General features: G+C 37.8%; 1 protein-coding gene across 4 annotated transcripts; it reads left to right on the top strand.

Moving 5' to 3' along the window:
- Nucleotides 1-14,369: 14,369 nt before the first annotated feature.
- Nucleotides 14,370-41,741, top strand: SOCS6 (suppressor of cytokine signaling 6). 4 transcript variants are annotated; one of them, XM_085052452.1, is made up of 3 exons: nt 14,386-14,501; nt 38,518-38,634; nt 39,594-41,741. In XM_085052452.1, the coding sequence occupies exon 3, from the start codon at nt 39,719-39,721 to the stop codon at nt 41,321-41,323; it is 1,605 nt and encodes a 534-aa protein (XP_084908578.1). In that variant the 5' UTR covers nt 14,386-14,501; nt 38,518-38,634; nt 39,594-39,718; the 3' UTR covers nt 41,324-41,741. The 4 variants fall into 4 exon arrangements, with proteins under 4 accessions (XP_084908577.1, XP_084908578.1, XP_084908580.1 ...); XM_085052453.1 differs by lacking the exon at nt 14,386-14,501 and adding an exon at nt 14,529-14,631; XM_085052451.1 differs by lacking the exon at nt 38,518-38,634 and having other exon boundaries at nt 14,370-14,501.
- Nucleotides 41,742-71,924: the final 30,183 nt, after the last annotated feature.

Here is a 71,924-nt window from a genome sequence, read left to right as displayed (position 1 = left end):
CTGAGAAGCAAAGAGAATTGCTTTGTTTCCATGTTTATTCTCACCCCATTTATATGAAGGAAAACTCAGCTTAAGGGCACTGAAAGTATCAGCTTGTGGCAGTAATTTTCAATAAAATGGGTGATGATGTGAGTAGAAGCATTAAACATTTAGATAATATCTTTGATAAAGGACAAACATACATGCATACATACATACATACATACATACATAAATAAGGTCTTTACTTATGCTGATTTTCAGAAGAAAAAAGCATGCTGTTGTATTTCCAACTACAGGAGCTACAGGATTTCTCCTATCTAGCTGATGGTTCCTCTCTCGAAATTCTTCCAAATCTCTATCCTAGGCACTTCATCAGTGTGACAAAAAAGAAATTAAGAAAGTTTCTTCAGGAAAAGAACAATTTTCTCTGGCACTTTGAAGAAGCCATGAGCAGTTCTGTTTAAAAAAAAAAACAACCCATGAAATGGCTAGCTGATGAACAACAGAGAAAGCAAGTGGCCTCTGCATAACTCAAGAGTACCTACTCAGCCAAGACTTCTTTTCTGTTCTGTGGTACCACTGATTTCATACTCATGTCTAATGCTAATGTTCCTCATAACTTTCCTTTTTACACTGATGGGATTTCTCCAGATGCCATTTCTCACAGTGCTTAAGGCAACATGATGGTCTCTGAAATTAAAAACTGCTCTGCAGTGATCATTGCCATGCAATGAGAAAATACTGTGACAAACTCCCCAGAGTCTGAACAAAGAAATTCACTCTGTAACAGCATCATCTAACAGAAAGTGACGTCTTCCAGAAAGTAGACTGAGGATGTTGGTTTATCTTCTTTTCATTACTATCTTGACAGCGGGTGGAAAAGAGAGTATTTCTGATTATACTACAAATATGATTTTGAACATGGTCAGATAACAATACACTTAAATTCTGAATATTACCATTTTAGTAATGAAAACGGCATCCTTTTTGAACAGATTGGGAAAATGCACAACTTTGCAGTTTCCTGGTTACAAAATTTTGCAATAATACTTTACAATTTTGCAGAATCAGCTCTTTTTTGCTGTGTATTTCTTTAAGATGGATGATATAAATTAATTTGGGACATAAAGTAGACTTCCTGTAAAGTTTTAAGAAATGTTCTGCACCAAAAACTGCCAACAACTCAGCTTCTTTGCCTACAAAAGACCTCACTGCAACTCTTGAAAGAATCTGTTATGAGGAAAGCAGGTATAGCTGTTTAGAAATTAAAGACCTGAGTAGCTTGTATCTATATTTGATTCTGTTCTTTTAGGCAGTTAAAAAAAAATGCAAACCTGATGCCTACACTGTGAAACTTTTCCCACAGTTTTGTAAGAACTGACAAGGTCACAGCCTGAGGTAATATGGTTGCCAGATGTCACACCATTAGTTACAATCTTAGACAGAATAGGTATAAGTAGAGAGAAGCAAGACTTAAAATAACTCTTCATAATATTTTTTCTGCCAATGCTCTTCTAAAAATGTAAGTGCTATTCCTTATTTCATAGTGTTAGGTGTGTCTCAATATTTTTATTTAACAGAAATTAAGTATTTAACAGAAATTAAGTATTTAACTCAATTATAGTTGAGAATAACTGTAGTCTATTTATCCCATACAAAGTGTGTTTTTAATTATCAAGCTTTTCACAAGAAAAAATTCTTTGACCACATCAGATAGTACCAGTGACCTATGATTTCTTTGAACTGAATATCTATGCAATCACTTTCAGATATATTTGTTACCCATTTCCCTTTAATATATTGGGTTCAATAGAAAGAACTTCTTAATTTTTTTTTTTCCAAGCGAGGGCAATATTTTTTCAGAACACCTCTCTTACCTTTGAAAGTCACTTTTGATACTGGGATGCACATAAATCATTGACTCACTTCATTGGCTTTTGATGCACATTTTCTACAGGTCATTCTTCACCGAATGAATGCTATATATCTTTAGTAGTGGTTAGTTGCTCTGAAACATTCAGAGAAACTGGAAAATTGCAAGTCATTTTCTATGCTTTTGCTTTTATTCAGCCTGTCTCTCCTGGACCATATATTCTTATTTCTCAAGTCAGGTTTAATTTTGGGAATTATTTAATCTGCTAAAAGTTTTCTAAAAGTTACTCTTCATTATAAAACAAAGTTACACTTACCAAAATGAGTAGATCAGGTTTTCTTCTATACGAAAATTAGTGATGCAGTAAGAAGAAAATAACTTGTACAGAGAAATTAATGTATGTGGGAAATACATATGTCTGTGCCTGCATTGTGCTTGCAAAGAAATGCCATGCTTTAGAGTGCTGTATTCAACTCATTTTATGCATCTGCATATATATGTGAAGGGTTAAAACACCCATCTAACTGGCATACACCTACTGTTTCCCTCTGTTTGGGAGCAGAGCTGTGGAGGCCAAGCTCCGACACATTTCGCAACATGTCTGGTGCTGTTATGTCAGTAGAATCAGGAAAATATACAAATTGCCTGGTATGGAACCAATGCAGCAGAAAATGCTGGGCTGGAAAGCAAGCCTGTAAATCATTATATCCGATCACCAAAACCACATCCAGCCATCAATGTTTAATACAGGAAAGCCTATAAAAACATCAATTCCTCTTCCAACATGCTCTCCAAATCATCCTTAACCAGACAAATGAGAAACTTCTAGCACCAGGAACAATAAAAGTTGTGGTGTTATTGAACAGTAAATCTGAACTTTGTAATAAGGAAATGAGCAACACTGACTTTGTAACATTTAAAACTATTAAATATTATGGCTTTTTGATGTGTTCAAGTCTGGTAAACTATACAGAATAGTATCATTCACCGTTCACAGAGCACCATCATTAAAAATTCAGATCAAAATAATAAACAAATTGCTGCGTTACAAAAAATAACATGGACAAAAACAGAAAAGTCTTGTAAATAGACTGACCAGTGTCATGGTGAGGAAAGTAGACCATGTAAGAGACCCTAGCAGACCACTGCATTTAAGTAAATAGTTATTCTATGTCTTTTTTCATATGGTGTTCATTAGAAAAACAAAAGAAGTGCCTCCAGCAGTTTTTCCTTAGAAGCAGACAATACAGCTTTTGTCTTTTGAATCTGCATAAGAGTTACAGACTGAAGAAAACATCCAAGTTTCCTCTATGAATTAATGATATCTAAAAATAACAAGAATGAAATAGTTTTTTATTATCAGGTGAATGTTAAAGTGTAAGTAATGCTCAATGAAATTTCTTAGAGAAAAATGACCCTTTTCAGATGCATTGCCTATTTGCTTAGGGCAATCTTGCTAAGAGACCTAACAGTGAATTATCATATACAAATTAAACTTTGATATGAAGAGGGTCCTTAGAGAGCTGGTGAGAACTCTTTGCATATAAATAGTCACAATATGGTATGGAAGAATCTAGTTACTTACAGGGAAGTGATATGTAAAGCAGTGTGACTTGCTACAGATAAATAAAGTCACCATAGTGATTATCTTATGTGCCTGTAACCTGAAAGTTTTCATAGCAAGGCATACTTTCATTTTCTGTTGCACCAGTGACCAATTAGTAAATGATTGGCTAGAAACAGAGTTTCTGGTAGTATCAATTACTGTAATTTCACTGAAATTAATCCTTTTTCATCAAAGATCAGCCACTTAGCATACCTTCATAAGCAGACTGGAAAATCTGAAGTCACTGAGCGTTCCCAGAAGAGTCTTCCTCTGGCATAAACTGAGTGGTTTAGAGTAATTATTTTGATATTTATGAATGAGGTTCCTTCTAGAATCTTTATAGAATTTTTCTTGTAAGTGTTTTAGAGCTCTTAACTGAAGTTAAATTCAAGAACCAGAATGGCAGTCAGCTGAAAAAGTACTCTGAAAAGCTGTCTGCTGCCGCTGAAGTCCTACTGAATTTTGGTCGCAGCACAATGCCTTCCACTAATCCTCTGGTTGTCCTATTCACATTGTAGTATCAGTAAATCAGGGATTTCATGCCCTAAGGATGTAGTTTCAGATCACCCTCACCTGGATGTGACTGTGGGCTGCTGGCGCACAGTGATCCTGGTACTTTCCTTTTCCCTCCCAATCTTCTATTTGATCTAGCAAATACATCATTTCAAGACAGATCAATTTATAGAACTATTGGAAAACTATCCCACCTCCTTCCCTGGCAGACCCTAAATATGAATAAGGGATTGAGCTGATTCTTCTCTGCAGCAGCATAATCTTCAGGCATGAGGGACATACTACCTGGAGTGGAGGATGAAGAGATGTTTGTGGATTTGACCAGTTGAAATGTATTTGACACATCAAATCACACCGAGCATTGTAACTAGTTTCAAAATTACAGTCCTGCTTATGGGTCTTGGATTTGCATTACACAAAGGATGGATTGGGCAGTAAGTTAAATTAAGCACATTTCCTGAAGGGTGTCCTCCTCCCAGCCTGACAAGTGCAAGCTCAGGAAGGAGCTGCAGACTCCACATCACACATACCATACAGAAACAGTTACAGAAGTATTTCTGTCAAATATGAAAAAATTAAACAGATAATCCTGAGATTCTGCCTTCATTACTAACTGAAGTCTGAAAAGTTTCCTTTCCCTGCCTGCCATACATGTTCAGTATTATCAGCCAAAGAGCTTCTCTCGGTATTCAGTAAGACTGGAAAAATTTGTAGAAAATTACTAGCCTGGGTTTTGACAATAAAGACTAAAAAGAGAGAAATTTAATCAATTGCCATATATCTTAATGACACATGGGTCTCATCAAATGAACTGAACTTCTTTTGAGTCTCAAGTTTGCCTGCTAAGTGAAATAGTATTAATGTAATAGTACTGATCTTAAAAAGTACTCGATTAAGATTTAATACACTTAAATATGGTGATAATGAATATATTAAATCTCATTGAAATTATATATTTAAGGACGTTTTTCCCTTGCAGTGCTGAACCTGAATGCTGTGGACAAAAAAGCTGAATTGTACAACATTCTATATTATTTGATACCAGTTCAACCAAGAATGAGCAATAACCATCAATACTATGATGTAATGATCAATAATAGTAAAACAGTTCTCAAAAATTTAAAGCATTAAATAGAGCATTTTTACAAGAGCAATTTTGAGCAATTTCCTCTTCTAATACCACAAAAATAGTCACTTCTGTTTACATTCCTTGGCTTTTGATGTTCCATTTAGCTGATTCTGATGTTTTTAATAATTTAAAAAATAGTAGTTTGGCCTTTTCTGAGTCTGAAGCTGGAAAGTTTTAAAATGAAGTCCTGTTAATTTTGTCTGTACGGTGCTACACTGAATGAGTAAGCATTCAGTAATATACATAATACTGCCATTCTAGTTAGCATTTAAGCAGGAGTGAGGAAGCCACAGTCATCCTGAAGTAAATAGCAATTTTGCTAAGGATTCACATAGAAAAAATACTCGGTTTCAAATTTTCACCCATTAAAAAATTAAATGCTGATTGATATATAAACCTGTGTCTTTAGTTATCTACATATGAAAATTGCTCCCTCTAGGTACTTACATCTTTTCATATTACCAGTATTTAAGCATTTTATTATTTTTATGAAAAAATTGGTATAATTATGAAAAAAGTAGTATTCTATATTTGTCAATGTGTTCTATAATTTCTTAATTTTAATGCTAAATAACATGTTTTTAAATATATTTGTTTGACTTTTTTTTTTCTTTTCAGATGAGAAAAACAGAAATTTCATTATTTTTCCTGTATGATAAAATGGCCTTTCTGGTGTGAAAATAGTGAGATTGCATAGAGCTTTTTTGTAGCCATTGAATACTATTTAAATCAACATTTCTCAATTCATGCATTTCACTTTAGCTGGGTATCCTTCAGCTTTACAATGATTAATGTTTTCCATGCTGCCTATCAACATATGTAAAAAACCAAGAATATGTTTTGTTTACAGCAAAGACATGATAAAGATGAGTCATAAAAGAAGACAAATTCTGCATTAAAAAAATCCTAACAGAGCAAGAGAGGATGTTTTTTCAAAGGCATGAAGATCCATGAGGCGCCTAACTGATGTATCTAAGTGCCCTTCAGGTCTTTGAAAATCTGCCCTGAATGAATAATACTTAGTAGAATGCCATTGCTTCCACCAAAGGAAGTGTTTTCTGCAGCAAAATTTGATATCCAGCTAAAATCTGATTTTTACCCACAAAAGGGACCGTGTTTGTGTATTCACTATGTGAGCACATTTAGCAAACATATTAACTGCCTTTATTTTCTAAACAATGGCCTTATTTATCAGTTTCAGCTCAAATACTTCAGTCCTGGGGTTTATTATTTTACCTTAGTGTTGCCTTTACTGATGCTGCTTTTAATGGTGCATCAAGAAGCACATTGAAGTACACAACATATGCAGTGGAAAGAAGATGCTGCAGTGTTATTTACATCAGTAACAATTTCCAGCTTTGGAACAACACACTGCATATTCAGCGCTGCTCTTTATGAAATTCCTTTGTGAAAGGAATGAGGGCTGTGATATTATCTTCAGCATATACAGGTTGTAGTTAGTCTTTCTTTCAACTGTTTTCCAAAAGATGCCTCCAGTTACATAAATCTAGAACAGAATAGTTTGACTAAAAAGAGTTTTGTTACACCATAATCAACAGTGACAAAATTTGCTGCTTCATAAATAAAAAGCAGTTAAATGCTTAAGGGATCCAAAAAGCTTTTGTGGAAGAAGAAGGATTATACAAAAGATCATTCACTTACTGCTGCGACTCTGTCTTTGGTTACTGAGTAGCAGACCTGACTCTCTTGCATACTGAAAACCATCTTTATACCCAATCATCATATGAGGATTTTTCACCTTTTCTTAATCTTGTTGTCACATTTTTCAAATGTTCAAGGTGCTTTATGTGACAGATTCAACAAACTTATTTCTGGAGAACAACCCACATTTAATGAACTGACTCAGTGCCATCTTCACTTACATAGACATCTTCATAAATGTTCTCGGGATGTTTTTTAAAATGACATGTAGAGGCATAGTAGGCTGTTTCCCAATGCACACAATGCCGTTCAGGATCTTATAGTGATCTGACTTATGACCAAGGTCTATCAAAATTTGCAGGGCAGGCAAGGGGCTTTTCCACCCTGCCTTGCCAAACAGCTTCACCTCTACTGAGAGATCAGCACATAAGTAAAGAATGGTAGTTGAAAGCTCTGACATCACTGAGAAAGTAGGTTTCAGGTACAACAGAGCTCTTAATGTCAGTATTTTATTACTTGTGATTACAAAAGTAGTAAGAGTGTTGTGCCAAAGTGTAGAGGTTGGTACTGTTAACTTCTATTTGAGAGACAAGATTATTCATTTTTGAGAATAAACATCTTTAGGTGTGCATGTTTACAGTGCATTTAGAAACAAGTTCACTAATTATGTCTTCAGAGCTGTCCCCTTCAGAAAGCTACTCATTCCATATTGGCTATGTAACAGATGTCAGTTATTGATAGTTTTAATTTGCAACTGATGAAGACCATGTTTGAACTTGTGACCTAAACGTGAAAAGTTCCATATGTACCTCTATAAGCCATCTAGATTTAAACATTGTTTCTTCAACAATAGTAAATTTTATTCCAGAAGGCTGTGAATTATATCGCTTGACAGATACAGCCCAAAGTCGTCTTCTCTTTTATTTTACTCACACTTTATAAATATAAAAAATAAGAGTTAAAATTATTTACAAACTATGTTCAATTAAAACTAGCAGCTGCAGATACACCCTCTAATGATAAGATCTTGAGAAACAAGAATATCAGGGCAACTCAATCTAGCTAAGGGTACACTGTGTAAGGATAAGCATCTGAGGAATGAAAATACTGGAGCAGCCATGGATCTAGTTGAAGTCAGAGGGAGTTCAGAAATCAAGAGAAATTGCTTGTGGCATCATAGGCACAGCCTCACAGTGTTGAAATAAATGTGAATCTCTTTTGTGAACTGGAAGGAAAGGACAATCAAGGCTCGACAAGAACTACTAAGCTGGTATTGTGAAATTACTTCCTGCAACCATACCTCCATTTCAGGGGCAGGCTTGTTTCTTTCTTGGTTTTTAATATGCTTCTGCCCATGAACTGAGTATTTAGTGTGCTTTTATGCATGTTTTTTAAAGGATATTCTTAAGAAGAGGATGGAAAAGGACCTATTTGACCTTCTTTTTCATAACTAAGGAAATGGCTGCAACGCTTAAAGCCAAAAGGAACAATTAGTTGTTAAAAAGAAAGTAGAACATTAATTTCAAGGCACACCTGCTACTACTGTTTTTAGACATTTTTTAATTTAATATAATCCTTTGCAGTGAACATTCTGACCCAGCATCTACATTTTGCATCCTTTTATGTGGTTTAATAAACTAAGTATAATTCTTGATGTCAACAAACTTTTATATTTAGGCTTTGCAATAAAATTCTAGCTACAGCTGTATGCTTAGTCCTCATATAACTCTAACCCGAGTTGGTTGAAGAAAAAATGCAAAAATAGTATTACCTCATAAGTTTTAAAATACATTTATGTCTGTAAAAGGAAAGAGTAAGTCATCTCCTAAATTCTTTCCCCCTTTTTATTTCTTCCTCTATTTCCCCTTAAAGATGACAAAATAAACGACAGCATCTTTTCCTTTTAAGTAGCCCCGCTTAAGAACAATAAACTTCTGAAAAAAAAAAATTGTTTATTTTTAAATTACCAGTTTTAGATTCGAAAATTTTGGGGCACACATTTGTAATGAATTCTACTCTGAAGAAGCAGTTCAAGTGCAACACTTTTTGGACCAATTTCACCCCCTCAGACAGAGAAACCAGAAAACAGAGCAACACGCCCTTACCACAATATCAGTCAAATCACAAAAATCTCATTTGACCCTCCAGACCTATGGCAAAACTATGATCCAAAGTCCAGAATGTTTAGGTATAGTAAACATTACTAGGTATAGTAAACATTAGGTATGACATTTGGATTTGTTTGGGTTTATCTTTGGCACTTGCTTTCCAAAACAATTGTCTCGGTGAACTCCTTGGGCCAGTTGTAAATACTGAAGTAAGTGTGAATACTTCGCTAAAAAGCCAAGCTCATGAGCTGCATTGTAAAGAACAATTAAGGTACTGAATAAAATAAATATAATGTTCCAAATATATTTTTTTTTCTTTAATAAAAAAGGGCTTGACACCAGTAGCCATACAAATTCTTACTGGATACACGCTTTGTGTTTTAATAGAAGAAACATTATAAGTTAAAGAAGGAAGTCTCTGTGAAGTTTCTGCTCTTCTGTGATAATGGCTGTAGCCTTCTATATTTGTTATTTTGTATTAAATATTTGTAATTATATTTATTATTATATATATTATATATTTATTATTTTAAATATATATAAATATAATAGTAAACATATATTAAAATAAATATATTAATTATTCATATTTATTATTATAAATATAAAAATTCATTATTTTTATGAAATAGTGTGGGGAAACAGATGAAGCAAGCTATATGTGCACCAGTGCATCGGCTTTGAGAGTACAGACTTCATATATATTGTCTTTGTTAGCTATGTCCTGCTCCAGGTCAAAGTCCTCTGTGCCAAGAAGTTCAGACTGGTTATGTCAACAGTGATTACACAGATGAGGTCCGAGCTGGGACAAGTTCTCTACCTTCCTATCTTTCTGAATCTCCAAAGCTACATGACTCAATGCAGACTTGAACCAGACCACAAGTGAGTGTACAGTATGAGCAATATGGGCAGTCAATGAATAAGATACATAGGCTAACCTCACTGTATAGAGCTATTTGCAGCCAGCTATAGTTATGATTTACTGTGCATCCTTGTCAACGAGAAAAGTGGTATTTTATTTCTCTGACATTAACAAGAATCAATTTATGATGCCCAACTTACCCTGACTTTATTCAGCTTTTGGTATACAAACAACTAAAATTACTCCTCCCTTTGTCCTTTACTCAACAAATTAGAAGTTAGACCCCTTGTACTGTTATTAGAGATGTCATTTTGCTATAGTCTGTTTTCTACTGTAATATAATTGCTACAAAACTTTGATATCAGTAAATATTCAGCTGTGCTCTTGCAAAAAAAAACAAACAACCCTATCATCAGCAGAAAACTTTGTAATGAATTTCAGAATCCTAATTTCAGAAGTGCTCATTCATAATTTTTAAGTATATTTCCTCTTGAAATTATATTGAATGAAACAGGTGAGAGTGTCACTCAAAAATAGGTTTATTTTAGAAAAAAAAGCAGTAAATAAGGACTGTTTTTTTATCCAGAATCATAGCAACTATATCATATTACAATATAACCACAGCATGAAGCAAAAGCTATAGCAATACTCTGATTAAAATGTAGCACATTATTTTTATGTATCATAGTTCCTTAGTAGCTGTAAGAGTTCTTAATGCCATCTATACCTTAAACTAATTTCAGCATGAGAAAACAAAGTGGAAAAAGCGATCTATAGTGTTTGAAAACTATATGTGCTGATCTGAAATAAAAGGATTTCTAATGCATATTATAACATAGGAATGTAAATATACAATTTATCTAAAAATACAAATAAAGGAATACATAAATGCTCATAATAAAAAGGACTAAGGGATTAAAAAAATCAGAAAATTTGGCCACAGTTACAAAAAATGACCAGCGATTTAGTGATTTTGTATATATAGCTTTCCTTAAAAGCATGTTTTTTTCGAGGCCATTTGAACACTTGACATCTAAAAGATCCAGTTCCTGCAAAGCATTACAATAATTTGAACATTTTAGTAAAATGACAACAAATTCCCTTTCTGAAATACACTTAACAGAACTGGAAGGGAAGGTATTTGGGTCCTTAAAAAAAATCACTTACAGTTACATGCCTGCAAGAGCAATAAGGCACAGGCAGTAACCTGCCACCCCAATTCAGGCCAAAGAGCCAGGGCCAGGGAAGTTGTTACAAGATGATGGTGACCTATGCCAGGCAGGTAAGTAGCAATGAGAAAAAAAATAGAGTAGGCATAACATTGGCTTTGTTGTCAATGGACATTCATAAGTTAGGTTTCTGACGTGTCCCCATGAACTACAGATTTATATCTATACATCTTGATCTCAAAAATAATGAAATAATTTGTAATCAGACTTTTTAGTATAATGAGAAAAAAGACATATGCATATCAAAATAGAGAACTTATCAATGTGCAAACCCCAAAGTAATCAAAACTGAGTGTGGAGCTCCTGATTTTAGAAGCTCCTGCATATCAGGAAATCAGACATAAAAGATTTGAATTTTCTTTTACTAAGACTAAGATTTCTAGTTCTCATCATTTTAAACAAAAGCTAGAAACTGTGAGGCAAGTCTGATAGGTGATACATACAGAGAACATTAAAACCAGATGCCTGAATGGATGAAGAGCCCCATTTAGTTCAATATGTGTTTTTTAAGCCAAGAAAAATTCATCTGAGTAATCCTGCTTACATTCTCCTTGTCTGCCATCCAAGATGTAATGTCAGTAGCACACTTCTTTGAATCCAAGCTTGGTGATAAACTGTTGCTCTCAGTGGGATCTGGCTGTTTGCTGCCACATTTTGATGGGAAAAAGCCTATCCCAAACTTGAAGCTGTATGTTAAGGCTGAGACAAGCCAAGAGCACACAGGTAGCCTATGGAAAAGACTGCAATATGAGAAATAAGGCATCCATTCTTCTTTATGTCATGATTTATCGTTAGGAAAATGAACCTCAAGTGATTTTTCTACCTGAGCTGGCTTAGAGAAGACCAAGGAGGCCTGGAGACACCACGAAAAAGTGCAAGTTGTGCATAGGCATGAAGAGGGAAGGAGATGGAGAGAAAATGAGGAAGGTGAGTACTTGGGAGTAGTGATGCTAATTTAAGCCATATTTAACATCATCCCTAGTGAGAAAAAAGTTAAGGTATGGAAGACATGGGGGACAAAGCTACCAAATGTTTTGCATTACTTTTCTGCAAATTTCCTGTTGTCTATCAGTCCCATTCCTGCAAAAAGCTAAGTCGTTTGATTCATAAGACTGACAAAGGGGTAGTTTCAGACACATGGAAACCTTTGGTCAACACATGGGCTGTGAAACTTCATCATCCAGACTCAACTTTTTTTAATAGTGTGGGAGGCTGTAGAATAAGATTTCTAAGACCATTTTAAAAATTTGTCTCGCATGCAATATAGATGGTGGCAAAACTTGCCGACGGTAAAAGCTCCCTGCAGGCAAAATGAAGGACAAACATTTATAGATCAGTTGGCTTCTTCACAGACGGCTGCTATTGCTGCGCAGCTGCTGCTGAAGACATGGCTTAAGTTAATACTACATATATGTGTCAAACATGAATGCCAGCAGGATTGTGAAAATAATTACTTGTTCAAATGCTTGTATCCAAAGGAAAAGGAGGCCCAAGAAGAAGTGAGGGATATATACACACACACAAAGCTCCTTGTTTGAGGAAATGACAGAAGTGCACAAATATTAAACCAAAACTTTCCCAGTCAGAGTCTTTCTTGCTCTCTCTTATTGCCCTTTTTGAACTAGGTTGCTAAACCTACAACAATTCATCCAGGAAAAAAAAAGGAACGTACTATGTTGGAAAAAAAAAAATTAGTCTTTTGTTACTTAAGTTTCTTTCTTTCTTTCTTTCTTTTAACTGCCAACCTAGAAAGTAATTTATATTTTTCATATCAACAATATTGGTTTTACAAACAAGTTTAAATCCATACGGTTTGATGTGATCAACTTCAAGCTATTCTTACCTTTGTTTGTTATACTACCTATAATATATAATCATTATTGTAAAACAAACAGTTTTAATCTAAAACACTTAACAAAAAAACCCCAGTCATTCTATATATAAATGAAAGAGCCAAACTTTATATTTGAAAAAAATAATTTCTTTCTGCAACTTTGATTAAAGTCATCACCTCCTGAAATGGTCCTGGCCTGCCAGAAACTGACGTTGATCAGACACATAAAGAAACATACGACCCTTAGATGAGACTCAAGGAAAGTCTTTAACTCTTCATAAATGTCTGAGATATAAAAATCTAAATACAATCAGGGCACACCCTGACCTCAAATAACCTTGGTAACTGGCAAAAATCACTGACCTCAACTCACAAATACCTCTGATCTCATAGAAGAAATCAGGCAGAATATGTATGAATAGTCTCACAATCTTGAGTTTCAACAGATTCTTTTTAACCTTGAAATCAGTAGTTTCATAATGAGTCATACAAATAATCTTAGTGACTGTCTTGCAACTAGGTAAGCAAATTATGCATATCTGTGCAAATCGGGTTGCTGATTTGCATCAGTTATATACCACAAGCAGAAAACAAAAGTAGTATTTTACTAGCTCCACATCAGTCAGCAAACACGACTTGAGACAACTTTTAAGAGCCATATTGTCCATAGGCTTTAATTCCTCACCCCCTGCTAGTTGCTTCCATCAGTCTCACACGTCCTAAATTAAGAATTGTTTTGTTGCTCTCGAGTTAGCGTTTTATTTTTAAAACGAGACCGGAGAACAAGCAGGCAAAGCAGTCTACTTGGCTGGAGTTGCTGCAGCACAGCTGATATGCCTGAAGTTTAGTGTCACTTTTCTCGTGGAGATCTGTGAAGCGAAGTTAAGCACCAAAGTAATGCCTGTTCTGGCGCGTCGCTTTCACGCCAAGGGAGGTGTGAGGCAAGGTGAAGCGGAGGAGAAACCACCTCCCTCCCTCCCTCGCTCGCTCGCTCTGCAGCGCAGCGCAGCGCGGCCTCCGCGGGGAGCGCCCATGGCCGGCGGGGCAGGGAGGGGGCTGAGGGATCCCTCCGGCCGGGCGCTACCAGCGAGGGGCTGCCCCCCGCCACAGCCAAGAGGGGAAACAGCTCCGTGTGAAGTTCATTGATGAGCTTCTGTAGCCCAGCGGAGCGGACACACACCAGAGGGGGTGGGGGAGCGCGGAAAGGGCCGAGGCTAACAAAGCCCGACTGCCTCCCTGCCTCCCTTCCAGCGCGGCTCCCGGCCGCCCCCCGCGGCTTTCCCGCGGCCGCCAAGCGGGAACGAGCGCGGGGCAAGACGCCCAGACCCCAGTAAGGGAAGGAGCCCGGCTTGTGCGGGGCAGGCGGGCTGCGGAGGGCTGGCGGTGTCCGCCGGCCGGCGGGGGCGGCCGGGCAGGCGGAGAGACGGAGCGGGGATGCCTGCGGCCCTCCTGCCGCCGCCGGGCTGTGCGCGGGCGCCGCGGCCGTAGCCGTGCCTGTAGCAGGCAGCGGCCATCGCGGGCTCGCCGCCCCCGTGCGCCCCTCCGAGGACGGAGGGGTGGGGGCAGAGGAGGCGGAGGAAGCGGCGGCGGCGGCGCCAGGAACAGGGAGGCGGCGGCACGGAGAGGGAGGGAGCCAGAGCCGAAGCCGGGCCGGGCCCCGCGAAAGCAACAGCAGAGCCAGCTCCTCCTTCTCCTCCTCCTCGGTGAGTGCCGCTCCGCCACCCCTGGAGGCTGCTCCTCGCCGAGCCCGGGTGCCGGCGCAGGCCGGGCCGCGCCGCCGAGGTGCCCGGGAAGAAGCCCGCGCCGGGAGCGGGACACCGCGGCCTCCGCTGGGTGAGCGTCCCCGGGGCAATGGGCGCACCGCGGCCCGGCTCCCCCTTCCTTCGCCGCTGGCCGCCCGTGCGGTGGAGGGGGAGCCGGCGGATGGGGCCGGCGCGGTTCGCGGCTTGCCCGCCGTCCTCTTCCCGAGCCGCGGCCCCGGCCTCCGCTCCCTTTGTTTGCTGGGCTCCCCGAGCCCGCGGCGGTGCCAGGCCCTGCGGAGGCACCGGGGCCGCGGCGCGGCCTGCGAGGCGGGCGGGCGGGAAGCAGCGCCCGGCCCGGGCCGGCGAGGCGCTGCCCAGCCCCCGCCGTGACAGGAGGGGGCCCAGGCCGGCCTCTCGACCCCGCCAGCCGCGGCAGCGGGGCCCGCCGGGCTCCCCTGCTCCTACCCTGGGCCGCTGCCCGAGCGCGCTCCGTGCCTACTGGTGCCATTATGGGGGGCGGCGGAATCGGGCTGGTTTTCCCTCAGCCCGCCGTGAAACCCGCCTCCAGCTGAGGCTTGGGTGTCCCTGTCCCCGGCGGGGCGGCTGTCCGGAGGTGGCGGGTTGGGCAGCCGGTGCCGGGGTTTGTGCGGCGGAGGAGCCCCGGGTTGTTGTTGAGAGAGGGCAAGGGTGTTGAGGGTGCGCCGAGGGCTCCCGAAGGGGCGAGAGAGAGAGGCTCCTTTCTGTGACAGGCAGCGCTTCAGAACTTGACTTTAACAAAAAACATTACCAAATTCTCAAACTTTAGTCGCTTTCATTGTTCTTCGAGCTGCTTTTCACACTCTTTCCCTAATGATGCCACTTCTCTTAGAAAACAACAAGCCCATGCCAACCCGTTTGCTTAAGAAAAAAGGCTTTGCAAAACAACGAGGTTTTAAGAGGTGCAGAGGATGATGCTTCTGTGATGTGAGGTACTTTGGCTATGTCTGTCTTCTTTTTATTTTTGTCTTTTTATGTTTTCAAAATCATCTTAGTTTGAAACACAATTTTTTTTTTCCTCATGGAGTAGGTTACTGCATTAAAGAAGTTGGTCGCAGAATATGCTTCAGTCAGGGAAACTGACTTCCCCTTAACAAATTCTTGTGCCCTTTCACTGTGAGCTCCCAACCCCTCCTTCTTAAAGGCCAGAAGTGTCTATGCCATGTCCATCCTCTTGATACACCTGTAGTTAAAAAATGCCTGCTTCAGGCCTCCTGTCTTGGAGAGTTGCTGTCTGCACAAGTGCTCGAGGAATAATGCATCTGCATTTCTGCTCTAGGTGGAAAAAACAGACCTAGTTCTGTTTCTAGTTTTTGTTTGTGCTAATAAATACATCTTTGGATTGCAGAAAATATGTAAGCTTTGACGTAATTATGAAATAAATCACTTAGCTTGGCTGGAAGACTTTAAACCACTGGACAATGTGCAGGTATTTTTTGAGTCTTCCACAGTAAGAGAGTAGTCGTAACTCACGGTTTTATGTGTAACTTATGAAAGACAAGTTTCAGCTTTTTCAATATGCTTGGCTTTTTGAAGTGTTAAAGAGTACTTGAGTGGAGCCTTCACTTCCCATTCAAAATTCCTTGGGTTTATGGCATTGTACTGTGTTTGGGACTGAGCTTTTACTTAAAACAGGTTCACCTGTTGTATGCTATATTCCAAGTTTTGAGATTTAAGTAGATTTTTTTAGAAGTTAAAATGTAATGAAATTAAGCCTTAATACTTAAAAGTATAAATCATAACAGTGTAGTGTTATACAGAGGTACCTGCATTAACTAACTCCCTGGAAAGCTGCAATGCTATAGAGTAGTTAGGGAGAAGCAGTGTGTTGTTTCCAGGAGGTTTCATGAGCATCACTTCCTTGCACTACATGTATGCAGCATCAGAATTTTTGCATGGATTCAGGAGATGTGATGGATAATTCTAAGCATCATCAAAACTGCTGTACTGAAATCTAAAAGAAGATGTGTATTAATTTATACTATGCTATTAACTTGTGTGATCCTAGCCTGTGAAGTTGGTCAGTAACCTGGGGTTACTCTTGGAGAGAGATGATTTGAAGAAATGGTAACTTATTGTTCTGTGAGTAGATTACAACTTCTCATTCTTAGCACAGTGAATTGGTGGAGTGAGAGAGTGAGCTCTTAACTAAAAGTTGTTCTTAAGAAGAAAGGTAATTATTTCTGCTCTTTCTTATGATTTTTTTTATAGTCTTACAGTAATTTGAACATAAATGTTGGAAAGACTCATTTAGTCCTGTTGCCCTGAGTTCACTCCATGTTTGCTGTGCTATTGTTGGCAAAACTGGGGCCACAGTCCAGGGTAATCCCTTACTCAAGTGCCTTATTTTCTCTCCTTTTACTGCCCTCTTGGGCCTACACAGCACTAGTTTGGTAGTGTTTGGGTAGTAGAATGCAATAACATAAAGTAGATAGGAAGGAGACAGTTCTCTGCTGGTGTGTGCCTCAGTGTTTTGTTGATAGGCTTTAATGTGTGTTAGCAACGAATTAGAGAGGGTAGCTCAAGCAGTTCTGATGCTCCAAGGAAGAAAATAAGATACAAGTAGTATAAAAGGGAATGTAATGCAAATGGTAAAATGTCTGCAGTATAAATTGGATAGGATTTGGATTTGAAAACAGAATAGAGGTATCTTATGCCATATAACTATATATTTCATACTGTAAAGTATTAAGCTGAGAAGAAATACAGACCTTTGAGTTTAGTCCTTTTTATGTTTTTTATTTTTCTGAAGAGACATAATTATGTCTGTAATGTCCCTTGGCCTTTCATTTATTCCAAAATTTGTTTTCATTCTGTTTTGTTGTACGCTTAATTTTCTGGCAATAAAAATCAGTCCTTAGAAGACAATACCTATTTTTGATGCAAAGGTCCTAGGTTCTTACCACCTCTGTCCCTGTGCCTCCCAATACATTTGTAGTAGTAGAGAAGAAAGTATCCTTTTAAAAAAATCATTCTTGAAATTTTTTCTTGAGAATTTCAGATGGCAAGTTACATACAACAATATGTTTTTGTGGAAAAGAAGAAAATTGTGCTTGTAATGGGATATTTATTGTCCAGGTTCAAAAAGCAGCTTCATACCTCTCAAATATACATTTGATACAGCAGCGTATAAAGATTCATGACACACATTACATTCCTTATTGTTGTTTTTTGCTTTTTCTTCTTGACATAATTGATTTCTGAATTAAACCACTGTACTACGCAAGTTGAATAAATTTCTGTGTTAAAAATGGTTACATTACTTTTGAAAGAAACATTTAGAAACTCATAACTTTGGAGTTTTTTGTTGCAGAAGGTTTTTTTTCCCACTGTAGCTAAATGATCTTATTGAAACAAAAACCTGTCGTCTACTTCAGCCTCTCCTGGTGATTAAAACCAAACCCACAACAAACTGGCCTTTAATTATTGCCCTGGATGAAAATGGAAAGCTGACTGTATGTAATGTGTTGACTGATACATCCAGGTTATGAAAAAGGGTACACAAACTTTGCTAGAGTCTGCACAGCCTGAATTTGAAAAGGCAACATGAGGCAAAATCTGGCTTAGTCTACTTATTGTGAGAATTAAAATTTTCAGATCAAAGCATTAGAAATTTAGCTCTCCAAGTCCTTATGCTCATGTAAATAAAAGTTGCTCCGGATATTTTCTTTTGCCAGTTTTCTTGGTCTTCTGACTCCTGCTTTTGTCATGTACCGGCATGCAAACAATAAGCATCTGGAACTCCAGACAATTTCAGAAAGCTTTGAGGTGTATGTCTTTGCAAATCTAACTGCTATTCATTAGTCTGCAATGTGGATTTAAGAACCTATCTTTACATCTTTTTGATTTTTAAAAGATTAATTAAACTATTATCTCTCGTGAAATTTTCTTCTGGAAAATATTAAGATAAAATACGCTGGAAATGATTGGTCCTCTCCTGTCTCCTTAACCCTTCACATAACATTTTGGACTCTGAGGAACTTAGTTGACCTTGTTTATGACAAGAATGTAAGCCACACGGTACCTAAAAAATTCTTCCTTGGTTGCTGCATCACCAAGAAAACTATGCAAATTAAATATAAGTATTTGTTTAGCATGGATGTGGATACATTGGCTGTCTTTAAACGCCATTGAATGAATATGAAAAAAGTCTTGCTTGCAGCGAAGAATGCTCTATATGGCCATTTCTGTCCAGGTGCTGCTCCCCTAACTTTGCTTCCTTTTGTGTATATATAGGGCATATAGAAAGTTTCTCATGCTCTGTCTTCTGTGAAACATTCCTTTTGTAATTTGCCAAATGCAATAGGTTGGCAGTTTAAAAAAGTCTTAGGTTTGTAAAGTGTGTGGGTTTTTGTTATAAACACCAAATAATCTTGCTGTAAACTGCTGTAAAATAGTTTTGGATGAGAGCCATTTTCTCTGGCAGTGAAGGTATAAATAGTAGATGTTAGTAATTTTTTTCAGAGTTTAAGTGGTCTGTTGTTAAAAATTTAAACCATGAAAATGAGCCTGTGCATATTGTTAAGTAAATAATACAGATATATGGTATTATTTTTTGCTTCTTAGTGTGATGTATAATCAGCAGCTGTATTTGTATCATTTAACTTGGATGATATATGATACTGACCTGTAAGAGGAATTGTATAAGGTTTTGATGGTCTTGAGTTCATGTGGTGAATGCAGCTAGCAGATAGAGTTATTAATTTTAGCATTTGAGATTACCAAAGTTAAGTCTGCTTTTTTTCCTCCAGGATATTCTGTATTGCTTAAAACAGTACCTAGAGTGCTACTCTTGGAAAAACGGTTGGAAATGAGATTCCAGTCAGGCTTGGTTTTACAGTGTGTGATCTCTTGTTTTTTCTTGAGTAGTTTTATTCTTAATTAATCTTGACATTTTCTGGTAAATGTGCTAAAACAGTAGTTTGTAGGAGTCTTGAGTAGGTGATTGTTTTTCCTTCTCCAAAGCAGTCTGCATTCCTCAAATAGGTTGAGAACATAATAGTAGGCTACTCCAAATGTTTCTGAAGCATATTTGGTCCCAAGATGTCTCCAATACAGTGGTCAAGCTTGCCTTCTTTTTTTGTTCTTCCTGATTTAGGGAGTTCTATCTCTCCTGGCTTTGCTTCAGTAAGTGCTGCAGGACTGGGCAGTTACAAGCTATAATATTGACTGGTTTTGGCATCAGTAATGGGTTTTAATACCCTTGGAATCCCTTTGGGTTGGTAATCAGGTATCAGATTAGGAGTTTTAATAAAGTAGAGACAGGTGTCAGCAGGGCAAAGGTTTTTGATTACAAAAGGTGTGCCTTCCAGGATGAGCTGTGTGGAAGCTGTACTCCAAAAACAGGGTAGGCAGCTTTTCAGATGGATGTTCTTTCAGGAGCTGGTGGGAACTGGGCGAGTAAGGAATTCTCGCCAGACACACTGAACAGAAGCTGTTTGTGCAGGGATACTGGTTTGGGTGAAACCTGTGCTGGGGAAGTTTTCCAAGCTGGAATTTTGGTCAGCCTGAGGAGACTGGCTCCAGAATAGTTGGTTTGGGCATTCAGAGGTACGAGTCACTAGGGTATGTGTAAGAGCTTAAGTCTGGGTCTGTGTAAGGTAGGTGCCTGGTGGCTTTTTTTATTCCTTCCCTTCTCTGGTCTCTCTTCAGTGGAAAACAGAGGCAAAACCGGTGCTGATCAATGCACTCTGAAACATTGACTTTTTTCCTCTTTTTGGCTTTTGAAAGGAAAAGAGCTGCTGGTTAGTTGTAAGTAATACTGAGAAGTAATAAAATATTCGCCATAGGCCTTTGGCATTATTTTGTGCAAAAAATCTAGTTACTTGGGAAAATACTGTTATTGTAAATATAAATATTCTGTGGTCACTTACTGCAGGGATAAAAGAGAGTCTGTATTTACCAACAGCACTGGTCTGAGTTGTTGTCTAATCCAATGATGATCAGAAGACAGTGAATGGAAGTTGTTACATCAGTACTGACTCAGGTGTCCTGTGTATTACAAAAACAAATGCTTTTGGAATATTTAAATGTTGTTTGACGGGGAAAAAAAGGAACTGACTTTCTATGTATCAGCATTGGAAAGTATGTATCTATTCTCTTTTTTTTTTTAATTGGGCTAATACTTTTTCTTTCATTTTATTTATAGTGTGTCTTTGAATTTATGTCAGAGAGAGAAAAAAGTCGGTGTGCATGTAGATGACTCTTTTTTTCATGGTTGAACTTTGATGCTTAGCTAGCTTTTGCAGCCAGGCTTTTATACTCCTGGCTCTGCAGAAATTTGACCTTGCTCTGGAGATAGCTATCTTAAGGGCTTTGAGTTTGTGTAAATCTGATAGAGCACATTACTTCATACAGACAGTGAAAATTTTATCTTTGATCCTGCATGTGAGAATTTATACACTGATGTGAAGTTGTTCAGTGTAAGGCCCAATTTTTTCACGTGCAAGCTAAATACAATGTACAACAAGGAATCCCATTGAATTAAATGTCTGCTCACAGTTAATTAATCTTTGTTGGGTTAGGACAGAATATTAGCAAAATCAGATAGTTAAGGCTAAGTGGAAAATGGTTTTTTGCTACTGTGCAACATTATTTTAAAAAACCCACCACAACCCCAACCCAAACATCTTCCAGTGTGCATCAGGACAAAACAGTGTCTGTCTAAAAACGGCAATTAAAATATTCTCCACCTGATTTGCTGGTTGGGGTAGTGAGCCATTTCTCTCTGCAGGTGATTAGAGCGTAGGTGTAGGAGAAAGAAAAACTTCCCGATCTTAATAATGAATAATTAAGAGTCTCTCCCATTTTGACCCAAAATGAGAAAATTTGCATGTAGAGTAGGCTCTGTCAGAACTGGTGTAGTCCTGTAAAAAGATTTTACTCTGACAAGTCAGGACTTTATGAAAAAGATGGCTAAGCAGCTTAACCTGCGCAGTCAAAATTCTGTTCGTATTCTGGTCAGTGTGCAAGTTGTGCAGCATTATGGTATGGGCCTTCTTAAATGCACAAAAGTTCCCTTGGACTTAAAAGGACCATGAATTAAAAAAATTATTTAATGTTTCACTCTCTGTTTTAGGGGAAACAAAATGTGAAAGTGTTTTTATGAGATTAGCTGGAGATAATACTCCATGTACCCTGTGTATTTGACAGTACTTTGAGCACAGCCATGTCTCCTGTTTTCCATGTGTGGGTAGACTCTAAATCATAAAGAAGATAATTCATTTATTCTGTTCTTATTGGGCCTCCTGCCAGGGAAATTGGTAAGGGAAATATTTTAAATGAGCTGTGTTTTGCATTGTCACTTTCTGAAATGCAGAGCTTGGATTACTCTCTGCAGTGGGTCCTAAGACCTTGGAGGAGCAGTCAGACCAAACTCATGGGGGTCAGCAGGCACATAGTGCTTAGTGCTTGACTGATCTAGGTTCTGCTCCTGGAGTGTGTTCCAGGAGAGACTACTTAATTGGAGGTACTCAGATTTCCTCTTGGGCACCACCTGACTCAAGATCCCCCAATCTTTAAACAAGAAGAAAGTTCTGTTCCCACCTCTCCACCCCCTGCCTTCTGGTTTGTTGTGTTGTCCTGGCTTGTCTGTTTCACTGATTGGATCTCTTTTCGTGGCCCCGAAAGACTGATTTTTCTGTAGCTGATACTGTTTGACAATTGAATTGTATCTCGTTAAACAGTACGGGTGCTCCAGAATAGAATTGAAATGCAGCTATGTAAGAGTGGGTTCCTTACACTTGATGTATTAAATGCTGTTTTGCCTTTAAAATGGATTCCCAGGCGTGTGTGGGTGAAGTATATTGTTGTCACTGTTATTTATTTAGTACTGTAGGTAACAGGTGGACATCGGGCCTAGCATCCATGTGATGGGCAAAATGTATCTGCAAAGAAATATGAAATTAAATAGAGAATTATGTAGCTGAAAATTCCTTGTCATTTGCATGGACAGGTTTCGCAGACTGCAAGCAGTTGCAGGCTGCATTTCCCAGTGATGTAAAATATAGGATATAACAGCTTGTTAGGTAGAGCCCTCATTCAGAATATAAGATAGCCACAGTAATTTTCTACTTCTGTCCTTTCTGTATGAGGACTACCCTGAACATCAGCCTTTTGGCTGCTCTCTAGTGTGAAAAGATTTCTATTCCTTCTTCTGAAGGTGTTTTACAGAAGATTAACAGATCTGAAAATGAATGGTCTAGGTAAAGATAGTGTGCTTTTTCTCATCTCAGTGTAGTAAGCAACTGCTTTGGAGAGAGAAAACCTGAATCTGACTTTCTGTCCTGATTCATCCTGCATCTGAAACTTGCTGCACAGTAGTGTATCTTCAGAACAAATGAGAATCTCTTTCCAAGGTATCTAGGACCACTGTCCAAGTAATTAGACTTTGTAGTTTGATTTCCATTTGTGCAAGCTCCTTATGTGATCTAGAGGGATACTGTCATCTTGCTTCCACTTCTCATGATGTCCATGAAAAGAAGTGGTTGTCACTGAATTTTATGTGGCATGATTCTGTGTGATGATGGACAGTTTTAGACATGTAGGTAAAGGTGTTAACCATGATGTAGCCAGTGATACGATTCTTTTAACAGTAAATACTTTTGCCATTATACAAAAAAGGGCTGCTGAGGATCATTTAATAAAAAGAAAAAAAAATATCCCTGAAATTCTGGCACTTCCTAGATTAAGCTGCTCCCTGTATGTGAAGGGAGAAGGATTTTCAGGGACAAGAAAGGTCATCATGTCTGTGAAAGCTTTAAGGAACCTGACTGCTGTAGTATATCCAAAGTAATTGCAGCTCCTGTAGATTTTTAGATGGATTGGTTATGCTTAAATACTGAAAAAGTAATCCTGACTTGGACAAAAGTCAGATTTCTTATCTGTATTTTCAGTAAGAGTAGTTGCAGTTCTGACCTTTGCAGTTTGTCATAATGTACTTTGCTTTCAGTTGTATTTTTGGAAAGCAGGCCATCAGCCTCAGTCAGGTCTGTTGTGTTAAAAGCAGCAGGTAGTATGGGTTCTGAGAATGCTTTGTGCATTGCTGGTGACACCAGTTTAGCCAACTCAGAGCTTGTGTCATATAAAGCTTAAGCTCTGGGCCTTGGCCTGTTTGTTAGTCTGAATTTGCTTTCTTTGCAGGTTGCTCTTTAATTAATGGTTTGGAGCTAACCTTGAAAGGTATTTGGTTTTTGTTTTTTTTTTTTTTTTTCTTTTTAAACTTTTTTTTTTTTGGTGGGGAGAATGGGATTTTTGTTTTTTGTTACCCTCCTCCATAACTTTGGTGGTTTGCTGCTATTTTTTTCTGTATCATTTTAGCATTGTTAAATACATACCACTGATGGATTTGCTCCTCATCCTGCTAGCTGACTGACAGGGTCTCACCCCTTTCCCCAATAACTCCACATTATGTGAATTCAGAATTTAGGTTTCAGAATTAAATGACCTTAGTTTTGCCTGATGGTGAGTATTATTCAGCTTATGAATCCATCTAAAAAATGTGAAAATTAAGCTTTCTTATGTTCTGACTCATGAAGTGTTGAATAGTGCAACGAGTGCACTAACATTTAAGTGTTGGAGATAGAGACAGCAAAAATTTCCTTACTGGAGCCAATATTTCTGTCTCGAATTTTGAATTTAATTGGTGTACTGTAAGTAAGTGGTAGGACTATACGTTTTAAAGGATGTTGGAGAGCAGCATTAATGTAAACATTTTTGTCCCACATGTGACAGAAGAAAGAGAATTGGTCAGGAAACTCTTCTGGCTTTTCTCAACTTCTGGGTTCTTGGGCTTTGAACTATAATGAAATTGTCTACTATGTTTCCTATATAAATGGTTCAGATAAAGGATATAAAATGACTTTTCTCAGTATGCAGTTCAAGAGTGAAAATAGAAAAGGTTTTACATGCTGTGAGAAGTTGTCTGTGATTATTTTTGTGATAATGTTTTAAATTTTCAAGAAAATAAAATTGTTACCGGAACTTAGAGATCATTTCAGGAATAAAGACTCCCAAATTTTGAATTACTATGATATATAGAAAATGTTTTTTAAGTTTTAATATTTTAAATATTAAAATTTTAATATTTTTTCTATATTAATATAAGAAGCTACTGGCTTCTTATCGTAGCGATGTAAATAGTATCTACTAAGCCTTTTTCTTTTTAACTGTTAATCAGAATTGAAAGACAGGTCACAGTAACAAACCACTTTTGCTTCTGGTCAATGTGGGTGGTATCTCTAAGGTTGGTGGTAAACATTTTTATGTTACAATGAAACAGTTTTTGTGAAAAGCATGTCTCTGAGAAATGGAGTTGTTTCACACCACTTTCCTCCTTGGTTTTCAAAATACTTTTGAGTTCCAGAGACAGCTTTTCCAGTATTTAGAAATGTCCTTGGATTTTTGTATATGTAAGAATATATGAATTTTTGCCATGGCTACTCTCTCAGCTGGCACACTGTCTATCTGCTTATTTGATAAAACTTTGTTGGGCAGCCCTCGAGGGGCTGCAGGGCAGACACAGAAGGAAACTTGCATGGTTGAGCTGTTTCTATAGGAGGTAATGCTAAAACAAACAATAGTCTCTGAATGTGAGTTTAACTCTGAACTTTTGAGAAGTGACTAGGGAACTTGGTTTCTTGAATAGTAGCCTCTACTTTATATGAGATACTCTGTTGCAGTATTTTATGTATTTGTTCTTATTTGAGGGATTAGAATGACCTTGACTGACTAAATTTAATTATTGCCTAAATGTAGCCAATGCCTTTTCATCCCAGGTCCTTCATATCTCACTGAATGTCTCTTTTTCTTTTCAATGAATTTTGCTGAAAGGGTGCATATACTTTCAAATTATATGTATGTTATGTATGCATTGTAGGAACACAATTGTTTATTGCTTTTGAAAATGCTAGCATATTCATTATTTTAATAAATTTTTTTTTTCATTAGAAAAATCAATGTAATCTATGCTAATTTCACAGAATACTTTTCTTTCACAATTCACATGTGAATAATATTGGTTGTTGGTCTTTGTATTCTGTTAGAATTTTCCACTGTTAGAAAATAAAGATACAAACTGATTTAATGTGCATAAAAGGGGAAATCCATAGGTTTTCATCCAGGTTGAAAACTTATTAAATCTTTGAGTTGTATGGCAATCAAATGCCTCGATGCAAGGCAAGTATTATGTAGTATTGACAGTAAAACTTTTTGTATGGTTTGGAGGGGAATAGTGGGGTCTTTGTGACATCTGTGTAGCAAATACATTGTATTTCTCTCTGATAATTTAGTGAAAAAAGTTCCAAGACAGAGGTCTGTCCCCTCTGTGATTCTGGGGATTGTTCTTGTTAGCTGCTTCTTCCTCCTCAGCATGCTTGGAGATTTCTCTGCGTGTGTGAACTCTGTACAGATGTTGTGGGAGATCTTTCCACTTTGTTTCTCTTTAATCAAGATACTGTGTTCTTTCCCCTTAGACCATAAATGGGTTCATTTAATACTTCCATTTTTATAGAGGGTTAACTGACTCATAAAGAATTGCTGCATCTTAGCTTAAATTGGGAGGATAGAGCATTATCTTCAAATGAAAGAAAGCTATTATTCTTATTGAAAATGGCCTGGTGGAAGCAGTGGGGGTGATAGCTGCAAAAACATTGGAGATTCTACCTGATCATACAAGTTCAAAGGGTCATTCAGCCTCAGTGAAAAACTATACCTGGGGAGGTTCATTTGGAGTCAGCCTCAATCATGAGATCCAAGGCAGAATGATACAAGACAGTGTAAGTCTGCAGTGTGTTGCTGTTTGTGCAGGCCTTATAGAAGAGCTGAAAAAAAGGAACATGACCCTTCCTTCAATTACAGGTTCTCCAGTTGCAGAACATGACTGTGCTTGATATGACAGAAAAATGGAATCCTCTTTTTCTGTATAGTGGATTTTCAAACCAGTCTCCATCTATCCTGAAAACTTGTTCCAGGTGCTTTTGTTTCAGCTTGTGTATTTGGTAGACAGATCTCTATCAAATACATTTACTTTTTAGAGTTTAGAATTTAACAATGTTGATGTTGTTGCTACTGGAATATATAACTAAATTAGAATTATTGCTTGAAAAAATTAATTACAAAGTTTTTGAGGTATTTTTAAAAATGGGTGGTTTTTTTTTTTCCATTTGGATATTTTGAAAGTAATCGTATTACCTGGAGCTAATTTGTGCAGATTTTCTTCTTCTGGGCCTTTTTTCATGTCTTTGATGCGAGGTGGATGTTATTTGTAGGAATAAAGACCAATTACAAATGTTTCTGGTTGTCTGTCAGATAAACATAAATTACATAAATGTATGTGGGAAGGTGAGCAGTTTACCAGTTGCTGGTGAAGATACTTGTTTTACAAACACAGGCTATGAAGTCACCTGTTGACTAGACAGTATGACTAGTGAGGTGTTTAAAATGAAAGTTAGGTTTAACTTTGTATTGGATTTGTTGTGTTTTGGGGTTTGTTTGTTTTGTTTCTGTTTTTGTTTTTTTTCCCTGGTGAATGTGACTTCACAGCTCTCCTGATCTGTTGTTTTCTCATATTTGGTCCTCAAGAAGGGAGCATCCCATATTGCACTTAAAGAAAGCAAAATTATCGGTCATGCTTGCTTGGTGCTACAGTGTGTTAAAACTGCTTCCTCTGTCTTCATTTTCACATCACGTGACTGGGACAGGCAGAAGCAGAAAAAGATGACTATAACAAGTTAGCCACTCATAATTTAGGGAGAATCACAATATTTAAAAAATTTGTAGTATAGTGACATACGTAGTGATGCTGTATAAACCTTTATAATTTTCAACATGAATATGAATCACAGAATCACAGAATATTCTGAGTTGAAAGGGACCCACAAGGATCATGAAAGTCCAGCTCTTGGCCCTGTGCAGGACAGACCCAGAGCCACACCATGCATCTGAGAGCATTGTCAAAACACTTTTTGAACTCTGTCAGTTTTGGTGCTGTGACCACTGACCTGGGAAGCTGTTCCAGTGCCCAGCCACTCTCTGGGTGAAGAACCTTTGCCTAATGTCCCACCTAAAACTTCCCTGATACAACTTCAGGCCATTCCCTTGGGTGCTGACACTGGTCACCACAGAGAAGAGAACAGTGCCTGCCCCTCTTCCTCATGAGGAAGTTGTAACTGCAGTGAAGTCTCCCCTCAGTCTCCTCCAGAGTGAACAAACCAAGTGACCTCAGCCACACCTCATACGGCTTCCTCTCAAGGCCCTTCACCATCCTCATGATGCTACTTTGGATGCTCTCTAGTAGTTCAATATCTTTCCTATGCTGTGGCACCCAAATCTGCTTCCAGGACTCATGGTGAGGCTGCCCCAGTGCAGAGCAGAGCAAGACAATCCCCTCCCTTTCCCAGCTGGCAATGCTGTGCCTGATCCCCCCCAGGACATTGTTGTCGCTCCCGTCTGCCAGGGCACTGCTGACTCATGCTGAACTTGCCATCAACCAGGACCCCAAGATCCCTTTCCATGGCATTGCTTTCCAGCATCTAATTCCCCAGTCTGTCTGTACGTCCAGGGTTGCTATATCCCAGGGTTGCTATATCCCAGGTGCATAATCTGGCACTTGCCCTTGTTAAACTTTGTATGGTTGGTGATTCCCCAACCCTCTAATTTGTCAAGGTCTCTTTGCAGGACTTTTCTGCTCCTCCCAGTTTTGTGTTATCTGCAAACTTGCTCAGTATTCCTTCCAGATCTGTGTCCAAGTAATTTTTAAAGATACTGAAAGAAGCATAGGGCCAAGGATGGAGCCCTGTGGAGCCCCACTAGTGAGAGGTCGCCAGTTTGATGTCACCCCATCCACCATAAGCCTTTGTGCCCGACCTGTGAGCCAGTTGCTCACCTATCACATGCTGCGTTTATCCAGCTGTGTGCTGGACATTTTGTCCTGAAGGGTCCTGTGACAGACAGTACCAAAGGCTATACTGAAATCCAAAAAGATCACATCAATTTGCTTCCTTTGAACACCTAGGTGGGTTACCTTGTCATAAAAAGGAAATCAGGTTTGACAAGCAGGACTTTCTTCTTGTGACTCTTGTCCTGACTGTGACCAATGGCTGAGTTGTCCTCCAGGCATTTTTCAATACCTCCCTAATGAGGTCGTCTCCGTAATGCTACCATATGGTATGAGGATTCTCTTTCTATTACTTTTCCTGTGTTTTTCTTGTTCTCTTCACAGTGTCTTCCCTTTTTTTCCCCTTTTTTTGTTTTTTTTCCTCTCCGAGAAGCAGGAAACAGACATGTAATGCAGCATATACATGTGTTAACTGAGTGGTGTATTTCTGTGTTGCCTGTTTGGTACATGCCCACCATGTACTGTGGGGCTCATTTGTGACAAAGGTTTGGCCTGAGAAATTGAATATCTGTTCTGATAGCACTAGGAAAAGAGCATTCATGATACCTTTTTTATGTCTCCTCATCAAAATATCTGTTTGCGCCAGGCTGTTTTCAGCTGGCTTAGTTGGTGTTTTAGAAGTTGCACACAATAACAGTATTTCTCTGCTTGCTGTAGAAACACCAGCCTGAACTTTGAAAGCGAAACCAAAATCAATATAAGTCAATGTGAAGTGGTAATATTTAGCTGTTGCATGTCGAGTGTTTTCTTTCCTTTTTTGGGAAGGGCTGGAAAAGTGTTTCTCACAATTATATTATTTTGTTGCTAATATTAAGAGTGGTCAGATTATTGCTGACCACAAAAAATCGCTTTGAGAGAATGGTCTGCTTTATTATTTCAACCTTTCTGGCATATGCTTTGAACAAATGGACAGCATTTCTAAAATTATATTTTGAAATGCACCAGGATTCAAAAACTGAATTGCATTCAGAATTGGGTTTTAGTCTCTGTATCCATACAATTACCTAGGTTATGTTCTTTTCAACTTGTTCCAGCATTTAGACACAAGCATTTGTGCCTACTTCTCAATGAAAGGAAGCACAAAAATACAATTTTTTTTTTGTTTTTACTGTGTTTTCCCTGTTCTTCCTTTCATTTTCATGGTTTTGATTTCAAACATTTTTGTTGTTCTCAAATACATAGGCAGAGAGTTTGGTCCTTTCCATTTTAGAGCAAAAATATTTCAAAATTTATTCCTTTTTACAGAATGCAATGCTGGTCTGTATTGTTAAATGAAACACTGGTTTGGAGAGCATTATAGTTTTACAACTTTTCAGACTCCTAACGTAACTGCATTATGGTTTAAGAGGATTGCATAAATATCTCAGATAAGCATAAATTCTCCTTGTTATCATGCTGGGGCTACCCCATACCTTACAATGGAGGAGAAACATTTTGGTGCATTTATCTTCTGTCAGGATGGAGTGGGGGATGGACTCTTAGTTGGGAAGTAATTCTCATGCATTATCTCCCAGGAAGTCTAACCTTTGCTTATGAAGCTGAACTTCATTTTTGCTGACAGACAGTCTGCTGCAAGGCTGGCTGCTGCATTCTTGTAAAATAGTAAGAAATGAAAACAGAGCCTGACTGAGCATTATTCTCATTCTTCATCTGCTTTTGCACAGCTGTGTGAAAAGTAAAAGCAAAGGTTTCTTTGCACTCAATGGATGTAATTTCCTGCAGCGAAACACATGAACACATCAGGTTTCTTTAGTGAATTGTCCCATTTGATTCATCAAAAATGTTCCAATTTTCTCTTTTTCAGTGCCTTGGCATACGTAGAACTGCTGGGTTATTTTTGTTTGTTCCTTTTCCCCTTGCTGTTACTCAGGGTCTTAGAGCCAAATTGTGGCTTCATTTTCCTGATTCTTTTTCCACATTCTTGAAATAATTTGTTAGCAATATGTTTTATTATCATATATTTGCTTAAAATAAAGTGATGAAAGGTGGTACTTGTGTTTGTCTTTTGGTGAATGTATGAAAAGTACAGTTTGCTTGTTTCCCTCTCTGGGTGTTCATTCTTAGCTTGTGAGAGATGTAGCAGGAATGGCTGAAGTGGTTACTGGCTGTCATCCAGCCAGCTTCCCTGGAGTTTCCTCCTCCAACAGCAGCTCTGGTATCATGATGTTGTGTGTTCTCGAGCCGATACCTACTGGTGCTGACTTCAGTTTAACACCCTCACTTTAGAGTGCTTATGGTAGCTCGGGAGCAGACATGGAGCCCAGCCAGCCATCCTTGGGTAACAGAGATGTAACCTTAGCTGAGGACTGTTAATACTAGTAACTGGGTTTGGCTATTGTAGTGATGAAATTATTGTAGTAACAAGACTGTATATACACATATGAACCGTAATAGAGATGCCATTTAACGCCCTGAAGTTTCTCCCCAGAGGAAAACCACCAATCAGATAGAAATATTTCGTTCTGCAACCAAATATGGGAAAGAACAGGACTTACTGCAAGTACTCATGGATTAAATAGTGTTCAAAGAAAAAAATGGAAAAAAAAATCAGGGAAATCTAAATGTTAGAGGGCATCCTTTTTAGGATGCAGAATATAGCAGGCCCGAGACAAGCAGTCAAGATACTTGGGCTATTCCAGTGGCTGTGCTCTTGATTTTGTATACATTTAATTGCCATAATCAGAGGTGGCAAGGAAAAATTCCTTTCTGTCAGGTTTTCATTATTAATTTACCCCACTTTTCTACATATTACTAAAGGTACCTTGGTTATTTTATTCTCTGCTAAAGGTTGCTAGTGATTAGGGTTACTCTATACTGTGTTAGAACAGTAGTGCCCATGGTCTGTTTTCTCTTTAAGCTTTGTAAAAGGAGGGGGAAAAAATAGGAGATATGACATGACTAAATGACATGACTTACGGTTGGTTGGTTTGTTTTCAATTCTAATCTGTGTAAAACCTGTTCAATTATATTGGCTTCTAGGGAAGCTGACCACGCTTATCTCAGCTGCTCAAGTCTTAGAGGGCAGAAATTTAAATTTGCAGTGAGTAACTCAGTGTTCAGGTCTTTGATTAGTTAGCTTAAAAATAGGAGGCTTTAAGTACTCTTGAATTGTTATAAGTGTAATGTACTGTCAGATGAGCTTCTCATCTGTTTTTTCCTTATTCCAATTTTATATGAAGGTGTACATCTGAGTTTCACAATCACTAGAAGAGCAGGTATGCAGGTCAGAGGGGCTTTTATAAAATTTGCAATCATATTAGGACAGTGTTCATCCATTAGCAAGCAAGCCACTACTAAAACCATTTACCTTTTTTATTGTTTTCAAGGTGTAAGAGTAGTCAATGGAATTTCGATTACTTCATTTAAAGATTCTTCTTACTAAGAAGCAGTACAATGTAGGAATTTACTTCAGGCTCAGGGAAAGGAAAAACCTCATCACATCTTCAGTGTGCTTATGGCATGTATAGCAAAAAAGCCAAGTTGCCGTGTACTGTGTATGTTCTTTCAGAAACTGATGGTGTTTGAAGTAGCTACTGAATCTCTCTTTACTTAATGAGTATTTTATGTGTAATTCCTGTACTCATCCAGACTGAAACTCCAAGTATATAGCAGGAAATACCTTGAGTGAGTATTTTGTATACTGATTTGGAGGAAAGCTTCTAGTAATACAGACTTCAGTATTGAAGTAAAGTTGTTTGGAATGGGTATGAAGAGCAACTTCTTAATAATTCACATTAATAGATTTAGTAACTTTGGAGAAAATTTAGACACTTGGGAATTTCCAAAATTGTCACTTGAAATCTGCATTACCTTAAGATGCTGTTTTTGACATGCTCTTCCAAAGAATGCATGAATATATTTCAATAAGAATTTGGGGGCCGCAGGGGAATGACACCTTAGGCTTCTGGAGATTAGACCAGGCTTCATTATCAGACTGTAGTGAGAACCTAGTGCTTGTCATGCCCAGGAATGCAGAAGCTTTTCACTTTTGAGGTAATTTTAGTTATTTTCTTAGTATAAATAATTATAATAAAAAACAATACATTGAAATTGTAGATGATGTAAGTCTTATGATGATCCAGTATAAGAATAAATATTATATATTTCCAAGTGAAAGCCAGATTTTCAGGAATCATGCAGGATGATGTGGGTTAAAAAAAATCAAGTTCTGTGCTGAACTGTTCCACTATGGCAATAAATAAGCAGATTAACGTTTATTTTAGAAAAGCTATCTGAAATAGCATTGACTAATAATTTGAAGTATTTTCGTGATTATATTTTATTAAACATTTTAACGACAATTCTATCTTCAAACATCAGTTGTATTTTGCTGTATGTTTCCAGTATGATATTTCTGTCCTAACTCCTTAAAGTGAATCCTGGTTTGTTTCTATTGTAGTGCATTTTGGCAGCATTGTTTATAATATTTGTCTTGGGAGCTATGTCTAACATAACATATGTCTAATGTACTCGGGAGTATGCCTAACATAAAAGTGTGAAAAAGAAATTAATGAAGACAGTATAAAATAATCAAAGTTTTTTTTGTTGGCATGCTTTTCCAAACACTGCTTCAAGATAGCTATGTGATTACACTCTACTGAAACCATTTTGTAGCATCAAACTGAAACTACTCTGAAGTGTTGGAATATTCAAACTAGATTTGCAGAAACTGATATATATATTTAAAACTTCCATAATTTTTCATGCATCAGTGCTGGCCACCACAATAATTAATATATAATTACATTGCCTGCTCTTCAGGTTTCTGAGAAGAAGTCTGTACATTAAAGTTTTAGCCCGAATTATTTTCACTAGTAATTTCACATTTTTATGTGATTGATAAATGTTCTTTTTCCAAGAGAGGTGTGCAAATTTAGTTTTCACTATTTTTGTGTGCACAAAGGGGCTGTGGTGTTTGCTGGGTAGTAATGTGGTAGATTTTGTCCAGAGGCCTAGCCTGTATTTTGTCAAACTGCCTAAAGTTAAAGATTCTGAGATGCAGAATTTGGGATAAAAGTTCCTAAGTTTAAATTTTATTCTGCCTCGTTATTCTGTGCATTAAGATCTTGTTCTCTATCTGGATTTGATTAATTTCCCATTTTCAATCTGTGTGTTCCAGGTGTTTCTGCATACATAGCCACCAGGCTTTAGGAATATGTTGGTAAAGTTCAAGTCTGTTTATAGTTTGCAAATACCTACCAGAAGAATTTCTAGAGGTGTCTCATGTTAGGCTGTCTAAATTCACTGTACAGCAGATGGCACTGGAAGAGCACATTGATGGGAGACTTCAGTGATGCTGTAATTAGTGCAAAATACTAGTGAAGCTGTTGCTGTGCTGAGGGTTGTGAAGAAGTTGCATAATTCATTTTAATGTATTCTAGGAAGGGATGTATGCCTGGGCTCTTCGGTTTCAGCTCTGTTAGATGCAGACTGCAAAGAGTTCTCTACTTGCAAGCGTATGAGTGTATCATATATTGAGGGCTGTTTACAGCATTTTTAAACACAGTGATATGCAATGCACGATTAGCTGGTACTCTTTTAAGTACATGCAAAGAAAGAGAAGTATCAGGATCAGTTAGGGTATTTGACTTCAGGGTATATTTGTTTTCTCCTGTCTTGGATAAAATATGTGTAGGTGGTATCAGAATGGGTCTCATATGGAAGACTTGTTTAGAGACTTGGCTGTCATCAGTGAGGGTGTTCAGTTTACTTTGGAAAGCTTTGACCTGGACTGTCACTGGATTTTTATCATCCTCTCATGTATGAATGAACTTGGCTTCTGTATAGATATGTGCTTTACATTTGAACATCAAACTTATATCTTGACATGATTTTTTACAAGGATACAACTAATAAGCCATGCATTTTATAGAATCATAGCATATACTGAGTTGGAAGGGATCCATCAGGATAATTCAGTCCAGCTCCTGGCTCTATGCAGGATACCCCAGGAATCTTACCATGTGCCTGAGAACATTGTCAAAATGTTTCTTGAGCTCTGTCAGGCTTTGTGCTCTGACCATTTCCCTGTAGAGCTTGTTCCAGTGCCCAGCTACCCTCAGGGTGAAAAACCTTTTCCTGGTATCTAACCTAAATCTCTCCTGACTCAGCTTCATGCTGTTTGCTCGAGTCCTGTCACAGCTCATGAGAGTGAAGAGATTGGTACCTGTTCCTCCACTTCCCGTCATAAGGATGTTGAAGAGTAGAATGAGGTCTCCCCTCAGTCTCCTCTGGTTGAATAAACCAGGTGGCCTCTGTTGTTCCTCATAAGGCTCCCCCTCCAGACCCTTCACCATCCTTGAGGCGCTCCTTTGGATGGTCTCCAATAGCTTAATATCTTATATTGTGGCACCCAAAACTGCACACAGCACTCAAGGTGAGGCTGCCCCAGTGCAGAGCAAAGCAGGACAATCCTCTTCCTTTCCTGGCAGGTGATGCTGTGCCTGATGTCCCCAGGTTGGCTCTTCTGGCTGCCATGGTACTGCTGACTCATGTTCAACTTGGCGTTGACCAGGACTCCCAGATCCCTTTTGACAGCGCTGCTCTCCAGCCTCTCATTCCCCAGTCTGTCCGCACACCCAGGGTTGCCCATCCCAGGTGCAGAATGTGGCACTTGTCCTTGTAAAACTTTGTACTCTTGATTGCCCATCTTTCCTAATTTGTCTGGCTCTTTCTGCAGGGCTTCTCTGCCTGCAAGGGAGTTGACAGCTCCTCCCAATTTAGTGTCATTGGCACACTTACTTCTTATCTTGTCGAGTCCTGTGTCCAAGTCACTTTTGAAGATGTTGAAGAGAACTGGGCTGGGGGTGGAGCCCTGGGGAGCCCCACTAGTGAGAGGTCACCAGTCTTGATGTCACCCCATTCACTGTAACCCTTTGTGCATGATCCTTGAGCGAGTTGCTCACCATCACATGCTGTGTTTATCCAGCTGTGTGCTGGACATTTTGTCCTGAAGGATCCTGTGACTGACAGTATCAAAAGCTTTGCTGAAGTCCAAGAAGATAACATGTGCTGGCCTTCCTAGGTCGCCTAGGTGGGTTACCCTGAAGTGGCAGGAAATCAGGTTCGACAAGCAGGACTTTCCCCTTGTGAAGTCGTGCTGGCTGTGACCAATGACTGAGATGTCCTCCAGGTGTTTTTCAGTACCTCCCACAATAATCTTTTTCCATTATTTCAGCAAGAACTGAAGTGAAACTGAGAGGCCTGAAGTTTCTGGGTTCGTCCTTCTTGCTCTTCTTCAAAATCAGGACAATGTTCACCACCTTCCAGTCAGCTGGAATGTCTCCAGACTCCCAAGACTGCTCAAAAATCATTGAGAGAGACTTTACAATGACATCATCCAGTACTTTGAGCATTTTTGGATGAATCCCGTCAGGCCCTATAGCTTTGTAGAGATCCAGTTGGAGTAGCAAATATCACACAATTACAGGGTCAGCTGGGAGTTGGTCATTGTTGCTGTCATGGTCCTCCAGCTCAGGGCACTGGGAACCTCTTGGTCCATTGCCCCTGTTGAAGATGAAGGCAAAGAATGCATCCAACACCTCTGTCTTGTCCCTGTCCCTGTTTGTGAGGTGACCATCCTCATCCTGTAATGGGCTGATGTTATTTTTTCACTGATTTTTGCCATTATTACATATGAAAAAACTTTTTATTGTCCCCCACAGTTCTGGCCAACTTCAATCCCAGTTGAGCTTTGGCCGCAGAAATTTTCTCCCTACAACGGCAAGCAGTATCTCTGTATTCTTTCTGTGTCACCCGACCTTGCTTCCACTGCGCATACACCTTCCTTCTTTGCTTTATTTTCAAGACAAGATCCCTGTGCAGCCAGGCTGGTCTTCTGCCTCACCTGCTTGACTTGTGACATTTGGGAATTACCTGCTCTTGTGCCCTCAGGAGGTGATGTTTAAAAACATCAAAAACCTGCAAAAACATTTTCCCAGGGGACTTTACTTACTAGTTCTCTGAGCAGCCTGATGTTTGCTTTCCTCATATCCAGAATTTAAGTTTTGCTGTCACTTTTCGTCCTGTCAACAGAGGTTTTTAACTCTATTGCTTCGTGGACACCGTGGACAAGACGGCTGCCAATCTCCACTTTGCTTACGAGATCCTCTCTGTTGACAAGCAGCAGATCAAGAAGGGCATCTTTCCAAGTCAGTTCCCTTAGGTTGTGTTCCATAAAGTCAACCATATTGTTAGGAATCTTTTGGCCTAGGTCATACCAGCTGTGTGATGCTCCTAGTTGATTTCTGGCAAATTGAAGTCCATCATAAGGAAAAGGACAGTTGTCTTGAAAGTGTCTCATTTGGGCAGTCATATATTTTGCTTGATAAAGATATTGGCTGCAAAGGTAGGCTGACAGATGTAAAACACTTACTTGCTCAAAAATGCTCGGTAGTGGCTTTCACAGTAAAAAATTGTGACTACCCTGTGTGCTGCCTTAGAGATTGATCTGTTGAGATAACTTTTAGATAGTGGATTTTCATTTGTAAACAATGCCACATTTTGATACAGAAAGACTGGTGTGTGTAAAAACTGTTCTTTCAAGTGACTTGTTTAATCTTTTTGTTATGGAGAAGCTGAAATAAATGTTTCTTCAGCTAAATTTTAGCTATCTAATTATTTTTAAATACACCAATGGAAAAGAATGTGTGAATCATACAATTTTGGGCATCTTTCCCTCATCACCAATGTGATAATGCTCTTTTAGTTTATCTTTGGTTTAGAAGGCAGACTTGACATTTTCATGTTTGCTGGGGTTTTTTGGGTTTTTTTGCAGGGTTAGGAATTGCAAACAGTACTTTCCACAAGGATGGGGGAGCATTTGTGGAAAAGCGGAAATAGCTTGTGGATATCAGTCAGAAGCAGTTGGAGAACACTGTGTATTTCACAGGTGGAGCTAATGTGACACTTCCCAGGCTTATGGTACTATATACACAAAAGCACAGTTAAATTTGCCAAATGAACCAATGCTCTGACTTTTTCAACTTTGAAATAGTATAGAATCCTGAAGTTATAATTTTCGCTCATTTTGTAGGTTTGTTTAGTTACATATGACAGAAAGAATTCTGCAAATTGGAAAGATGGTAAGATCCAAATGGTTTAGGAATAGAAGGTCAATAGTGTATTTTGAGTCTCCTTTTAATTGGCACATAACTCTCCCTTTATCTGTACTTGTAGGAAAGTAAATAGTGTTTTAACCTTTGAAAATTCATAGCCATAAATCAGGATTGTGTTCAGATTGTGTAACTGAAATATGGTGTTTTAGGGTTTCATGATTCCTGATACAACAGCTATCATGTTAAAAGTGGAAAATAAGTAGTGAATGTCTCATAAAACAGTGGTTCTGTTTTTTTAAGGTCTTAATATCCGTTTATAGCAAGAAATTGGTTCTTCGTCTGTTATTTAGGAAGCAAGTGTTTTGGGCATGTTTGTTCTTTGCTGCTAGAAAATAAATCAGTTTACAGACAAGAAGTCTTTTCATTTCTCCCCACTGAAAGGAAGGAAAGTGTTACTCAGTTTCATAATATACAAAAGAAAAGGGAAAGGGCTGAATGTGCTCTAAAGATGGATTTGGGAAATACTGATAGATGTGAACAAGGATACCAAACAAGTCTTTGAAATAGATTGGTGCAGATAGAGCTAGGGTACAATCCAAGTAAATCAAGCTTTACTGCTTCTGCTTTTTAGGGAGCAGTGTCCATCCCTCCAGCAGCAAAATTTTTCAAGGTATTTTGAAATTCAGAATCCATAGATGCTTCAGATTGCCTTTTAGTTTGCTTTGGATATGACCCTTTAGCCTTTGTGTACTTGAGGACCACAAAAGTTGGGCTGGGCAACAGTAATAGCCAATGGACTGCTGTTCAGTCATAATCATTGTTCTTCCATGCTTTTTACAAATTTTAAATGCTTTTTAAAAAAAATCATCTGGATTAGCAGACAAAAGTTATTTCAGCTCATTGCACTGTTTTTCTCAATTTGCTTAAATTGTGATACCATGGGAGAAAAGTGGGCAGTCTGTATATAAGGGCTTTTTTACTTTCCCCTCAGTCCACCAAGGTTGGAAGATTTCTTGAAAGATTCTTAGACTCCTTCAGCTTGCCATGCATAGCCTGGAGCCAGGCTTGCTGCTGCAGTTTGTGCTGCTAACATCGCATGTATTTGGAGGTATGTGGAATAACGGCTACTACTAATTGTAGTACCTACTTCTGTGGCAGTAGCAACTTCCCTCTCTTCTCTTTCCCGTGTTATTCTTCTCTCTGCAGAGCTCTTTACTTTCGAAGGTCTAGCTAACATTAAAAAGAAACAAACCAAGCCACTCCAAAGCCCCTCCAAAACACAGCCAAACATCAGTCAAAAAAACCAATCCAAAAGGTCAAATTTGTGGCTACCTGACTCTGCAAAATGCCAGGTAGGAGCAGTTGACTGGAACTTGAGCAGCTGTGTCCACTAGGTCTTGGCAGAAGTACTGGAGGAGGAAGAAAAGTTCTAATAGTTTTAGGCAATAAGAGCCTGTGGCTTGGTCTTGTGTGCCTAAAACAGTTTGGAAATATTTTTCTTCACAGAAGTTCAGGAGGGGACTTGCTGTAAATGTATGTTACTCTGCTGTTTAATGTCTATTTTTTTCACTGCAGTTAGTTTTCCTATAAATATGTAACCTTTTTAATATTACTCAACGTTCTTGTGTAGAGAAAGTATAACCTTATTAGACCATCTTTTTAGGACCAATCAGTTTAACCTGTATGTAGGAATTCTGTTGAATAGATTACCTTCGGTAGTTACATATGTGGGGATTTTTTTAAGAACCGTCTGAAAGAGAGGAGTGTTTATGTGTTTGAAAATTATGTATAAATGCATTAAATATCTGCGCCTGTGTGATACAAGGTGTGTGTTTCAAAAAATATCATGCTGAAAGCAGAGGAAAGTTGTAGAAATCTCTGAAGCAGATGTAGGAGTTTCATCTTTTGAACCTGATTGTGTCTGAGTCAGCTCCCTATTTTTATTTTTATTTGATGCCCATTGTTAAAGAGCTGCAGTTTCTGTTTTGCTTGGAGAGGGGGAAACCCTTATAGATAATTTTTGAAATATTTCTTTTGTGAATTTAATTGTTCTTTTTTTGTTTCCAGGAAATGGCTCTTGAAGTTAAATGAGGCTGGATAAAACACATAAATGAAGCAGAAGCTGCTCTTCATGTGTTAGGGCTAAATCACCGCAAGCACTGCTGATCAGCCAGATTCGGTAAATTGTCATAATGAAGAAAATTAGTCTCAAAACAATCCGCAAGTCCTTTAACTTAAATAAAAGTAAAGATGAAAGTGACTTTGTAGTTGTTCAGCAGCCATCGTTAAGTGAATTTGGAAAAGATGACTCCTTGTTTGGCAGCTGCTATGGTAAAGATTTGGCTAGCTGTGAAGTCAATAGTGAAGATGAAAAAGGAGGCAAAAATAGATCAAAAAGCGAAAGTTTAATGGGTACGTTAAAAAGGAGGCTTTCAGCAAAACAAAAACAGAAAGGCAAAGGCAGCACACCATCTGTAAGCTCTGCAGATGATGACACCTTTTCTTCCTCATCTGCTCCAATAACCTTCAAAGATGTGCGAGCTCAAAGACCTCTGAGATCCACTTCGCTCCGTAATCACCATTACAGCCCAACTCCGTGGCCCCTTCGACCTACAAATTCAGAAGAGACTTGCATCAAAATGGAAGTGAAAGTCAAGGCCTTGGTCCATTCGTCTAATCCAAGCCCAGCACTGAATGGTGTTCGAAAGGACTTCCATGACTTGCAGTCAGAAAACGTGTTCCAGGAACAAAACAATGCATTAAAAAGTACGGAATCTCAGAACGGGGACTTGCATCTTCATATTGATGAACATGTGCCTGTAGTTATTGGATTAATGCCTCAGGACTACATTCAGTATACTGTGCCTTTAGATGAGGGAATGTATCCTTTGGAAGGATCACGTAGTTACTGTCTGGATAGTTCCTCACCCATGGAAGTTTCGACTGTTTCTTCTCAAGTGGGGGGAAATGCTTTCCATGAAGACGAGAGCCAAGTGGATCAGGATGTAGTCGTTGCACCAGATATCTTTGTGGACCAGACGGTGAATGGTTTGTTGATTGGTACCACAGGAGTCATGTTGCAAAGCCCAAGAGTTAATCATAGCGATGTCCCTCCACTCTCACCTTTGCTACCTCCAATGCAGAATAATCAAATCCAAAGGAACTTCAATGGACTAAATGGCACAGATGCCCATGTGGCTGAAAGTATGCGCTGCCATTTGAATTTTGATCCTAACACTGCCCCGGGAGTTGGAAGAGTTTATGACTCTGTACAGAACAGCGGTCCTATGGTTGTGACAAGTCTCACAGAAGAACTGAAAAAACTTGCAAAACAAGGATGGTACTGGGGCCCCATTACACGTTGGGAGGCAGAGGGAAAATTAGCTAATGTGCCTGATGGCTCGTTTCTTGTTCGAGATAGTTCTGATGATCGTTATCTTTTAAGTTTGAGCTTTCGTTCCCATGGAAAAACTCTACACACTAGAATCGAACACTCAAATGGTAGGTTTAGTTTTTATGAACAGCCAGATGTGGAGGGACATACATCTATAGTTGACTTAATTGAACATTCAATCAGGGACTCTGAGAATGGAGCTTTCTGCTATTCAAGATCCCGGCTGCCTGGATCTGCAACTTACCCAGTGAGACTGACAAATCCAGTATCCCGGTTTATGCAGGTGCGCTCTTTACAGTACCTGTGTCGTTTTGTTATACGTCAGTACACCAGAATAGACCTGATTCAAAAACTGCCTTTGCCAAACAAAATGAAGGATTATTTACAGGAAAAGCACTACTGAAAGCTTATGGGAATCTTGCATCTTGCACTTTGGGAACAACAACAACAAAAAGAGATTGAATTACAGTTTACAGACTTTCATTATTATCAAAATCTTTTGCTGCCATAAAAATATTTCATTTTTGTGTGTAAAAGAAAAGTAATGGATTTGGATTTATGTTTGTTTTGGGGGGTTTTGTGTATTTTGGGAGGCTTTTTTTTTCTTATTCTGTTTTGTTGGAAAGAATGATCTCAAGTTTATTTTTAGAAGTGTGAAATAGCTATCTTTCATCAATGTGCAGATTAATCACAATGTGAATGATCAAATTCTCCTTTATTTCCCCCAAGTCCTTTGCTGCTATCCACTGTGATTTTTATGCATTGAAAGCACATTTCATGTGTATTCAACGATAAGTAAAAGTCGAATGAATCTTGTTGAATGGATTTTTTTTTCCTTTAAAACAACCTCTGGAAAAAATGATCATGGATAAAGAACATACTGGTATTCTAAATTATTGATATTACGTCTAAGTTAAAAACTGTTTCCTGGTGTCATAATTAGACATTTCTATAAAGATATGCCCCAATGTATAGACAGAGCTAGCTGTGGGATAAGAACATGGTTATGCAGCATATCTTTGGGAAAAAAAAAACAAAACGCCTTCCTCCTAAGCCTTGTACTGTCTGTACACTCTTGTGTTTGAGAAGGTTGGTTCAGCCTTCTTCTCGTCTCAATGTTTTGTCCTCTAAAAATGGCCTTTAAAGAAAAGTCTATGAAAGTCAATGTATTGTACCTATAGAAGGAAATTGTGGTATTGGGGTCTTGTAAAATATTACCTTTTATAATCATGCCATCAGTTAAATAAATGAACACCTACTAGGTCCCCTGTTTCTCTCCTTTTCCCTCCTTCCTACTCTTGCAGAGTAAGGGAGGGAAGTTTCCTGGATTTGTAGGAAGACTCTAGGAATTGTTATTATGGGAACGTAAATTTATAAGCCATTTTGGGGATGGGGTAAAACTTCTAATAGGATGATTTCTACCATATTTATATTCAAGCTACTTGAAACTTCATAATTTTCCATTTTTCTACTTTTTTTTTTTCACTTCAGAAAGTACAGTGATACACTAATGTTCTTTGGATCATTTCCCCCTTTTTTGTATGTCCTTTGGGGAGGAAGGAACAGGACTGATAACATTTTATATGCAAGATGTTTAAAATGCATCTCTAAAGCTCTAGTCTCCTAGCCTTTCATTATTGGGAAGAGATGTTTGGATATACAGTGACCACAGAAAATGTTTCAGTTTACTGTCATGAAATATGTTTTGACATATGAGATATTGAATCAATTAAATAAGTGTTTATGATATCTGTCAAAGATTCTGGCATTTGAAAAGCTTACAGTTATTCTAACCTTCTGTAGGGAAAAAAGACTTTCAGCGGGGAGTACAGGTTCTACACTGTAATATTTTCATCATGCAAGGTTAATCCATGGCATTTTCCAGTTTTGTTTTAGTTTGGTTTTCTTTTCTCCCATGTTTCTATCACTTTTATGAGTTACTTGTTAAAGGGATCATAGCTGTCTTGGGAGGGAGGCCTGCCTCTTCCTTGCTGAGAGGCCTTGCTTTGCCTGCCTCTGCCCCTGTTTTGTATTTTAGAATGTCATGGTCCCCATCTCTGGTAGAAGTGGCTAATTGTCGCTGTTGAGCAGCTAGCAGAGTAATGAATGCATCAGTTCTCAGTGGCAAGAAGGAATGACCTTTATTGTTTTGATTTCATCACATATATAGAGTTCTCAAAAGTCACTCAGATTGGTCAGTCAGAAGCCTTCCCCCAGGCCTGATTGGCCAGGCCTGCACTGCCCAAGTTCTGGGACACTGTTCCAACAACATCCAAACTTTATCTTTATTTATAAAACACAAGACAATTTCTCATGGGAAAAACCTGTGCTAGCCACAGCTAATGTGTAAAGATCACCTTAAAAAAAAAGTTCATTTTTGATACAGCTTTCTTGTTTGGGTCATTTTCTTCTCCTTATTTAATCTAGCATTTCTGTCCCCTAAAATGAGTCTTTAGAAGTGAATAAAGTATTGCTGCAAGGTGGTGCAGTAGCACTACATCTTGGGTTGCCTGAATTGATAGACGAAATTTATATTTTTTTAATTTATTTTTTTGACCATAATGTTTAACTAAAAAATTAAAAAAAGAAAATCAAAGGTAGATAAAGACTGCCTTTGCTTTTAAGGGAGGGAGAATAAGGATTTCCTCTTTAGACTGATAAAGTTTTAAACTTACAAAATAAAATAATCTAGAGCAGTCTATACATGTAATTTGTTGGCTCTGCCATGGAGATATATGTATGAAAGTGTGAATTCTGTTTTCTTTTTTTTCCTCGACTGACTTCGCCCCCTACCCAGTCATATCCCAACCCCCCTCCCCTGAATCAGGATCACTAACTTTATTCAAAAAGGCACAATAACCTATTGTATGGTACAGTGTTCTGATTCTGTCTGTGGGGAGGAAAAAGAAAATCATTTTTATGGATTTCAGATGCATACTTTTGGAAGAAAACCTCTGGCATTTTCTTCACTTTAAAAATTCTTTCCCCATACTAGAGGGCCTATGCATTCTACAGAATCTTTGAAAGATTATAGTATATTAAGTATTTTCTTTGCCATTTAATACCACTATTGAATACATTAAACATATGTTTAATTAATATGCCACATGCAATAATTTAGCAGTCATTGCATTGAAACCTAAATATTTGAATTTATAATATCCTGGTCTTATTGCTGAATTGAAAAATGTGCAAGAACACACGTGCTAAAATACTTGCCCATGCCTTTATAAATTTCAGTTGTTCACTTGTAACTGATGCTTTAAAAAAAAAAACTCTTTCAGCTATCCAGTTTCTGAATTGCCTTCCTTGCTGTGTTTTTCATCTGTGAACTTAATCAGGTCAAGTTAACTTTGTCATTTCTCCACCCCCCAATAAAGCTACCACAAAAGGAACGCTTAAAAGTGGTTGCGGTCTAGGATGTAAGAACCGTAGAGCACTTGGCTTCCAAATAAAAAATGGTGGTGATATTTCTACTAAGCTCAAAATACTTTAAGTCACTAGTAAGTAGACACAAATACTTATTTTCACAGGTTTCTTTAATCAGAACCTCACAGTATTTTTTCCTACTGAGGTAACTGGCCAGCCAGGGGAAGGAGCCGAGAAAAAATACTCTGAAAACATTAAAGATACTTAAAATTTCTTATTATAAAAATTAATATAAAAGAAACACAGTAACATTTAGTCGATTTAGAAGTTCTCAGAATAACCACAAAAATTGTGTTGACTTCTTTGCTTTGTGAAAATTAGAGGAACAAAGTGTCCTTGACAAATGAAAGAAAGATGATGGAGGATATTTTGGGGACCTTTGGAAGTAGATACACTAGGAATAAAAGCTAACAGACTATGATCCTTGTAGAGTAGAAATAAGGCTATTTATTCAGCACAACATTTTAAGGGTTCAAAAGGTATGCTTTTTTATGCAATTGAATTGAGGAAAAAAAGTTTTTGAAAATGAAACTTTTAAACTCCTTTTTTGAGTATCTGAAATGATTGACATAATTGATAACATTGCTTTAGCAATTAGAAGAGTAAAACAACACATTGTATTTGGAAATAATAAATTTGCACAATTTCCTCTGTGGTTTTTCTTTTGTTTTGTTTTGTAAGCCAGTGTTATAAACAACTGAAAGTGATGTGTATTCTTTGATCTGCTTGAAGGATATAGCACTTATCCTGCTGTCGACATAGTGAATGCCATCTTTTTATCAAAATGTAATTCTGTCAGAAGGATCAGAAATGCAATTATTAATTAAACTCTTTGTTCTCAGATGAGCTGACTTTGCATTTTGTTAAAGCCAATTTCTTTCTGTGAATATTGACTGCTGGGCTAAGTAAAATCTGTGCAGTTTTTGTTTTTATGCTTTTCATCTGTGTGAATACTGGAATTACGAATTTAAAACAGCATACCAGCAATATATGGGCTATGATGAGAGGTATTTCTCTGTTACTGAACTTTCAAATTCTGAGCTAAACTATAGATGAATGAATGATTGCCAATTTAATTTCTTAGAATCTTTCTATGACTGCAAAGAATAAAAATTACAGGCCTTCTTTATAAATAAAAAATGGCCTAGATGGTAGTTCATCATGTGAAAAATATGACATTGTTGTATCTGGAAAGTGTTCTAAATTCTACACAGATAATGAAAAATTCTAGAAGAATTTTTTATGAATACCTGTTGGGTTAAAGAATTTTTATAGTGATGATGGAGTGCCATGAAGTTAATACTTGCAATCCAGATTGCTGTAGTTTACACTTTTCTCTGTTTCAGACCTGGTGTGCACTATTTGTATTAAGCACGCCACAGAGTGAATTATCCAAAGTCCATTGATTTTAATGTGTTTTGGTTTGTAAACAAAATTATAGTAATTTCTTGCACATTTTTGAAAAATAATTGTATAAGGATTTATGTATCTGCTTCTGGATACAGTGTGTAAATAAAAATTTCATTCACAAAAAGGTTTGTGGAGTCTTCTATACATTAATGACATTCTAAAACAGAAGAAAATAATGAGAGACATTGTAAAATTTGGGTATCTGACTTAAACTTTTAATGGTCACCATTTAAACTATTCTGTATTTTTAACCCTTACTAGTTGACTTTTAAAATATTTCTGTATACCAATTTTAATTTCTAGTTTTCAAAACAAAACATAAAAAAGCCAGGATATAAGTAGAATATGATTTTTGAAGGGTTTGCATGAATACTGTGTTAAGCTAACTTTTTGGTAATTTTAGTTGGGTTTTTTCCACTGAAAATTTACAGAATTTGTAACAATAGTTTCCATTTCATCCAGATGTACCTCAAAGGAAATATATTGTCTCTTGCCTTACAAGCAATGAAATAGTTCTTATGTAGCTCCAAAATAAAAATGTAGGTATTTTATTGATCATCATATATTCATTTGATGCTGTCCTAGATTCCCTTTAAAAAGAAAGTGAAATTTTAAACCCTGGGAAGTCATGCAAATAAAACAGAAGATCAAAGATAAACGGTGTCTATGTTACAAAAGATATGCACAATTCTTCACATGTTTTCATGTAGTTAGGACTTTGATTCACTACTCAAATTCAAGTGATTACCAGCAGCTCTTTAGGTCTTGGTTATAACCAGGTGTGGTGTGATGGTGTTTGGTTTTTGGCTTTTTTTTAAGCAAACAAGCTAAAAGCCCAGCCTTGGTAGCAGGTAATTAGTGTTCATATTGTTCACAGTGATAGGTACTTTTCTATTTATTCTGTAACTTAAGTCCTCAAACAGTAACCAGGAAGAATTAATACCTTTTGCTGCCTAAGAGAAAAGCACATTCTCCTCTTTCCTGCTGCTGGGGCTGGAATTGCTTTACGCTCAGTACGTTGTGTGGCTGTTCCCCTGGTGCATGGGGCATCTTGCAGGGGTTTTGTTATTAGGTCTGCATGATGTTCATCTCTATGTTTGTTCTATTCACTCCAGAAATCTGGTGAAAAATAAACCTACCCTTAAATGTTTCTGTGGTAAGTGGAGAAAGGTGAGAAAGAAGTAATTTTTCAGCCACTTACAGAATTCGCATGATCCAGACAGAGCTGAATTTTTTGTATTATCAGGATGCCTACAGTGCTGATTATTTCTACCTCACATTCAGTCTTCATAGTTGTGGTAGAAGAGAAAGAATGAGACACTGTCTGATGCAGAAATCTTGCTGTATGTCTGATAATGCAGCCCTGGTACCAAAGAAGGGCTTGGCAGCTGGGGCTGAATTAAGTCACTCTCTGCACTTAAGACCTCAAAACTTAAAAAGCTGCAAGATCAAGTGGAAGTCCTTGATGATTAGGAAACAATATTCTGTCACTTTAACTTTACCCCAGCACATGCAATTTGCTTGCAGTCTGTCTTTTTTGTTTTTTGGTTTTTTTCCTTTTTAAAGGCTAATGTTCACCTAATTTTAGCATCTTTTCACCATTGGTATGCGTTTTGATTTTTTTCTGCTAAGGTAATAACTATTCCTTCCTGCAAATGCCATGAGAAGTAGGAATAGGATATCATAGGGAGTGAAGATGGCTATTTGTTAGGCATTGAGGAATGAGAAATAGGAGTTGTTCTGCCTCAGGTCTGATTCTACGTTCAACTTCATAGAATCATAGAATTGCTTGGGGTTGGAAGGGACTTAAAAGATTATCCAGTTCAACCCCCCTGCCATGGGCAGAGACACCTTGCCCTAGACCAGTTTGTTCAGAGCCCCATCCAACCTGGCCTTGAGCACTTTCAGGGCTGGAGTATGTGCATCTTCTCTGGGCAACCTGTTCCCGTGCCTTGCCATCCTCAATGCAAAAAATTTCTTTCTAGTACCTAATCTAAACCTACTTTCAGTTTAAAGCCATTCCTCTTTATCCTGTCACTACATGTCCTGGTAAAAAGTCTCCCACCTTTCTCATAGGGTCCCTTCAAGTACTGGAAGGCCAGAATTGGATCAGCCTTCTCTTCTGCAGGATGGCCAATCCCAATTCTCTTATTCTTTCCTTATAGGAGAGATGCTCCAGCTCTTCATAAAATAGGTAGGGCATCTATTATCATGTGATCATCATCATGTATTTCTTAACTCATACGGCTTTTCAGTTACGCACCTTTCAACTAAGAAAGGAAGGAAAACACTGCATGAATTTATTAAACTGTCACTGGATGCTTCTGTGTTTGACCACACCACATCAACCAAGGGGCTTTCTGGGCTGAAGAGATTTTTGGCAGTGTCGTTTTCCAACAAAATACCTCTGTTTTTCATCTGCCCCAGCTCTCTGCTTCCATCAGGAGACAGCAGCTGTCTTGTTCAGTTTCTGGTTGGAATTTTTGTTTGTCAAAAGGTTTTCTGTGTCCACTACTACAAGCTCATGTTTCCCCTGAAAAGAGTACTTCACCTTCTTCCAGAGCAACTTGCTTCTTTGGTTGCCTGCCCTGGATCATTCTGACAAGAAAATAAACCTGTGAATGTTCTAAGCTTTCTCAAACCTGATCTTATCTGAAACAAAACTTTTCAGGTTTAAACAGTCCTATTTTGAGTTAATGGAAAAGTTACCTGAACTATTTTATTCAAGCAGTGTTTTCTGTTAGTCTGATGATGCTGAAATCTCTAAAAGTCTCAGTGTCAAGACTTCATGTTGCAAAAAATTCAAAGATACTGTGTAGTTCTCATGAGCATGAAGTTCAGAAATGCAATGTTCCAAAAAATTCCTGTCTTTCTAGGGTTTAGTGAAGGCAGGAAATAACAAAGCGCAGGTCCAAGGCAGAGTTGTTCCTTTTTGTCACTCATCTGTGACAATTGATCAATTTAGTTTTCCAACTTCCCCTTATGTTTTCTTTCTCTTCATACATCTCTTCAGTTTCAGTGGATGAATACAAATTAAAAAATTATAGAATGATGGAAATTGTTAATATTGCTGTATTTTCAGGGAAACTTTTTTTTTCTGATTACAGGCTGTTACATAAAATTCAATATTGAAATTTTTAATATCTCCAGACCAGTTAACCATTAGGATATGTTCATCAACGAATCTTGTACTTGTGTGGGTTAATACAATACTGAAAGTGAAGATAACCTCACTGTCATCTTTTGGTACTTAATTTATTGTATATCCAAGTTTCTTATGAAGATAATTTATTGCTTAGAATGAAAGCCATAGTCTCTCATAATTAGATCATTACCTTTTCTACAACAGTATTTGGGGAAAAAATTTTCGTTACATGTAAAAAAAAAATGGCACTGTCAAATCTTCAAATTAACATTGACCTCAATAAATTTTCAAATTTAATTAATTTTAAATGGAATCCTAGAACAGTTTCCTATGGATAGCCAAGAAGCAGAATGTTAGCCTGAAAGACTTGTTTCAGAGCCAGTAATTGCTGTTGTAATCGTTAAAGACTAATTGTCTCAAATACAGTAATGTATGAATTGAATATATTATTCTAATATAATAAATGGTTTTACAATGGTAATACATACAAGAAAGAACTACATATTATTTTCACTGATGTTATCCAACTGTACTGCTGAGATGACCTGGTACCTTCCTAAGATCAGTTAACGTCATTGTTCAATGGCAGAGACATGATTGTCTCCAGAGAATGAAGCAATCCCTGCCTCCAGCCACCCCAAAATCCCAAATCCTTTATATATATGACTGCCATTACAACTGAATGTGAAAGGATTGTGAAAGAACTGCTACAAAATAATAAACTCTTGAGATTTGTTCAAATATAGCTAATCTAGTTCAGTGGCATGTATTACATACATATAGATCAGTGCTTAAGACAAGTCCTAGGGTGTAGTTGTTCAGTACACAAATGATTGTGTCATTTAAAAGAGATACATTATGAAAATAGAAGCAATTTTAATGACCCTGAGAAAAGTGCACAACATACATAAAATTTTATTTTGAGTAACTTTTCAGTGAATTAGTTATCTTTCCGAGATCCAGTTTCAATTTTATTCAACAGAGACTGATTTTCAAATATCGTGCCTCCGAGGTAATACCCAAATTACTTGGTTACTTTATATAAATTTACTTTTGTCAGAATTAAACTTGTGGTGGGACCTAAGAGAGTTTTCTGTGGCATTAGAGGCAGAATTTTTCCCAGCATGTCAGCTCTGCTGCTTCAGAAATGTTAAAGAAACATTTTCTACAGGTTGAGATAGGAAACAGCTTAGTTTTGTAAGAATTAGCTTTTTGTGAAATTTAGGTAATGTGTTTGGTCATTGGAAGGTTATTGTCCTTGTAAAACTGTCAATATTTTATAGTACAGAATATGTGATGTACAATGCAATGCAAGGGAACAAAGTAGTTACAAAAATAATAGCTTTGAGCTTCTAGAATAAAAATTTGAAGAAAAATTTTTATAGTTTGCTTTTAAAACAGAGATTGCACTGTTATCTATTTTTGTTTTCTGTCATAAAATACAGGTTTAATGAAATCTACTTGAAGATTAACAATGTTTTAAAAGCTATGATTTTCTTTTAAAAAAGGAAGAAGAATTATTCCTCACGATGCTGACACTTCTTCACGTTCATACCTACCTACCTTAGGGCATAGCAGTGTGTAGAGACAGCAGTTCTCTTCAGCGCTGTGACTCAGTTCTGACACTTCTCCCCGCACTTTATGCAGCCTGATCATTTACAGCTCCATCTCTCCTGTAGCTTCAATCACTTATTTTGGTGCCATTTCCCCTAGCTGCCCTTACAGCATCTCTGACATGTTTGCTGTGTGGGATATTCCTATTAAAACCTTCAATGTAACTTAAAGTTAACTTCTATCCCTTCGTATAGAGAGGAGGAAGCACAACACAAACATCATACATTTGACTGGTGCTGTCCATGCTGTCAGCTGCTCCAGGGTTTGTGCAGCCCTGGGAAAGGACTCCAGGCAAGGCTGTCTGCTTAAATCCTTGTCTGCTTTCAGCGATGAGACAATAGCTGTTGCTTGACAACCTGAAGGAAGTTATCCTAAAGTTAGAACAGATGAACTATTTGCTTCTAGAAGTCTCTGTAGAAAACTTTCATATGTATTAAAGCTTAAGGCTTTTAACAGTCTACGACAAGCATTTTCAAGGGTTGTCATAACAAGAATAAAAATAATATATAAGAGAAATGAGCTTCCATTTAGTGTCAATGCTGCTAATCGCAATTTAGCTGCCCTGGGTTATGACTTGGATCTACTTGGGGTCACCACAACCAGCCCACTGTGGATGTAACATGCAGGTTGCTGGCCAAGGACAAAGCAATTATTCCAGGTAGCTGATGAACTGTGTGTGAACTGGCATCAATGATTCATTGTCTTTCCCAAAAGAAGATCTAAGGGGCAAACAGGGAATGTAGGAGGAAGAGGTTCAAAAGAAGAGGAGTATGTGCTTCATACAGCTGGTCTTGAGGTGTGCAACTCCTTTTCATGGGACTTTTTAGGTGCTAAGAATATGTGTGGGCAAGAACACAGTAAGTTCACATTAGAAATATTTGTGTAGTTCTGCTAGATGCAATGATGGCACAGGATGGCTAGGAGGGCATCTAAAAGGCAGATTGTTTCTGCAAGGCAAGACTAAATCCCTGTAATACAGTGTTAATCTTTACCCAAGGTATCTCCAACCTCTCTAGTAGTATTTTGTCTCTTTTTTACTTGGTTTATTTTTTTGCTTTTATTTCTTGTGCTGGTCGTCTTTTCCAGAATTGGGTTCTAACTGGACAAACAAAATGCTGGGCTTTGAAGGTCTGAAGTGTGACTCTACATCTGCACTTATATTTTTACATTGGGTGAGAAATTGTAAATTTCAAAATACTGTCTAAGAATTCTTGTTTCTATGTTTTGGGATTAGTAGGAATTTTCATGATGAGTACCTTCTTGATCATTGTGGAAAGTGTTACTTTTTAAATTTTATTTTAAGGAAATATTAAACAGAACAGTAAATAATTTGGCCTTTGCAAGGCAAAGGATTGTCCCCAACTGGAGCATCTAACATATTTTTCATTAAGCTCTTCTGTACTTTTTTTAAGTGCAAAGCCAGTGTTAAAATTAATTCAAGATCTGCTTCAGATTCATTCTAGCACTGAAAGCTTTGAAAAATATCATATCCGAGAGAGACGTTTTATTTGAACCAACACAGAATCTGTGTGGTATAAATATTTCAGCACACAAGAAGAACAAGAGCAAATTTGAAATTATGTTCATTCTCCTGTGTTTGCCAAAGCAGTGCTTCATAAGCATATTTAACTGCACAGAAAATGATAGAAATCTCTCTGTATCAGTTAGTATCAGAAGAAAATCTGACTTTATTCTTAAAATTGATTTGAAACATAATGACATATTCATTTCATGATGTATTTTAATTCTTGCATTGGAGGTTGGTTTGTTTGTTCGAAGTTGCTGAGGTGACAAAATAGCTGGGGAGAAATGAAAAAAATGGGGGGGAGGGGAATGAGGAAAACATCTTTTATCCTTCTATTTTTATATGCAAATAAAAAAGAGAAAAAATACTACTAGAGGGATTGGAGACATCTTGGGTAAAGACTAAGACTGCATTAGAGGGATTTAGTCCTTTTTTTTCTCTGTGTGTGTGGCTGAGTTTGATCATGCTACCCCTGTACATAATGTCTAAGCTTCATGTTTTGGCACCTGTATGTTTCTTCTCCAAGGCATTTTGCAGCTTGCTTTCAGAGTTTCAGAGATTATGTTTTCAAAGACCTATCAGAAAACAGCTTTGTGGTTTTGATTCTTACTTTTCTCTTAAAGATTATATTGCTGTGGAAGAAAAATAGTGAAGTCTAATTTTTTTGTCCTGAATAGTCTTGGAAAAGATCAAATGCTCAGCTAATGAATGGATTAGTGCTTTTTCTCATTGCTTTATGAGTCTCAGATATTTCCCTATGGAAATATATAAATAGGTTTTGATAACGAACAAAGGGAAGACATATTTTATTCCAAAAGTACTAATGCTGAAGGGCATGTCAAATACTGCAGGGTCTTTTTTCTTGCGGAGAGAAACTGAAAGCCACCAAGGATTTTGACCAAAGATTTTTTTTAAGTGGTGGGAAGTAATTAAAAGTAGTAAGTGCATAATGAATGATTGCCAAATTCTAAAAGGGTAAGAAAAATCTGAAGCACTGGGATGTATAAGAAAATCTGGGGACTCATGCATATAGAACCATAAATGCCTGTGTATCACCTGGTCCCTTTCAAGGTCAAGGAAAATGAAAATGTTCCATATTTGGAACTGAGCTAGTCAACAGTACTGCAAGAAGAAAAATCAGGTATATTTTGTATTGTAAAAGAAGTAATTTTTATTACCTCTTTTTATTTTCTAGTCTCAAGTTCTAATTTGAGAGAGCGGATATAGTGAAAATGTGGCAATCAACTGAAATTCTTGCCTTTCTCTAGGAATCTGTTGGGAACAGATGCTTATGCTTTTGCTAGAAGGTGATAGTGTTTCATTTTAAACTCAAATTATTTTGCAGAGCTGTGGAATTACAAAAGAAATTAGGGATGAGCACTAAATTTTCTCCTCAGCAGACCTTTTACAAGTTTCAAATCTTAGACTTACAAACACATATTAAATAATCATGATGCAGTTGGCATGCATCGTGGGAAGATGTCAAGAATGAAAATCCTTCATATAATATAGAGAGGTGATATATTATTAAAATCTCATCTATCCTTAGTAGTAAGATAGTATAGTATTATGTCCTCATATATTCTTAATGGTAATGCATGCTTCATTGTGGAACTATATTTGAACACCTTTTGAGCCAAATTGAAGCTTGTCCATGCCTCACACAGATCCTACTCAAATTTTTTTTTCCCCCAAATTCTACTTATTTTCTTAGGCACACAGTAATATTAATACAGAAAATATTTTATTACCTCATAAAATCCTTTGCCTCGTTATTTTACATCTCACAATTCTCTTAAATGCAGTTATTTACAGGCATGCAGCAGGAAAGTTTAAAAATCAGGACAGGAAAAGAGGCTAATTTTCCTCACTTTAATGAACTACTGTACTGTTTTTCTCTCAGCTTCCAAGAAAGATTACAACAAATAGTGGGTCTCTGCTGTCTAGCAGAGTGTTTAATGTATGTACCAACAGCTACTTATGCCTTTCCCTTTTTAAAAATTGGATACAACATTGTTCATTTCTACAACTTGTCCCTCTGAGGTGGTACAAGAAGAGGAAAACTGTTATGAACTTTGCTCTTTCTGTGCAAAAAGATGGTTGTATGGCACAATCAAGGATCTATCTACCAAGAAAAAGGGGACAAGAGAACCTCTTCTTGCTAGGACCATAAATTGCCTAAGCTGTAGCAAAAAAATAACCAAATCCAACAACCCTCCAAGTGACGAGGTTTCACATTTTTCTCCCTATTTTGTATGCAGTTATATGTCTGTTTTTAAAACGCGATGCTAATTTTGGCTGAGCTGACACATATGTGACCTTGCAGCAGTTGTTTAATTTCCCTGAGCCTCAGTAAGCTTGGCAGAACAACTAGACAAGAACATAAGACCACTGGATAAAACAGATGGGAAAGGAAAATAAATTTTGCACAAAGCAGTATATTTTGAGATGAGTAATTTGAGGGGAGGATGTGAAGCAAGCAATGGGCTGGATGAGACTCCAAAGGGTTCACTTAAACTATCCAGGTAAGTCAATATATTCAAAAGAATAATCCCACTGAGTTTTTGATCTGAAATGCAATCTGTACATCCATTTTTGTGCATGTATGGTTGTGCACATTCATGTCTGTGTGGGAGAGGATGCTGGAGAAGGACAGGTCAAAGGAGCACTTAAGACTTTGTGATTACAATTGTGAATTACTCTCATGCCATCATAAGAGCACGATAACATTCAGAAAAATGTTTACTTTGCATGAAAATTTCTGTAATCATCTATGTGCATTAATAGCTTGAAAGCAGAATATAGTGCATTTCTGCATTGCCTGTATTAATGGAGAGTTACTTAAATTTAAATTAAAGGACTTGTTTAATGTTTTTTGTTTGCTTTGCTTTTCTTCTAAGCTGCAAAGGATCTCTCTTGTGTTAAGTAGACTCAGGGCAAGAAACTGTGTCTGGAGAAGGAAGCCAGGTAGTTTACTACTAAAGTTAAAGTTTTGGCTAAATGATATGAAATGCATATTGCTGAAAAGATGGCTCCCAGAACTCTGGAAACTAGTAAACTTTTCCTGGTTTTCCTTGTAGACTAAATTACTGAATAAGTATCTTTTGGGCCTGTGTTTCTTATTATGACTTAAGGAAAAAAAATTATTAATTAATTAATGACTTGCAACTGAGGCATACTCTTATTTTTTTGCATTCCATAAACACAATTAAAACAAATTTAAGCCAGAAATATAGACAAGTAGTTCCACTTGATCTTGCTGGCTAGAAAATCAGGAGCAATTCATATAATGACAAATGTTCTTAAGAAAAATTACAAATTGCTTTAGCAAGCCAGTGTAATCTGGCAAACATTGATGGGGCACTGCAGAGTTCAGAGGGTGCTGTTAACCAAGGTTTTGGGTGCAATCACGTTTCTGTGGGTGTCGATAGTAGCTCATCTGTATGTTCTATTCAAGGCAGAAATTTGTTCAGCCACAGGCATTAAACTGTAATGGACATACTTCTAGGAAACTAATCATGCCAAATGTTTGTGCCAACTGAACAGAAGTGCTAATTTGTCAGACAGTATTAGAAACTACTTGTGTCTGTATTATGAGGGTTGTTTTTTTGTAAAATAATATTCCAATGCCAATAGATACTGACTTGTTTTAGGAGACCTGAATTTGCTAAGAACTTTAAATATCAAATTACCTTTTTCTTCATATTGCTAGGCTTACTTGTGTCTTAAGTTCTCTGATTTCTCTAAGTGCATTGATAATTATTTTGTGATGTTGTGGAGGTAAAAAGAAAAGCAACAAACAATGCATTCAGTTGTGTATTTTAAAGTATGACATTTATGTCTATCATTTTAACTTTTCCAGATTGCTGAACAGAAAAAATTAAAAGTGGCCAAAATCTAAAAGTATGAGACAGTCTCATTCCTTACTAGAGGTTTCAAAGTTTCTGATGGTACAATCAGTAAAGCAGAAATAGTTTAACAATTTGTAGCTGAATTTGTTACTTCACCAGGTAGCAAATTTTCTGTGTTCTTGGGAAGCAATATGGAGAGAATTCATGTTCTGTTCACATTGAAATCTAAAAGCGTGTTGCCTTCAGAGGTGTTAGAATATCACTGAGTATTTTTTCAAATTTCCTAGTACAGTCTATTTTATTTTTTTAATGTAATTTAGCAGCTGGAATTTGTCTGTGAAGATGCAGTATCTATGAGCAGGTACTTGGAAAGATTATCAGATCACTATTGATCAGTAGATACATGGAATCACTCTTCCAATTTGAAATTAAACTATTCATACATAATGCCCTCCAATGGATGTCAGTAATTTACTTGTCTGTGGAGTGCTCTGTACAGCTTTTGTAGTGTACCAAGAGAAATCTCTGTTCAAAAGCATGCCATTACTTTATTTATACATCTAGATGTTTATTTTATTAAAGAAACACAATCGAATATGTCAGCTCTGTCTTCTGGTTCTTTGAGGAAAGTGGCACAAGGATAATGATTCTTTCAGTCCTAGGAGAAGTTACACACCAGTGGGGCTGCTTTGTGAAGTCACTTGGCAGCTGGCCAAATACTGATTCCACTGCTTAAGCTGTTAAAGATAATATATTTTAAAAGCAAAACTTTTCATTCAGCCTTGGGTGCTCCTCAGAGAAAGTTAGGGATGTATTTAAAATAAATTTTAAAAATGTGCTAACCATTAACAGCTGTTGGCTGAGGAGTCTGGATTTGGCTACTGACGCTTGGATTTGGTGTAGCTAATATCCGAGGGGTATCCCTGAATTCCCAAAATGAAGGTTAAACAGGTTTCTCCAGTGAGACAAAGGTGCTGTGGTGTGTGTGTCTCCTTCATACACCTCTAGGTGAAAGAGATGACCCAAAGCCTTGAAGCTGGTCACTGTAGAAGGTAGTCAGGGGAAGGAGTATTTGTATAACCACCATTTTACTATAAAGAGGAATTTATCAGATAATCACTTCCATTTTAGTAATACTATTAAAATGTTAGCAATTTAAAAGTCTTGATGTAATAATAATTTTCAAATATTGTAGAGCCTGAGAAGAGTGTAAAATTACCAGTTAGTAGAAAGGGCAAGACAAGGGTATCCAGTTAAGTATGTTAGGGAAGATCACAGGATCATAGAATAGTTTGGGTTGGAAGGTGTGGCTAGCACAGGTTTTTCCCATGAGAAATTTTCTTGTGTTTTATAAATAAAGATAAAGTGTGGATGTTGTTGGAACAGTGTCCCAGAACTTGGACAGTGCAGGCCTGGCCAATCAGGCCTGGGGGAAGGCTTCTGACTGACCAATCTGGGTGACTTTTGAGAACTCTATATATGTGATGAAATCAAAACAGTAAAGGTCATTCCTTCTTGCCACTGAGAACTGGTGCCTTCATTACTCTGCTAGCTGCTCAACAGCGACAGGAAGGCACATTTAAAGACCATCTAGTCCAATGCCCCTGCAATGAGCACGATCATCTTCAACTAGATCAAGTTTCTCAGAGCCCCATCCAGCCTGACCTTGAATGTTTCCAAGGATGAGGCATTCTCTCTTGGAAAACTGCTCCAGTGTTTCAGCATCTTCAGTGTAAAAAAAAATCTTCATTATATCTCATCTAAACTGACATTCCCTCCGTTTAAAACCATTACCCTGTGTGCCATCACAAGAGGCCCTGCTAAAAAGTTTGCCTTTCTAAAAATCCCCCTTAAGGTATGGGAAGGCTGCTGTAAGGTCTCCCCAAAACCTTCTCTTCTCCAGGCTGAACAACCCCATCTCTCTCAGCCTGTCTCCAACCCTCTGACAATTTTTGCAGATTCCTCTGAACCCACTGGAACAGGCTCATGTCTTTCCTGTGCTGACAGCTCCACGATAGATGTTTTTACTAGCATTATCAGATTTTGTTGATATATACTCAGTAGATTACCATTTGTTATGTTTCCTTGTGAGAATGTGATAGCAGTACCTTCCCCATTTGAGTTATTCATTTTGTAGCTTTCAAATGAGCAGTGTCAGGCATGCTTGCTTCTTTACATTAGCTGAGTCTTGAGTTTTCAGAAGGATTAATATATACTCCTTCAGCTTTCACGCCTTTGTGCTGTCCCGAGACTCATAAAGCAAGAGGGATTGATAGGTTCAGCATTTTAGTCATGTAACATGGAGAAATCATTTAGAAAAGTGATTTATGGTGTTGCAGTGATATGGTTCATAAAGGATAATGCCTTTCTACTTATAATTCACATTCTATTACATAGGAAAGGCTTTGGCATTTGAAAGAAAAGTCAGCTGTGGTATCACCAATTTATAACAGGCTATTTGAATGTGAAATAGAGGGAAACACCCCATCAAACATTTTATTCCTGGGAATGTTAGCTTCCCTGATAGTTAATTAGTCACGGAGGGTGCCATTTGACAATTAGCCTTAGATTTGTGATTGTGATGAAGAATGGTTGGGAGAGAAAATGAGAGAGACAGTAACCTATACAGCATTTCTGTATGTGTAGAAGAAGCAATTTATTCAAGGACAAGACTTTAATTCGTCTGTCTTTGACATGTTAAGATGACACAAAATGGGGAAGGTTGAGACAGGCTTACCTAGCTTATTCCCACTTCAACATTCAGCAGCAATAATGAAATTAGAATAAATTTTCTTGTTATCAGCTGACCTGATGCTTTTCAATACACACTAGAATGAAAGCTATTACAGTAGTCCCCAGATATTTGAGTCTATTCCCATTCCCCTTTCATCTTCCACATTTTTTATTACTGATTCTGATTTAAATCACAGCTCAGTTCTCTGCTCTCAGTTTAAAACCAGATCCTAACCATCAGCTTGGCTGTTTGTTGATTTTGGGAGCTACTCTGCCTGTGGCTACTGCTCCTTGCCTAGTGATCACAGGAAGCAAGCAAGAACCCGCTGACGCAGCAGAAACGCATCTAGTGCTCTCTGGGGATTATTTTTTTTTGAAAGTAGACAAACATAACTGAAAAAATATTATTTTGGTACTGCGCTGGCATGGGCTGTGAAAGGAAGAGAAGTATCATCAGGCAGGAAGTTGGTTGAAATGACAGCAAAGAGGGATTTGTTGATTTTTTAAATGAAATATGTCAGTTCTTCATACCCTGTGCACAGAAGTAGAATAACAGGCTTAGGGGACACACCTAAATCATTGTGAAGGGTAACTGGGAGCAGTCCCTGCATTAAGTGGCTGAACAAGACAATGCCTCTCTCTCTACACTGAAAGGAAAAATCACAATAAAACTTCCTTTATATCAAAGAGAAGATTAACCCTGCCTTCTTCATCCTTCTTCCCTTTATTATTAACTTCTCTGAATGCTGTCAGAGTGAAATATGGGACTATTCTGACTATTTATTGACATCATATGGAAAAGGTTTCTCAAAGACAGAACATAAGCTTCTGTGTCTTCTTAAATGATCGCTATAAATTTTAGGTGAAAATGTGACATGTTATTGACTATATGCAAATATCAAAATCTGGGAGAAACAAACAGAAAGAAAGTAAGAACTTTGGCACAGTCTTTTAAGGAAGGGTATGAAGTTAGGGCAGTAGCTGTTTGACCTGATGTGGTTCAAATCAGGAAAGGGGCACCAGTTTTGGTAACTCTTATATTTGCTCAGCAGAATTGATTCTCACTTCTTCTTTGGAAGAAATGTCATGTTTACTGTTTGGATCACTTTTCCCAGATGTTTTCAGAAGTGGGCCTTTAGCTAACCCTAAATTTATGTGGTTTGTTCTCTTCCTCTGAAGTCCTGAATGAAAACATCAAATTAAATAGATCCTTAATAATGATCTTGTTGGTAGCCTGCAGTGATTGTGTACATAAAATCTTCAAATCTAGACTGCTTCATAATTATTCATTATAAATCATAACTTCATTCATCAGAGACTGTGATTATTGTTTCTTAGGGACCTTATATAGGCTTTATTCACAGGGAATATGGAAAGGTGAGAAAACTGCAAAACTAGAAGAAAAGTAGTTACTATGAATTATTTTAACTTTGTTTGCTGCTACTACTTTTTCTTTAAGCAAAGAAGATAGATTCCAAGAAAGAAGAGTGTTTCAGTTCCACCTCTTTCAAGTATTGCTTCCATAGCTGCATTTTTTGCTCTTTCTTCCCTTTGCCCCTTCTTACCCATCCCCTCAACCAGTGGTTAGCACTGTCATATACCTGTCACCAGTTATTGGTGACATGAAAAGAACAGCAAATGTCTTTTTGAGGCAGGAGTCAGTCTTGTAGTTATAGCAAACCACATGCTTTATCTTTGTATTAGTAACTGCAGTGGTATTTGATACTCTGCAAAATGACTTATTCCTGTCAGCTACATTCAGAGTTGCCTCAAACCTGTGGCATCTGGATCTTGGGGTCACCCAGGCCTCGTCTGTGCTATGAGGGACATGAAGTACCACATCTGTGGATTTCCTTAAAAGTAATAAGAACTGTGAAATGATCTAAATGCATAAGGATTTGCAGCATTGAGATCCAATTTATAATTTGCTTTGGGATAAAAATGTTGATACTCAGTTAGGATTCCTGAGATGCAATGGTCAGAGGAGATGAAGGCTCTGGGAGATGAAGGCAAGGCTCTGCCACTCTTGTGCTTTGTGAGCTTGAAAACCAAACCTCCTTTGAGAACCAGTTGTAACTAACACTCAATTTTCTGGATCATGGAGGATTTTGATGCCCAAGAGAAAAGCACAGATATACAAACACATGTAAATGAAGTCTAGAAATACAGGATCTGTGCAAAGTCCATGCATCCCATTGTCATGTACATAAAATGTTACTGCTTTCAGTCCTAAGATTATTTATATTAAATTTAACATGAATCACTGAGAATGTCTACTTCCAGAGATATAAACATGGGCAGGTTTCCATTGCAGCAAGATGGATCTGAGAGACATTCTATGATTTTTCAAACATGTGATATGATGGCATTACTGGATGTCAGTAAAATCCTGGAAGTGACCAGAGTCCTCAGATCCCATGTGGAAGAGGAAGAGGACACATCTGAGGAAACCAAATAGGTAGAAATAGCTTTCCTTTTATGTTCTGAATTAAAAAGAATGAAATTTCATTGTAAACATGGCCTCATAATTGAAAGCAGGATCTTTTCCAGAAGGTTTAAGGAAGTGAAACCACTTAAAAATCTGGTCCCATACTGTAGGACACTTTTTGGGTCTTAAACTTACAAGCAAAATGTGTGTGCATGAAAATTAACAGCCAAGTGCTCAGCAAAATTCAAATGAGACATCCTAACCTTTCATTCAAAAAATGATGCTGAACAGGGCAATAATTTCAGCTGTCCTCCAAGCAAAGAATTCATTTTCAAGTGCCTTCTTTTCAATCCCATTGTGTTTTGGATTACTGGGTCTAAATCTTGAATTACAAAATTAATCACCTATTAATTAGTTCTGTGAAGCACATTACACACAGTTCCTGTTAAATCATGGAGCTTAAGACAAGAGATACTTATGCATCTGGTGAGAAGGCCTAGTGATAATAGTTTTCAGTCAATAGCAATTTTTCTGAATTCAAGTGGAAAAACCTGGAATTAATTTTTTTAATTTAAAATACTCTTAAGGTAAAAGCATAACTAACTTTTTTGTGTGTACTAGCTAAAGGTTATTTTACTAAAAAATATTTTTGTCCACTGTTATTTTCCTCTCCTGCAATTATTCTTTGGAAACTTTATTTATAGAAGGAAATATATGGCTAAAAAAAAAGTATATTTTATGACTGGCCTAACACCAGTCAGTGGAACTTCACAATGGTGCCCCAGATGGATATTGCCATGCTTGTCCTTTTATATTTATATGGAGACCTCAAATTCAGCCCACCCCTTTTAACTTAAATTTTACTCTTATAACTAAATCATTTAAAATTAACTTCTCTAAAAAATTATCTGTTATATTTTTCAGCATATGTCTTAACATAATCTTTGCTGATACAAATTTGTATAAAGGATGTTACCTCAGCAGAGGGGCAGAAAGCAGATGGTACAAGACTTCTGGCTATATTTTGAGGAATTTTGAATCTGGCATGTAGTTTTATCTGAAAAATAGTGTGGCAGAGGGGAAGAAATTTGGAACATAAAAATATTTTATGTCATTCTTTTCCAAATGAAATTTCTCACCATCTTGTTTTGAAACTTAGTTTGGTACTATTTTGAAAAAAGGGTGAATAACACATTTGATTAAATGTTTACGGAAATATTTCTTTTTTCTTCATGCTGAAGTAATGAGGATGAAGAGGCACTTTGGATTGATGTGAAATGAAATGGATTCATCAATGTATTCATTATTGATGAATAATGGTTACTCTTGCTGTACAACTAATTAATATTTTCAGAAAGCTTCTGGCTAAGTTGTTTGGTAATCAAGACCAGAATTCAGAGACACTGGTAACTACCTTTGCTATTTATTCTTTTAATTTCTTTGGATGAACCCTTCAGAATTATGGAGTTTTGTTTTGAAGGTTATTAACATAGAGGGATTATAACTGATGTTGCTATGTCTCTCATGTTTACTATATGTTGTCATGGATATTTACAAGTACTTCATTGCTCTATGCCTTTACAGAATCTGCCTTGGATATAATGGTCTTCATATTGGTTGGCCTATCTACTCATTTAGTGTTGTAGAGCTTACAGAACTGTCATCATAGATGACCTATCTCTCTTTTAATATTCATACATACGAGTATGTTTTCTGTGATTCTTCACACATTATTTTGAATACTTGATATTTAGAACATGACCTATCTCATTTCAGCTACTGCTTCTCTGTTTTTCAGGTGCAAAAGAAAGTTTTAGAATCTTCTGGGATTCATGGGCTCATTTATCTGCATGGTTCACTGCTACACCTATTCTCATACTTCCATTTACAATGCAATAAAGTCAGTCATTGTCACTGAAAGTGCAGTGCTAGAGTAGTAAATGGATCACTAATTCTGTGGCTTTCATGCCATTAAAATATGTGTAACTAAGCAGTGGAGAGAGTTAGGGGTGGAGTGTATCTGGCACATATTCAGGAAAATGCATTTCCTTTTCCAAAGTGAAATGTCGGATGGCTTCACTCGCGCTATTGCTGGGAGGACCTGCCTAGCTGATGGGAGCACTGCAAGCCCTGCACCATCAGGGCAAGAGCTGGGGTGTGGAGGAAGTTAGTTTGGAGATTTGTCAATGCCTTGATCTAAATACCCTATGAAATAATTGACACAGTACTCAACTAAGAAGCAATGGTAACACTTTGCATTGTCACCAAATACCTCAAAACTCTCGCAAGTACCATTAGACTCATACACGTTCACTAATAAGAATAAATAGCATTTAATAAAAGCAGAACATGCAGTGAAAGAAGTAATCCTATTTTCTATTATTAAGTCACTTTCTGGAATTGTCAGTGAAGTTATGATAACATTTTTACATAGATTTTAACTAAGTCAACAGCTCAAGAGAGCCTTGGTTAATATTATATAGGCAGTCTGCTACAATTGCCCAATTTTTCATTTAGGAACGTCATTCTGGTCTCAGAGGGATAGATGGGACAAAGTCCATCTGATAGCTGTTGGCTGGTCATGTCCTTTGGGGGTCAGTTCTGAGGCTGATTCTGTGTAATGTGGTGTTAATGAACTGAATGATGAGGCAGAGACAAGACATTTGGTTAATGACAGTGGGCAGGGCTGCTCTTCAGAAGGATCTTTGTGGGCTGGAGAAATTCTGCGAGAAGTCAGACATTACCAGGTAATGTGGGATAACTATAACCCTGTGCACTGATACAGTTTGCAGAGGAGTATCTGGAATCCAGCTTTGGAGGTCAGACCCTGGGAATCACTGTGAACTGCAAGCTGACCATCAGCCAGCCAGCAGTGTGACTTTACGCTGAAAAAGTCTGGTTGCACTTTGGGCTACATTGGCATGACTGTAGCCAGCAAACCAAATGAAGTGTCTCTTTCTCCCTGTTGGGTGCTTGTGGAATCAATTCTGAAGTACTGCATCTCATTTTGGGCTCCCCGGTGAGATGCTCAAGGGGCTGGAGCACAGGGTGAAGTGAGAGCATTTGACTTGGACAGATCCAGCTTTGAGCTGAAAGCTGTCAGAAGAAAATACTGAGATACCATACTGTGATTGCTGTCCAGAGCTGCCTAGTGGGAGACTGCATAGAAGATGGAATTAGACTCCTCTTGGAGACTTATGGTTTTTAGATGAGAGGCATGAGTTGGTAGATGGGAATTTTCTTATAGATGTGATGATTGTTAGATATAATTCTATGTAAATAATACAGGTATTTTGTTTTTTAATCATGAGGATTTTCATTATTTCAGAGGTTGGTTCAGCTAGACAAGAACATGAGCGACCTGCTTGAAGTGGGTCTCTTTAGAGCAGGAAGTTGAACTAGATGACTTTGAGGGGTTCCTTCCAGCCTGAATGATTCTGTGATTCTTTCTATGTTTGCGTAGTCTAATGACATGAACACCCATTACAGGCTCTGTCACAGCACACTAGTAGCTGTTTATCCCCCAAGTTATTGGTTTGAACATTAAAAATGAGTGTTATATGGTAACTGAACAATTTTGACAGTAGAGTACAGCTCAATTTTCTGTAAGGCTGTCCGTCATTCTGTGGTTATTTTAAATTGCAGTCCATGGAAAAAAAACCCTGTAAAAACAGATTATTGATTGTACTTTAGAACTGACTGATGGCACATGACACCAATCCCATTTGCTTTCCTCCCTCCCTGATGTCATCTGGACTATATCAGTTTTCATTACAGGAGCTCCTATTTTTACAGTTATGACGACTTTCCTGCAAGGTTTCTCATGCTCGTTTAATTCTGTCCTCTTGAACTGATGAAATGACCTTCGTGCCCCAAAGCACATCATTCTTCTGTTCACATCAGTGGATTTTCTTCCTGTCTCCACCCATTCATGGTTTTGTGGCTGTCTTCTATAAATGACTGGCTTTGTGGTACTCACTCCAGGATGCTGCAGCTTCCCAGCTCCATTTGTCATTTGCGTTCAAGGTATATAAAGCAGACTACACTTGAAATCTTACAGTTTAGCACTTGTACCTGCCACTTCCTAGTTCTCTGACTGTGAATCACATAGATTGAAAATAAATCATCGCACATTTGGGTTTCTGCATTGTTTCAAAAATGTTTGATCTGTGTTATCACAGCAGACACAGCTCTGCTTTATGAGACAGGAAGGAAGAAATATTAAACAAATGAGAGGGACAAAAGTAGCAGCTCCACTGAGAGAGCAGGGCACTTTGCAGCAGAAACTACAAGATGGACTAGCAGGCTCAGAATATTCATCAAATAGCTGATGGGTTTATGCCCAACTCCCCAGTGCATGAGAGATGTGTCTGTAAGAACTACAGGCACAATACATTCACATGTACCAAAGTCCAAACAGAACACTCATCTGTGAAAACATGTTCCAACTGTGCTCATGCCAGAGACAATAAGAGGCTGAAAGCAACCAGAGGGAAAGCAAAGTCTTTTGAATGTTTCACAGTTTATTTCTGACTTCCCCACAGCTGGCAAAATTAAAATTTCTTCTTGAGTTATATTTAATATTGGCACAGTAAAATAAAGCCAGGATGAGGTTTAGTTGGGTGTTTTGGACTACTGCTGTCAGTTTGTCTGGGCTGGGAGAACAACGTTTTACACTGTGGTTGGTAAATGGTGCACTGATGTGTAACAACATGATCCCTTGGGGGTAGATAACCTTAGGATTTGCTAGAAGAAAATAGCACTAAAGTTAGAGTCATACTTACTGTGGTGACACATTTTTTAAGTACAACCTGTATTTTCACCCTATAAGGGTAGTAAATGAAAGTGGAAAACCTGCAAGTCCGTTCAGTGTGGAAATACAGCACCAGGACTCTGTATAGGATTAGGAGAAGGGTGTGTCTTTTCTTTGTTCTATTATGCAAACCAGACAATACATTCAGTAATTCAATCTAATCAGACTTTCACAATCAGGTGCTGGCATAGAACTATAGCAAATATTTCCTGAATCCTTAGCCAGCCACATTTACAGCAATTGGGAAAAAATATGCCATGGTAACCCCTTCACTGCCTGTGTCCATCCCATAAGAAGCAGCAGTCCTATGGACTCACTTTAATCTGATCGGCCTTGAGTGCTCACCATGGCAAAAGAGAAATTGCTGCTTATATTTTTACTTCTCTGCCAAGATTTCTCCACAGCCTCCAAGTTCTGTTCCCACACTGCAGCCTGGTGAGATCCACCCTAGGTCCCCATCAGAGCCCTTTAAATGTTCCTTTTTAAGGTTCGTTGATAATGGATCTTCCTCTGGGAGCCATAAGGATGTTTATTAGGCATTTGCAGGTACCTGATCTGTCTTATTGTCAGTTGCAAATCAGCCTTCTAAATTGCAAGTAAATCAAGGCTTTTAGCAAATGTATTCAAAAATTAACTGAAGATTCATGTGAATTTTCTACAACTGCTAGAAATATCGTCCAATAATGTAATATCACAGCTTTGCAGAACAGGCTGTTAAAATGCCATGGTATGGGCAGAGACAAATTAATTAATAAATGAACAAAAACACTTGCATTGTAGAAAGTTCTACTGTGTTAAAAATACTCTCAAAATGTAACTGTGAAATGTAACAACATTGATTGAATTCACTTTTTAAGCAATTAAAAACAACATTCAGGAACACAAAGAAAATTCATGTTTCAGTGAATGACAGACATTTCAGTATCCATACAAGGAATGATCAGAACAGCAAAATGGTCCCTGTGCCAGAGCCTTTAAACAGTAAAGGTCAAAAAATTTCATGACTCTTACATGAAAAAATCCATTTCCAAAATTAAATTCTGGATGCAGCTATGTATCCATGCCATCTTAAAATGGATTCAGCTTCCTAGGATGGTCTTTACTACCCTGAAATCACTCAGAGATGTAAATTTACTACAATTCCCTAGTACTGTTTTTTTTATTCCTGAGAGATTCCCAGTCCCAGCTGCTTCCCTCAACACTTCTTTGATGACTGGAGCCAGTTAAAGGGGAGAAACAATATTCATGACCCTCTACAATTAAAAAGATATCAGGTTTCTGACATTAAATCTGAAATTCTTGCAGCAAAGTGTGTGGGTGTGCCGCCTAGAGATTAAATGAAATAATTCTTGCCAGCTTCTGTTGAGCAAATTAAAGTAATAAATACATTTAATTAAATGAATATGTTCAAGGATATTAAATGCTTACAGAACCTGTATTAACAAAAGCAAGTTAAATTCACTATTGGAAATACTTCTATTTTTTCTTTTTACTCTCTGTGAAAAATTAGCAACAATAAGGACCAAGAAAAGATTTAAGATGATACTTCCAGTCCTTGACTGCTGGGAAAAATTCTCCATTAACTTCAAGAGCATTTAATCAGAGAGCAATTTATGCCTTTTTTATCCTCAGCTGCAATTTTTCTTAATTTTCAGTTTCAACATTTCTCCATCTGGGTGAACATCTCATCTGTTTTCCCCATTTTAGCCATGGTACTGAAGCTGTGGCAGCCCCTGCTGCTTAGATGCAGCCTGAACTGGTGGCTGAGGACATTGTTTCACACTCGAGAACACTCTTTATATAACTGTGCCTCACTGCCTCTGGCAAGGTAACGCCACGAGGAATAAAACTGTTCACATATTGCAAGTGGTTTTTGTGCTCTTAAATCTCCAGATGTAATGGTCTAATAAGATACCTGAATTAAGGGTAGATTTAGCAAGTTGGAGGAGGATGAAAGTGGCATTGAATAGGTATAATTTAGGTGCAGTATCCTGAAGCTGTCAGACAGTCAAGGCAGGAGTTCTTTGATTCAAAAATCAAAGAGCACTCCTTACAAGACCATCATGTGTGAACAGCAGTTCAAGCGAAAGAGGCTACCTTCTAGGTAAGATGTAGTGATCTTCTTGTGAAATCCTGTGGTGTTTACAAGGTCTGGCAGCTATTACGGGTACAAGTTTTCCCACTTTCCCAAGTTTGATTTTCCCTTCATTTCTGTTAGGGTCTTTAGGTTTCACACATGTGATCTTTCCCTCTTTAATTCTTTCTCATCCTTTATTTTGAAAATCTAAAATGTTCCCTAGTTATTTAATTCAGATCACATTAATAATTTCAGTTGCAAGCTTCTCACAATATGTCTTAATTTTTTTATTCTGGCAGACAGTCAAGGACTGTGCTCTCCAGTCATTAAGACTAACTACCAAACCTGGTTCTAATCAGAAGGATCTAAAAGTACTTCTGAGACTGGGGCCACACAGACATATTGACTCCTTGTTTTCATGAGAACAAATTAAATTTCGGAATCTGGAGAAGTCTGTAGTACACAGACATGACGGGGGACCTAAATGGGGCCACCTATACCACACTGCTCACAACCAGATTCCAGTCAAGATTCTTTTGAGCTGGTTATTTTTTTGGGGTTTTTTTGGTTTTTTTGTTTGTTTGGTTGTTTTTTTTTGGGGGGGGTGGGGTGTGTGCATTTTGGTTTGGTTTGCTGTTCTTTTTTGTTTTGGTGGTTTTGTTTTTTTTTAATAAAATTTTCTCTTTCAGGTTTACTGACTTAGAGAAAATTAAGAGAAAGATGCCTCGAGAAATCTAAGGCAGCTATGGGTAACTCATGTGGGCTTGATCAGGATGATCTTATGGTTTGTGAGTATTTTCAGTGATCTGGCGGCACCTGTGGCAGAGTTTATTGTTGGAGATCAGTTTCTGGCCAGATTTTCATTTAGAAAGAGGAATGAAATTAATGAGTCTTGCTGCTTTCACCCTGATTTAGAGATAGAAGGTTTTAACAAACTGAGAGCTTATTAACAAACTGGATGAAGTCTGTATGATCATTTGCTTAGCATGGCCTGAACTGTATGTGTTACTAACCAGGTAAGGACAATTATCCTTGTTGCTGTGTCACTTGCATATCACTGTTATCCATATATCTAGCCCTAGAAAAAATAATCAGGTAAATTCATATAGATGTGCATCCTAGAAACAAAATGATGTAACTTGCTATTTAATTTAGTACAACTGTACAATAAATTGATTGCATCTAGGATAAAGGGGTTCTGGTGTTTTTTTTTTACTTTTGATTGAATTACAGAAATAATATCACTTATGCTTTTATTTCATTCTGCAAACTTTAAAAAAATAATCAAAGAACAAACAGATTTTCAATAAATTGATATTTACCTGTCTAAAATTGAACTGAGATTTCAAGTGGGAAAAACTGTTAGGCCAAGGCAAACAGCCTAAGGAGATGGTGAATTGCATCCTTCCTTAGCAGGCTTATGTACATATTGACAAACAGAAATGTGCTAAAGGGATCTGTTTGGAATCCCACTTGTTTACGAGATGGAGCAAAAGAATGATGGTTACAATCAGGCCCACTACATGTGGAGAGTTTGTTCTTTTTTAGTTTTGCAGTTATCCTCTATACCTTCTCAACAGTGCTACAGAAGTGCACAGAGAATACATTTTATACATGGAAATGTACTGGAATAAGAAAAAGGGTGATGAGAATTCATAAATTTCTTCATGTGTGGATATATACAACTAAAGTATTTTATTATGCTCAGTACATATTTTCACTGTTCCCAATGCAGATTGTACTGAGGAGGTGCCCCCATTATTAATGTTGACATTATCAGTACTACTCCACACAGCATTGCAAACCCTGAATGCTTTTGCTATTGTGCAGCATCACCTTCTTCCCTTTTCTTCACCATCAATTGCTGGTGGAGCAGCAGGACAGAGGAAGGACTTGTGTTTGTCCCCTCCTTGGTCATGTCACTCCTATACCTTCCTAAGAAAAACTTGGAGCAGGGTGGAGCAGAAGTACAGCACGTGTGGGGCTATGGGGAGCCTGCAAATCCCATTGTGGGACTGGGCAATGGGATTGACTGTGCCAGGGTAAGATGTCCCAGAACCTTAAAGCAGTAAAGCAGACAATTTGTGGCTCTTTTAGTACCTGGCTAATGGGGCAGAATGGGAAGGGCTGGTTGGAAGGGGAGAGGAAGAAAGGTGAAAGACATATGTTTTCACAAACACCAGCTGGGAAAAGATATGTATGATATCATTATACTTTTCTGTCACCAGTAATATAAGAAATGTGTAGTTTTGTCCATCAATACATCTTAGTTACAGACCATGCTCAGTTTTGATGCACATGGTATACATATATTCTGTATCTTTCTGCATACAAGAAGCATCAGATTTCATTACTAGTTTCCCATCCAGCTCACTGCCACCAAAATTTTGTGACTTTGTTTTGAGCTGACTGAAATGATGACTAAGTTGTGAATAGCAACTTCCCAGCCAACGCTGCTCTCTCTGGGCTCATTTCAATCTGTTCAATTGACTTAGGACAAGGAAAACTGTGTCATACAAACCCATGTGAATGTGACATGTATGTAAGAATATAATACAAACATCAGTATGTAATGGAAGCTTTAGAAATGTGGAATATTTTAAATACAGCTTTAGAGCCCTAAGTTCACTTTCTGTAGGAAGTTACAAACCTGCAGAAGACTAGTCCAATGTAACTTGAATGCCTTTTATTCTTAAAAGCAACTGTCAAGGAACTCCCAACAGGGCCTTTAGTTCCAGAAGACTTATGGAACTGGACTCTTTCTTCACGGAGTGAAGTGGCCAGATATTCTTGCAAGTGTGTGACTGTACCCCTCAGGATCTGACCTATAGACTATAAATGTCACATCTAAACTTTATTGCAGCAGGGAAGAGGAATGACTTCAATATTTTAAAAAGGCTTCTTAGTGAATTCCATCTGCTGCCATCAAAGCATGACAAACTAGTCTGCTTCCACACCCAGATAATTCAGATCATACCAATGCCAATTATTATACTCATGCCAATTATTAGCCTGTGTCTCTCTCCTTTCCCCAGGAAAGTATTTCTCCATTTCAGCAGGTGGTGTACCAAGTGGAGCAGGGAGATGACAAAGCAGTAAATCCTAAACCACTATGGTGCTGTCTTTACCTGTCTCTGAAGGGGCTTGTATACAATTTGAATTTTGGCCAGCTGCTGGTTCTTGCATAGCTTTGAAGCAGTTTTGTCTTGTTAATGATCTCATTTTTGCTGCTTTCTCTATTCCCAGACCAGGCTGGAGAGCTAATCCAGTCCATAGCTCAGCTGTGAGCTCTGCTGTCAGAGAACCACGTGGTGCTCATTCCATTTCAATGGGCAGTTTCCATGTTTGCTAGCTGAAAGCATTAGTTTACAGCTAGAAGTTTAAAGTTATTTTTCTCTCCTCTTTTCAAGAAGCCATGGAAATTGGCCAAACCATGAGGACTTGCTGGTTCCAGGGTTAAAGTCAGTGGCTCTAAAGACTGTAAACTCCAAGTGAAAACAGCATTGTAGCAGTGAAGATAAATGACTTTAATGCTTTAAGATGAATAGGATTTTCATAGAAATAGATTTATTCCTAGATATAGGAATAGATTTTTTTTTTGAGTGCCAAGAAAAAGATCTAAATGGTAAAACCAGAAAAAAATGTTTATCTTCTCCTGACCTCCACGTTAATGTACAAGCTGTAAAACCACCCTGGTTGGTGATTAGACAGGAATTATTTAGATATTTGATATTCTTTTTACCATTTGATCCTTGTGGATAAGTATTCATGTTAAGAGTAAAACAATATCTTAACTTTCTCTCCTTCAGTTACATCAATTTAGGTTTTTGACCTAATTTTAGTATTAAAGAGCATACAAAACTAAAATTGCCAGGAGAAATAAAGCTCTGTTTTTCATTTCCCCCCAAAACTATTTCTACATTTTTCTTCCTCCTCTGTGCAGCCTACTCACCAAGATCCTAGAATTAATAAAAGACCT

The sequence above is a fragment of the Lichenostomus cassidix genome, chromosome 2 (genome assembly GCF_008360975.1).
Source record: "Lichenostomus cassidix isolate B80296 chromosome 2, HeHo_3.0, whole genome shotgun sequence".
Classification (NCBI taxonomy): domain Eukaryota; kingdom Metazoa; phylum Chordata; class Aves; order Passeriformes; family Meliphagidae; genus Lichenostomus; species Lichenostomus cassidix.
The sequence above is the reverse complement of the archived record's forward strand: the minus strand, read 5'-3'. Positions and strand labels throughout refer to the sequence as shown.

What these genes read in the sequence shown, in the direction of transcription:
- SOCS6 (XM_085052451.1), top strand. Translation starts at nt 39,719, where the DNA reads ATGAAGAAAATTAGTCTCAAAACAATCCGCAAGTCCTTTAACTTAAAT.